This window comes from Sminthopsis crassicaudata, chromosome 3, assembly GCF_048593235.1.
Source record: "Sminthopsis crassicaudata isolate SCR6 chromosome 3, ASM4859323v1, whole genome shotgun sequence".
Classification (NCBI taxonomy): domain Eukaryota; kingdom Metazoa; phylum Chordata; class Mammalia; order Dasyuromorphia; family Dasyuridae; genus Sminthopsis; species Sminthopsis crassicaudata.
Genome location: NC_133619.1, coordinates 485,197,400 through 485,269,488, shown reverse-complemented (window position 1 = coordinate 485,269,488; position 72,089 = coordinate 485,197,400). Strand labels below are relative to the sequence as shown.

General features: G+C 34.2%; 1 pseudogene; it reads left to right on the top strand.

The window, feature by feature from the left end:
- The first annotated feature begins 37,903 nt into the window (after positions 1 to 37,903).
- LOC141562240 (cytosolic carboxypeptidase 1 pseudogene) lies at positions 37,904 to 39,113 on the top strand (annotated as a pseudogene).
- The last annotated feature ends 32,976 nt before the right edge of the window (positions 39,114 to 72,089 follow it).

The following is a 72,089-nucleotide window of genomic DNA, read 5'->3' as shown; positions in this document are numbered from 1 at the left end:
TATTCATGTATACTCAGCCACATAATTCATATTTTGTATATGTGCATACAGATCCACAAATGAATTATTTATATATTTCCATATACACATGTATATATATACATACGCACATATAGAGAATATGTTCTCTATATAATGCATGTAGGAATATATATGTATATATTTGTGTATATACAAAAGAGGCACACAGAAAACATGTTTTTATTTTCCAAATATAAGATTTATCACCTTATGCTTTATAGGTGCTGTATACAAGTGAGGTCTACATTGATTAATATTTTATAAGATTCAGCTGAAGTCCCCTTTTTCATAAATGAAGTTGATTCATCTGGTTTCTGTAATACAAAGGGAATGTTGCTTTCATTGCATAAATCACACAATATGTCAGTATGGAAGCCCTCTTAATGGATTGGAATTGAAAGAGAATTCTGATTGATGAGAGATCCAGTCTGGTTTCCTACATAAGTTTAAACAAATGAAGCTAAAAGTTCATAGGCAAATCCAAGTGGAGAGCTAAAGCTCCAAATTAATTTGGACTATTCAAGGCAAAATGTCTATTTTATTAGATATAATTAGGTTAATTGAATCAAAAATGGGCTTTTAAATTCAATTATCCATATAAAATATTTACAATTTTGTTGGGTATTACTGTGACAAAAAGCCTTTTTTTTTTTTTTTTTTTTTTTGCTAGAAAATTTATATGTTATTGCCGTTATATCTTTAAGGTTTTTTAGATATTACAAGAATGCTACAAAATATGAAGTACCAGTATTGTAAAAAGCATTTAAAGGATAACTTATCCATAAGAATCTGGAGAAGTAGGCAGAGTTAATAATATGGGACAGGAAAGGCTTGCTTATTCATTACATTAAAGGCCTGTCATCTTTGCTTTACTGATGATTTTAGATCTTGGGTTGCCTGCATGGTAGGAAACAGGAACTTACTAATTGTATCAAATAGTATATAGGTTTATAAAAGGAATATTTTTTTTTAAATCTGCTTTTTGGCTGTCTTTTGGAAATGAAATTTAAATAAACTTCAAAAAAAACCCCAGATTACCCACCATAAAAGGTTCAGATGCAGAGTTGGAAAATAAAGCAAAATTCAGAGATTGAAGATTATTTATTTGGTTCATTGGAAGAGAAGACAATACTGGATGTTCACTAAAGGCCAAGTTAAGTTCTTTTCATTTATTCATTCATCCATTTATTTATTTGCTTTTTTATCTATCTATCAAGTCAAATAGCAATGTGGCTTTTTAATCCCAGAATGTAGGTTTGCATATTAGAAATATGGCTCATCTCACAACCAGGGTCCAAAACCATGGGTATGGAATTAAGACTTAGAAGGTGGTTCTAGAATACACTGGATATTTCATTAAATTTTTTAAGTCTATTGTTTATCTTCAACATTTTACTTAACTTTTCTTTACTATGTTTAAAAAAGGGAACTTTTAGAATCACTTGTGTCTAGAATTCAGAGGTGTCAAACTTAAACTTGATCAAAATTTAATTAGATAATGTATATAACATGGTAAATTAAAATATAGCACAATATTGATAACATTAATTTGTGATTTTCTAATTTATAATTTATGGCCAGGAAGGTATACCTTTTTGTTTGAATTTGACATTACTTGGATAGATACTCAGTTGTCTTTTGTATTAATAGGATTCAGACAAAAACAAAATAAAATAAAAGCATTAAATTAGTAAAACAATGAATTGGAATTAAAATGGATGATAAAGTAATATAAAGACAATTTTACAAACATTCCTAAGTGACTACAATCCCATTTCTTTTTCTAACCTTTCTCCAACTCTGTGAATTTGGGGAGAAAGAAATCCAATACTTATTGTTCTAAAATGGGGAGAAATTTAAGTCTTTGATGGGTAGTTTCAATCATCCAGACATTTGCTGGACATCTCTGCCAAAAGCTGATTAATTAATAATGTTTAACTTGCCTTAATGATAATTTCATACTTCCAAAGGTAGAGGAATCAATAATGAGAAAATTCTATTTTGTATCTGCTTCTCACAAGGAACGATTGGTTAAGAAAATAATTTTGAAGGAAATCCATTACTAAGAATTAGAATTTCTATTTGAGGAGAGGATAATTTGGAATGGCACCACTGAAAATTAAAGATAAGAAAAAGGGTTGGACCTGTGATTTGTTACAAAAAGGTTACCCAGTGAGAGAACTCATAATGACAACTTGACAATGTAAGTCAACATCTTTGCAAATTTATAGTACTAGTGATTTACCTATAATACTGAGAAGATAAATGACTTACCCACATTCACACAGCCATTACATACCTGAGGGGGATTTGAACACAGTTCTCTCACTTTCAAATCTTGTTTAATAAAACCACCATTTCATGCTCTTTTTCTCTCAATAGAGAATGCCTTAATGACCCTGATGAATTCAAGCTACCTACTCTGCATCAAAGTTTCTCAAACTGTGGATCATGACCCCACATGGAGTCACATCATTGAATGTGGCAGTCATGAAATCATGACTTATTATCAGCAAATGTTTGATTTATATACCTATTTTATACTCCTGTATATCTGGGGTCACATTTAATAGAAAAAGATTTAGAAGCTTTAGTCTAGATGTTAGTTGTTAGCTGTGATTGCTACTTTTATTGTTACACAAAAGTTTCTGGGAACCAGAATGATAGAACTTGCTTTGTTTTTCATATACAGAAACAAAAAAAAAAACAGTAGAATATGAAAAGTTTAAGTTAAATCCTTGGCAGAATTGTAGAACCAATTATTAAGAGGCTAGTTAGCAAGCAAATGCTTTTTAAAAAAAAAGTAGAAGGGATGTTTAGAAAGAGCTTTAATACAGAACAAGTTATATTTGATCAATATCATTTCTTTCTTTTGGGAGGGGCAGTTACTAAACTGGTAGATCACAGAAGGCATGATATAGGTGTGGACATTACTTTTTGGCAAGGAAAGTCTTGAGAGAGAGAGTCAAGTGTAGATAAGCAAATTAAGAGACTCAGAGGAAAGAGCTTGAGAAAGTTAATGTAGAATGGACTGCTGAGACTAATAGAAGAGATTGGGGAAGAAGATTAAGGAGGAAAGAAAAAGACAACCAATAAATTATGATAGTAATTTAAATTTATATAGCACATCTTATTTCTCTTCAACCCACAACAATTAGATATATGCCTTCTCCCAATTTCTCCTTCTTTACCCATATTCTTCAAGAAGTAGCTCTTCCCCTTGTCAAGGTAAATATCTCTACACATATTCAAGTCATTTAATTCTGTTGTGTCTTCCAAATCACTATTGATCAGAGAAATGCAAATTAAGACAACTCTGAGGTATCATTACACACCTGTCAGATTGGCTAAGATGACAGGAACAAATAACGATGAATGTTGGAGGGGCTGTGGGAAAACTGGGACACTGATGCATTGTTGGTGGAGTTGTGAAAGAATCCAACCATTCTGGAGAGCAATCTGGAATTATGCCCAAAAAGTTATCAAAATGTGCATACCCTTTGACCCAGCCATACTACTACTGGGCTTATACCCCAAGGAACTACTAGAGAAGGGAAAGGGTCCTGTATGTGCCAAAATGTTTGTGGCAGCCCTTTTCATAGTGGCTAGAAGCTGGAAGATGAATGGATGTCCATCAATTGGAGAATGGTTGGGTAAACTATGGTATATGAATGTTATGGAATATTATTGTTCTATAAGAAATGACCAACAGGAGAAATACAGAGAGGCTTGGAGAGACTTACATCAACTGATGCTGAGTGAAACGAGCAGAACCAGAAGATCATTATACACTTCAACAATGATACTGTATGAGGATGTATTCTGATGGAAGTGGATTTCTTCAACATAGAGAAGAACTAATCCAATTCCAATTGATTAATGATGGACAGAACCAGCTACATCCAGAAAAGGAACACTGGGAAATGAATGTAAACTGTTATTTTTACCTTCTGAATCCAATTCTTCCTGTGCAACAAAAAATTCGGTTCTACTCACATATATTGTATCTAGAATATACTGTAATATATTTAACATATATAAGACTGCTTGCCATCTGGGGGAGGGGGTTGGGGGAGGAAGGGAAAAAATCTGAATAGAAGTAAGTGCAAGGGATAATGTTGTAAAAAATTACCCATACATATGTACTGTCAAAAAATGTTATAATTATAAAATAAAATAAAAAATTAAAAAAAAAATTCTGTTGTGTCTTTCCAGAAGGTTGGCCCTCATTACCTCCAATTTCTTACTGCTCTTCAATTTCTCCTTTACTACTGGATGCTTTCCTGCTACCTTCTAAGACACCAGTGTGCTCCCCTATCTTCAGAATACCTTAAATTGGCTCATCCATTTCTGATAGCTATCATCCAATATCTTACTTTCCTTCTTTGGCTAAACTTGAGAAAGTATCTATAATAAATGCCTCCAGTTCCTTTCCTCTTTCTATACTCTTAATTATAGTTTGGATTCCAATCTTATCATTCAACTGAAACTAATCTCTCCTAAGTTATCAATGATCTCTGAATTTCCAAAAATATTAGTCTTTTCCTTCTTGATCTTTTTGTAACCTCTGCCTAGAGTTAGGAAGAGCTGGAAAATCTTATCTGAGACACTTCCTAGCTGTGTGGTCCTGGGCAAGTCACTTAAACTCTATTTGCCTCAGTTTTATCATCTATAAAATGGGGATAGTAACATCCCCTATCTCCCAAGATTGTTTTGAAGATCATATAAGGTATTAATTTTAAATTATTTGGTACATAGCAAGAACAGTTTGATGTTAAATATTATTACTATTTTCTCTCTAAATTTTCATGATTCTATTCTCTTTTGATTCTTTTTCTACATGTCTGGCCCAATCTTCTTAGTCTTCTTTGCTGGAGCTTTATCCATGTTGTGCTTTCTAACTCTGGATATCCCAAAAGATTGTCTTCTAAACTCTCTTCTCCCTTTACCTATTTTACTTTGTGATTTCATCAGCTTCTATGTATTTAATTACAATTTCTAGGGAGATGAATCTCATTCAGATCAATATGTCCACTTCTAACTGCTCTCCTGATCATTAGTCTCATATTTCCAGTTATATACATCTTATAATGAACACATGCAAAACCAAACTTATCTTTTAAAATAGCTTTTTATTTTTTTCAAATACATTCAAAGATAATTTTCAACATTCATCTTTGCAAAACCTTGTGTTCCACATTTTTCTTCCTTCTTTTCACTCCCTTCCATAGACAGCAAGCAATCCAATATAGATTAAATATATGTAATTCTAACCATATATCCCAATTCATCATGCTGTATAAGAAAATCAGATCAAAAAATGAAAGGAAAAAAAAGAGGAAAAAAGCAAGCAAACAAACAACAATAAAAAGGGTGCAAATACTATGCTTTGATCCACATTGAGTCTCCATAGTGCTCTCTTTGGATGCAGATAGCTCTTTCTTTCACTAGTTTATTGGAACTGCCTGGACTTACCTTATTGTTGAAAAGAGCCAAGTCCATCACAATTGATCCTTACATAATCTTGTTATTACTATGTACAAAGTTCTCTTTATTCTACTTACTTCATTTAGTATCAGTTAATTTAAGTCTTTCCAGGCTTTTCTGAAACCAGTCTGTTCATCATTTTTTGTAGTACAATAAAATTTTATTATATTCATATACCATAACTTACTCAGCCATTCCCCAAATGATGGACATTCACTCAATTTCCAGTTCCTTGCCATTACAAAAAAAATTTGTACATGTGGATCCTTTTCCCCTTTTTTATGATCTCTGTGCGATACAAACCCAGTAGAGACACTGCTGTATCAAAAGTATGTACAGTTTGATAGCCCTTTGGCATAGTTCCAAATTGCTCTCCAGAATGGTTGGATCATTTCACAACTCCATCTATGATGCATTAGTGAGTAAATTTATCTTTCCCTCCAAATTATCATTTCTTTCTAATTTCTCTTTACTGTCAAAATCATCACTGCTCTCCTAGGTTAACAGATAAAGTGTCATACCAGGTTTCTAACTATCTCATTCCTCATATGTATTCTGTTCCCAATTTCTGTCATTTCAACCATTGCAACATTTTTCTTCTGATATTGCTTGCAAGTCTGATATTGGCCCTCATTATTTCCTGGCTACACCACTGCAATAGCTTGCTGGTTGATCACTTGGCATCTCTCCCAACTCTGATCCATCTTCCACTCAACTGTCAAAGTGACCTTCCTAAAACACAGGTCCAACCATATCACTCCACACTCTCTACTCCTACATTCATTAAACTCCAGCTTTTCTTGGTTCCCTCAGAAATCAAATTTAAATATCTCTCTTTAGGTTTAAAGTCCTTCAAACCTCATCCCTTCCTTCTTTTTCAGTCTTCTTATAGTATCTATCTCTTCTCCAATCTAATAAGTTCAAGTCTCTTTAATCAATATCCAAATAGTCTGCTTTTGAGTTTAACCTAATAACCTTCCTCTGAACATCCTCCATCTTGCCAGCTCAACTAACATTTATCAGACATCAAGCTAGAAAAACATGATAAATTTCTTCAAGTAAATAAAGGGCTTCCATTTTAGAGGAGTAATTAGAATTATTCCTCATGGTATCAGAGGACATATCTAAGAACAATACTTAGAAATGATAGAGAAGCAGAGTTTGACTCCTTATGAAGAAAACTTTTCCTGTAATTTAAACTATTCCAAACCAGAATGAACTCTCTTGTGATATATCAGAGTCTTCTTCCCTAAGGTTCTCTGAATGAAGACTAGATAATCACTTCTTGTGGATATATGTACAGAGGATTCTTTTTGAGATACAAGCTGGACACAATGTATTTGTGCTATATGGGGATCAGTTGAAAGACCTAGTTGTCTTCAACTGAGGAAGACTGAGAGGGGTTGGGAAAGAGCCTATAATCCCTATCTTCAAGTAAATGAAGGGTTATTATGTGGGAGAGCTATTAGACTTATTTTGTTTGGCCTCAGAAAAAAAGGATTCAGATGAATGTGTAGAATTGATAAAGAGCTGAATTTAGGTGTTGATGTAAAAAAACAAAACAAAAACAAAAAAACCAACTTCCTCCTGCTATCTCAAAGTGATCTAGGCTCCCTTTGGGGATAATGGGTTCCTTATAATGTGCTCTGATTTCAGAAACACCAAGAAAAGCAATTTGGTCCCTTGTTTACTGTTACCTAATATTCCTTTTAAAGGGAACAAATCATTTAATTTCACAATTAGTACTAAATATTGGAATTTAAAATACTTTGGTAAGGTAACATATTAAATTAAATTAACATTAAGCCAAAATGTGAAGTTGTTTTGGGTTTTGCTGGATAATAATTCGGAGAAAGAATTGAAGAATCTCATGAGTTGGAAAGGATCTAACAGCTATACCTGAACATTGATTACTTTAAAAAAGTGGAAGGCATCTAGAATTTGCTTAAAGACTTCTAGTAAAGGAAAACTAAATCCTTTAAGAAACAATTCAATTCCATTTTTGGATGACTAATTCTTTATTTTTATTATATCTTTTTTAAAAATTATAATTTTATTTATTTTTAATATATTGCTTTGTGAAATATGTTGTGAGAGAAAAATCAGGAAAAAAAAGGAAGAAACCATGGGAAAGATTAAAAAAAAAACAGAAAATAGAAGTGAACACAGTATGTGTTGATTTACATTCAGTTTCTTTTTCTAGATGTAGGTGGCATTTTCTGTCCAAAGTCTATTGGAATTGCTTTGGATCACTGAACCACTGAGAAGAACCAAGCCTTTCATAGTTGATTATCACACATTCTTTTTTTTTTTTTTTCCCTCTGAGGTAATTGGAGTCAAGTGACTTGCCCAGGGTCACACAGCCAAGAAATGTTAAGTATCTGAGGTCAGATTTGAACTCAGGTCCTCCTGACTTCAGGGCTGGTGCTCTATCCATTGTACCACTTAGTTGCCCCAATCATCACACATTTTTGCTGTTATTGTGTATAATGTATTCCTGGTTCTTCTTGTTTCTCTCAGAATCAGTTCATGTAAATCTTTCCAACCCTTTCTATAATGTTCATCATTTTTTTAAAGAACAATAATATTCTATTACCTTCATATACCAAAACTTGTTTAGCCATTCCCCAGATGATGAGCATTGATGAGTATCAAACAAAAAGTTGCTAAAACATTTTTGCACATGTGAGTTCTTTCCCTCCTTTAAGATTTCTTTGGAATACAGACCCAGTAATGGCACTCCCGGGTCAAAGGGTATGCATAATTTTATAACCCTTTGAGCATAGGTCCTCTCTAGAATTGTTGGATTATTTCACAACTCCCCCAACAATGCATTAGTGTCCCAGTTTTCCCACATCCCCTCCAACATTTATCATTATCTTTTCCTGGCATTTTAGCCAATCTGAGAGGTATGAGGTGGTACTTCAGAGTTGTTTTAATTTGCATTTCTCTAATCAATAGTGATTTAGAGCATTTTTCATATAACTATAAATGACTTTAATTTCATCACCTGAAAATTGTTTGTTCATATCCTTTGACCACATATCAACTAGGTAAGAATGACTCTAATTTTAAAAAAGTCTTTCCACATAAAACGTCTAAATTTCCCTCTCACCAACTTTGAAATCGTGATCATGATCATTCACATTTTCTCTTCTCCAGGCTAAATATCTCTAGTTTCTTATGCCAATTTCCATATGCCACAGTCTATACATTTCCTTTGCCATTCTGCTTTATCTGTCTCCAGGAAATGATTTATAAGCTTAAGAGTTTAACTTTGTAGGTGCAGAACTAAACATATTGCACAAATTGTCTTCTAGACAATACTGAGTAAGATTACCTCTTCTCTTATGCAAGAGGGTTTAGAGATACATTTTCTTGAATAGGTATAGTCCTAGGTAAAATGTTAAGCTTGTTGTAGAAAACTCTAACTGCATTTTTATATAGTAAAAGTGAATGTTTAGCCTGGAGAACAGATTAGGGGTGGGGCATGATAACTGTCTTCAAGTATTTGAGAGTTTGTCATATGGAAGAGAGATCAGTTTTATTTTTCTTGGTCTCAGGAGGTAGAACTATAGAAATGGCTAAAAGTTTCAGAAAAGGCAAAATTAGGCTAGAGAAATCTTTTCATCTCTGAATTATTTCTTAAGGTTTTCAAACTTTAATGTGTTACATAAATGCTAGAGGTGATGATTATGATGGTGATGTTGATGGTGGTGATGTTTAGAATCCTATCTCTACTTACCATTTCTCTGTGGACATAATGCCATCCTATTTAAACATGTTCATAGCAGAGATAATCATATATTCTCCTTAGACTTCACTGTGTCTATCTATGGCACCACCCCCTAACTACACAAGTTTCTTTAAAATAATCAAAGTTATCTTGGAGTCTTTCTTCTCTCTCCATTCCTTTTACTCTACCTAGTCACGGAGTCCTTTCAATTGTATCATTACAATAACTCTCACATTCATCCCCTTCTTTCTATTTTCAGTGCAACACTAATATAGGCTTTTACTGCCACCTGCCTGGACCATTACAATAACTTCCTAATAGTTCTTTCTGGCCTCCTTTTCTTATTTTTTTTCTTTGTCTTTTTTTTTGTTATTTTGCCATAAGCTCATAGTTTTAAAGCTGAAATATAAATTAGAGGCCACCTGGTACAGCCCCCTCATTTTAGTGATAAGGAAATTGAAACTTAGAAAGTTTAACTTGTTTGTCCATGGTCACATAGATAATAAATAACAAAGGAGAAAAGTGAACTTAAGACTTCCTGATTGCAAATTCAATGCTCTATCTACTATACCACACTGCCTTTCATACCTCTTTTAGCTCATTGGCAGGTTCATTATTCATAGATTTGATCATGTCACTTCTGTGCTTCAACTTTTAATTATTCACTATTTCCTACAATGTCAAAATTTCCTATAATGTCTTGGCTTGGAATTTAAGGGACCAATGTGGATTGTTTTTATTTTTCAACCTCACTTAATTTTATTCCTTTCCATATATGCTAGCCTCTTACCTATTAATAATGTTCCTGGTCCTTTGAATGTATCTTTTGCTTATCCTTGTTTTTATTCTCTACTCCTTTATGTCTAAAATGCTATTCCCCAGCACATACACTCTTTTGGATTACTATGCTTCCAACTCAAATGTCTCCTCTGTTATGTTAAGCTTTCCCTAGTACTCTCTGCTCCCACCTTTTACCCCTTCTGTGAACTTCTCAGAATTCAAATAATACTTTATATACAGTGTAATATGTTATATCATGACTATTTGTGTTTGTGCCATATTATCTCAATAGGTCATAAATTTCATGAGAGCAGTAAGTTCAAATTTTTGCCTCTTCTCAGCCCCCACCCCCACTCCAGTGATCTGTTTTGAATAAGTATGTCTTAATAGAATTAGGAGGGACAGGTAGGTGGTATAGTGGATCAAGTATTGGGCCTGGAGTCAGGAAAATCTGAGTTCAAATCTGACCAGATTCCTACTATGTGAATCAGGGCAGGTCATTTAATTTCTGTTTGCCTTTGTTTGATGGAGAAGGAAATGGAAACCCATTCCAGTATCTTTGCCAAGATGACCCCATGGACAACACTCTCATGCTGTGGCTCATGAGGTCATATTTAGAGAGGACTAAACAACAACAACAAAAATGAATTGAATCAAACCATACTTAATCTAGGAAGTAACATGTCAGAAGAAAATGAATTACTATTTAGCATTTAGCAATCCAGACCTCTTCTGCCAGAAACAGATTCTTCCAGGAAACAAAGGACACTAGAAGCATTTTGACCAACTTTGTCAATTTTCAGAAAGATAATCTGAGAAGGAGAGAGGGTAAATAATTTCCCACACTTCTTTTTGTAGGCATTGCATCATAGCTCTATTTTGAGTTATTTTACTCTAGTATTCTCCTTGAGGTCAGGGACTCCATTTTTGTCTATGTCTTTATTTTCTGACACATAGTAGATGCCTAATAAAGTGTTTACTGAATTGAATAGAATTAGATCATATAATAGTTTGGGAAAGGGAAAGCCTTGTTGATTCGTAAGGCAATTTCTACCTTCCCCATCAGCCAGTCTTTCATTCCTAGAAAGAAAGAGGAAGAGAAGGACAGACACATCAGACATGGCCCTCAGCTCTTCTGGATGGCTCTGAGTATTATAATAAATAGTAATCATCTTCAGTTCTTCTCTTATAATGCATGCAGGTGCTCAGTTCATTGTGAAGGTAATAGTGGAGGTCATGACAAGTCTAGCAGTAGCCTTTGCACTTGAACTGAAATATTTTTGAAGTGAAGTTAAAAGAGTTTCCCCAGCTATTTGGAGTGGTATAATCACTAGTGGCTTTTTAGTTTCTGGATCATTGTCCCTACTCCATATTTAGCACTCCCCATCCTCACCTTTGAATTAGCACATTAGGCAGCTGGCCTCTGACCTTCCATATAATGACAAGTTAGAAGTACTACTCTCTGGGAAGGTATGGATCAATCTAAGTTTCAGCATCAGAGCTAAAATCAGATTGGTGGATAACTACTCCTAGTCACACTTTCATGACATTTGCCATGAAATTAGTGGACTGAGGTCAGAAAATGGTCATGATAACCTATTCATAATGTTTTTCAATAAAACAGTTAGTAAACAGTTGATAATGTAAGAAATTTTCGAGAAGTTCTTACCATTTTCTCATACTCAGTCCTGGTAAGAGACAGTTAGGAACTGAACTTTATGTCCCAGAGGACTTCAGGTTCTTTCTTCTTTTGCTAGAAACTTCCCCCCAAACAGTATTTGATTGATTTCACATGAAATCACATTGGTCATTCAGCTGATCAGAGGATTCCTAGTTCTAAAGTTTGGGAAAGAGAAATGAAGTGTAAGTTTCCTAGAGAGAAATAGTTAAATTCCCCAAATTCTTCAGAAGCAGCTCCTTTTTTTCTTTGAAAATGTAGGTGGAGTTCTTAGCAACTATTTGGTGAGTAATTTGTTCCAAGAGTTTGGATTGTCATTTTACAAATTACTCCCAAAATAATTTTTCCCCCCATGGGAAGAATTAATGGTCATGACCAATTCACAAGGATTCATTACAAATGTATAGTTAAAAGTTCCATAATTATTTTTTATAATAATAGGGGGTTAAAGAAGTCAACACAAGTCTGACCTGACATATCTGTGGTCCAAAGAAAGGAGGCATATGGCCAATTACCTTAGTGCAAAGGTATAGCTATTACAGAAATGGAAATCATTTACTCTGGGAACTCTGCCTATACTACTGTTAAGTGATTTGCATACTAGTGTACTAGGAGTTCCCAGAATTGTGTTCCTGGGTATTCCCCTCCTCTCTTTCCACTGCTGTCTGTCTGATTCTCTTTGGGTGGATATCTCTGAGTGTAATAATATTCCCTTTTAAAATAAGATAATGTTTGAGAAATTTTGTTTTCTTGAAAGTGAAGTATGAAAACCTGGGATTTTCACTAGACACATTTCTTCACCTATAACATACCCCTCTAATATTGATTACCCAAGACAAACAGTGAAGTGAAAATTCCCTTTAGATGCAGTACTGATCATGCAGTTGTAAACGTTTCAGCTTGGTATTTTTATTTAGAGCCTAATTTGATAGGTAATCTGATGGTCCAAAGGGGCATTTTGCAAGATGGGGTTTGGAACTCACTTCTTAATTGGGGATGTGACTCTCAGTTGGAGGATTTTCATGATGAATTTTCAAAATGTGTGTACAGAGATGAAAAGGGAAGAACGGCTGAATATTTCTCCTGGTGTTTTGAACAGAACAGCCTTAAAATGTTCTGTTTATTAACATAGCGGAGAAAGGTTTGTGTAAGGTTAATGTTAGAATCACTTAGCATGGTTACTCCTTCTGCAAAGCATCTGCATAAATTAGAAAAAGCTGCCAGATTTCCATCTGTTAGCAATACAGCTTCAGCCACAAAGACAACTGTCGTGACAACCACACTGAGTTAGTCTTTCAAATAAAACTTGTTAAAAGCTACTGCCCTCCAGCCTCCACCCACTGCAGTTAACAGCATTAAATAGCACTGTAACTAGTATTTATTTTCTTAGGCGTTCCTTACTTGTGCAGCTGCTGGCACATTGGCCTTTGATTTTAAATAACCCCAACAGGATGAGAGTTTACAGTCCCCGAAGGTCAGGATGTATATGGAGTGGCTGTCTGAAAGAAATGTCCAACCTGAACTTTCTCAGGCTGGAATTATTGCATCCAAAGCACTCTGTCTCTCACCTATTTTACATGGTCTTTAAGTCTGGGAAACTGATGGATCACCTGATTTCTTCCAGATGATGGCTAACCACAAAAGACACCACTGGTCTAGGTCTCTGCTTTCAAGGATGGAGAGAAATGCCCTCAAGGACTCTTTGCTCTTTCCCCTCCCTCAATTTGATTAACTTGGGTGGCAAAGGAAAGTCTGAGCTAAAGTCAACTCCCCAATACAATCAATATTGACAATGGCATCAGAGTTATGGCAAAATTGACATTAAGTTTTATCTTTACATTTATATTCACATATTTAAAATCTTGAGGTCAAAAGTACCAGTTGTAGATCTTAGAGTGACCCTTCTCTCTGCAAACTCTCACATTTTATATATTTTCAGAAAAAAATTCAAATTTTAATGCTACCTTTCATTGTCTTTACACCCTCAGAAGAGATGTTTGAAGCTATCTTCTATTTGTCATTTATATATAGCATGAGCCCTGGAAAAGGTTGAGGGTCAGAGGTTAGAATGAAGAGGAAAATAATGTCTGTGTTAGTGTGTGTGTGTGTGTGTGTGTGTGGCAGTGGGGTGGGGTAAGGTGGGCTCTTTGTATTTTAATGGAGGGGAAATATTTGAATCATTTGGAATCTGAAAGGTGTTTATTGGGTGGATCTTTGCTACAGAATAGAACTCAGAATAGCAAATTACATGATTTGAAAATCCTCAAGATTTTCTTTCTCAGATGATAATTGCTAAGTTGTGAAAATATTTGTGCTTGCAAACAGAGGTAGTGTTTGAGTTTTAAATGAAAATATGGTCATATATCATTTGGAAATGTAAGAATTTCACTCATTCATTGATTAGTTCCTAGACTAAAAGCATTTTGAGGATAATGACCAACTCTATATCCCACATAGAGGAATGGATGAAAGATGTCCTCCAGTGGGTTTGGTTATGAGCAAGTAAAAATATCCCCCGGGCGGGCGATAAAGTGTTTGGAGATCTCTTAGAATCCCCCCACTTTTGATAAATTAGAACAAATAATTATTTTCTTTATTCCTATCATGCATCTAACATCAGCAGTTCTTTTGTTCTTATAGTGTATTTTGGACAGCACAATATTGGGCATGTCCATAGGGTATGATGTCACAAATTTGAAATTATTATGCTTACCTCACAGTATTAAATTAGAAGGGTGTCATTATAGTTAGCTGTTTGTAATGACTACAAGTAGCAAGTGAATCTAGGCCAAATATTGACCAAGTATGTTTGTTTTGGGAGATTCTATTTGCTCAGGTCCTATTCAGTTAGAATACACTCTTTTAAGTCATATGGCATGCCTACTGTGCTACTGTGGGTACATAATGGCTGGCATATCAACATGAATTGGGGTGAACTGAATTTACAAGGGAAAAGGCCCATTTTGGAAAGTGAAGTAGTAAATACAGTTAGTTGAAACTTTCCAGATTGGCACAAGTCAGTCATATTGATTCTCCTCCCAATTTTACAATTTAATATTAAAGAATAAAGTCCAGTTCTGTCTTGTAGCTATGAACTAGGAGCTATTAAAGTTTATCATCCTTGATACTTGCCTATCCTTGAATTGGAAGGGTCCCTCTTCAAGAAGCAACCTACACAGAAGACTGCAATTAAATTGCAACTGGTGATGTAAAAAGTTATGTGAAATACTCATCATCCTATTCCTTTCTTTCCTTTCCCTGGACTAAGTGAATTTTTTTCATTACTACTGTGAACATACCAGGACAGGAATCACTAAACAGAATTCACATATTAATGGCTTTTTGTTATTCTTTTTAATACATGGAAAAAATAGAATGCATTAACAAAATGTGCACAATTTTTTTATGAGGATGAAATATTCTAACTCTATGCTTATATGTTTTAAGATGATTGAGTTCAAAGGATAAGTATTTTCACATGATACTTTTCCAGGGGGACTACTATTAAGTGTGAAACAGAGCCAACCATCTCACGAAAATATGCAGAAGAGAAAGAACTTTGCAGTGAAGTACAATGTGTATGCTAGGTTTATCATTTTCCATTGGCTAAATGACTTGTTTGTGTCTCAGAGTGTCCAGAAAACAACAACAACAAAAGGTAAAGGAGTTCAAGGAAAAACTTTCCATTTTTTGGTAACATTTTGAGCTCCAAATATTCTCCACCACCCTTCTTTCCCCAAGAGAAAAAAAACAATCTGATATAGGACATAAGTATATAATCATGGTGATTATATTTCCACATTAGTCATGTGAAAGAAGACTCAGAATAAAAGGAAAAACCACAAGAAATTAAGCTGAGAAACAACAAAGCATGGATCCATTCTATGTTTTTTGTGTTAATTTTGGTCTAACAATGAATATATCAAGAAAAACCAGGTACTCCGTCGACCAGCATAGGTTACAAAAAATGGGTGATGCTGTGGATAAGGTCACTTACCTTAACAGTAAGCTTTTCAGGAATGTTCACATTGATCATTATCACATGTTGACACATGCATGACCAGAGCTAGCTCAGTGTTTGCTCTGAAGGAAAGTGTAGGAAAGTTAAAGTATTAGATTGGCTACCAAACTGAAAGTCTACAGAGCCATAGACCTCATTGTTGTATGTCTGTGAAACCTGGACAATGTATCCATGCCATGCCAGGAATCTGAATCACTTCTATTTGAATTGTCCTAGGAAGATTCTGAAGGTGACCTGAGAGGATAAAGTACCAGACACTGAGGTCCTTTCTCAAACTAAACTGCCAAGCACTAAAGCTCTACCTCAGAGAGCCCAATTCCATTGGACTGGCCACACATTGTTTGAATGCCAAATGTACACTTGCCAAAAAGACAATTTTATGGAGAACTCACATAAGGCAAGTGCTCATAAGGTGGTCAGAAAAAATTACACTAGGACACTCTCTAGGTCTCTCTTAAGAACTTTACAATTAATTGTGTGACATGGGAGACCCTGGCATGGGACTGCCCAACATGGAATGCCTTCATCAGAGAAAGTGCTGTATTCTATGAAAAAAAGCAGAATTGAATTAGTTCAGAAGAAATGCAAGATGTTCAAAGTTAGAAGAAAACCACTCCAAATGTTCATAGGAACTATTTGTGTCCATTCTGAGGCAGAGCACACTGAACCCATATTGGTTTGATCAACCATAGTTAGACACACTGTAATTTAAGTCTAATATGATGATGTTATTTTGGTCTTCTTTGAGAATGAAGGACAACAACCAACCAAGGAAATAACTGATAGATATGGTTGTGGAGACACTCTCAATGATTTCTGAAAGATGATGAATGATGCAAAAGATACTAAAAGAATGAAGGACAAATGTTTGATTTTCTTTTTCTTTTGAAATATTCATTTCTTTAAAACTTAAATAAAAAAGGAAAAGAAAAAAATTTCATGTGCATAGCAGAATACGAGAGGATTCAAAATATAAAGCAATACATTTCCATTTCAAGAAAGCCTGTTTAGTAAATATTATACATTGTATTCAGAACTGTCCAGATCTTCTTTACTTCCTTATATGTTTTCTTTTATTCTCTGTCATTCACCACGCTGATTTCAAGAAAGGGAATAGACTGTATTTTAATTCTAATTAAGTTAAAATTATTGAACATATTAAAGGGAAGGTGAATTATGATCACATGGAGACAACATGGCTTCATCAAGAGCAGATAATGCCCTAATAACTTTATTTCAAGGGAATATTATAGATATAGTCTGTCTATGTTTTAGCAAAATATTGCAGAGTATATCCCATACTATTATTGCAGAGAAAATGGAAATATGTGGACTTCCCTTTCTTCCTCCCTCCTTTCCTCTTTCTCTCTTCCTTCCTTCTTTCCTTCCTTGCTTCCTTCCTTCCTTCTTCCTTCTCTCCCTTATCCCCCTCTTCTTTTCTTTCTTCTTTTCTTCCTTCCATCTCTCACTATCTGTCTCTTCTTGGAGCTGAACTGGGGATTCTATCTATAAATAGTTTGTTTTCTATATTCAGAAGTTCTAAACAATTTTTGCACTACTTCTTGCATTATTATGCTCCGGTTTTTTTACTTTTCATGTTTTCTAGGGAGTCTCTACATTTTAATTTACATCTTCCCTCTACTTTCTTCTAGTTAAATATGTTTTCTTTATATTGGAATCATGATTTTCTTTTAACATTACCATTTTTAATTTCTCTTTGGCAAGATTGTCCTTCACTTGTGTGAATGTGCATTCCTAAGCAGAAAAGTGCTAATGGTTGTGGGAAAGAATAGGAGGTTTTCTTGCAAGGCTCGTATGTATAGAAAATAATCTACCAATACTGAGAGAGAAACACTTGCCTATGTGAGAAAAAGTGATAATCATGATAACAATCATCTGCTTATTTAGCTGCACTTAACATATCTAAGCTAAAATTAGAATTAGAGACAATGAAGGATCCTTAACCGTAGAAAGCATTTGAAGAAAAGACACAATCAAAGATCAGTTCAAAAAATCTGTACTGCTACTTCTCCAAATCACCCAATCCTTGATTACCAAAGACATCTGCTATTTTTCATCTCTCAAAAGTGATGATTTCTAAAATTGGAATTTCATGTGCCTGGGTGTGAATTGGCTGGGCAGCTTCAACCATTTTTAATTCAGTTAATTTTTTTTTGCCAAGATAAATGATTTTTCAAATGTCCTTCCTGATGCAAGGCCTTTTCAGTATACAAAGTACTTCTATGGCTATGATATGATCATGAAATGAAGTGCCTGATTTAATAGCTATGGAAAATAAAAATATTTTTTTTCAAAAGAGAAAGAATAAAAGAAAGTGTGATGACCACATTAGCACCCTGGATAACTTAGAATCAGCCAGAGTCAAGATAAGCAAAAAGTCTTTATTCTTGGTCTTTAGTGGTAGAAGTCAAGGGAATGGATATGTAGGACCTCTGGGCCAGCACCTCTTTGTCTCCTGCCCAGAAGTGACCCTGGCTAGTCTTATTCCACCTCCTAGGCCCTCCTACAATTCTCTGTATACACAAACGATTGGACCAGCACAAGATAATGGGAAAGGCCATCTTCCAAGCATATTCTTATAGAGTATTGTCCAATTGGTAATTAGCCTTTAAGTGCTCAGTTGTCCGACTTCAGTGCATTAACTCAAGAGTTTCAGCCCTTTACAAGAAAGGACAAAAGAAAAAAAAATGAACAAGAAACAAAAAAGTGAAAGGAAAGGCCAAAATACAAATTTAGAATACAAAATACCTCTATATTAAACCTCAAAAGGAAATATAAATTGATCTCCTTGTTTTATAGAAAAATAAAATGGGCCTTAAAGACATGAAATGACTTGCCCCAAATCATATTGTTATTTTATCAGCAGACTCAGCAGTAGGACACAGGTCTTATGACTGAACACAGCATTTAAGAAACAATGTGGTATAACAAAAAAGTCATTGGACTTGGAGTCATAACCTGGAATGAATGAAACACTAGCTTTGTGACATTGGGCAAATCATTTCCTTTTTTTGAGTTGCAGTTCTTTCATTGGTAAAATGGCAGGGTTGAGGGAAGGGGGAGTAGAGTTTAGCAATATGTACTTCACAGGATTGTTATTAGGAAAATGTTTTATAACTCTTGAAGTGCTGCATAATAGTTCGGTCTGCTCCCTCACAATACTTCTTAGTGTGAGTAGTCATTGGCCATATTCAAACAATGGGTGAGAACTTGTGTGTTCTACTGATCATGATTATTTGGAAACCACACAGAGTTATATAAATATGAAAGATTATTATTGATAGATCTGGGTTTTCTCCTGGGGTGCCCACTCCGTGTTCCAATGAACCAATTCCTTAGTGTTTGTCAGACCAGTCAGGTCTAACAGAAGCTAGATCCTAGTTTATATTTCATCCCTCAGACTGACTGATAGCTATTCTCATTCCTATTTTCTCCTCAGGGAGAAAGTAATTTTCAGTTAAAGTCACCATCTAAGACACTATCATATTATTTGTATACTCCATATAAAATTCTATTTACACCAAATGCCATTCTATACCTCTTTTCAGTCCCTTGCATCTTCAGCAACTTCTTAATCCTATGCCAAATGGTGGACCTAACTCCCTTTAATAAACAAACTAAATTTTATCACTGATCTTTTGGTGCCTTTTCTCATTTCCCAGCCCTCCCTGAGCCAAGATTCACTGTCTGATGACCCTTCTTAGGAGCCCTCCTTGAAGCAGAAACCACCTCCTCTGGATTCTATAGTGTAACAGAAAAGGTCCAGAAAAAAGTGCCCTCGCATTTTTGCTAACTGAGTTGGTACAAAATGTGGCGATTTTGCTGAAAATGAACTCAAATGACCTTTAAAAAATAAAGCAAATTTCCAATGGGGCCATTTTTCTATTTTTACACTCATGAAATAATTCTTTGAATTTTGCTTTTATGTGAAACTCTCTGGATTTAACACAAAAATGATTGAGAGAGTGATCATTTTATTTTTCAGGAAACAGCATGGCATACTTGCCATCTTTAAAACTCTCCTTTAGGGGTACCTATGTGCATCCTAAGCAAGTGCTGGTCTATTTTGGCATGTTTTATTTCTTTTTATCCCTATAAGCACTAAGTGATACTACTCTTTCCTTTAATTTTTTTTTGCACCTTTTGCAATATCACATTCTCATAGAAATTTTCCATACTTTGTCTCAGCCCAAAGAAATTTTTTTTGGTGTTGGATGGGGCATGAGGGTGGATGGGGAGAGAGGGTAGGAGTTGAGTGATATTCATGCAGGTCTTTTCAAGTTAGGCCCAAGGCAATAGCAAGCTTTTTCTGTTTCCCCAGGAATTCTCATAAGAGAATTTTCTCATAAATGGTTTTAAAAAGAGCTGAATTTCATTTTTTTTAAAAAAATAGAAGTGGCTCCTGTTATTAAATGGCCTCTCTGGAAAATGCAGGGGTGGGGTGAGGGGGATTAAAATATTACCAGTTTAAATTTGAAAAAATATATATATTTTTAGGAGAACTCAAAGGCAGATTACTCTCATTTTTATTCTTTTTCTATTGTCTTTCTTAGACTGATTTTCCCCTGAAATGTTGAATCTTAGCATTAGAAAGAACCTCAGAGGTCATTTTGTTCAATTAGAAGCATGATGCCCTTTGGTAATATTCTTGAAAGGTTACCAAACTAATTTTAAAAATAAATAAATAAATAATGTCCCTTTTTTGTTTTCTCTTCAGATATATTAAATTGTGAAAAAAAAGTTATTTTTTCTTGGTCTCCACAGCCAAAATATTTAAAATATATTTAAATATTTAAATATTTAAAAATATTTAAGAACTAATGTTCAAATTTCTATTTATAAGGACTACAAGAGCTCATTTACGGTATTTGTTAATGCCATAAAAAATGCAGATGATATGCTGGTGACTGATTTTAGTTACTGAAACATAACTGAATCTCTTCAATGAGATCTACAATCATTTAATAGAGAACAGGATGAATAGATAGAAGACAAAATTTCAATGAGGAGCACATATGTCATATGATAATATGGCATTGGGCAGATTACCTACTGATTACCATGAGTAGATATGTCTGTTATAGGTAAAGAGAATGAAACAGGAGCTAGTCTCAGAACTGAATAGGAGGATAAAGTTGGGTGAGATTGCATTTAACGAAATAGTACAACTGTTTTAATGATCCAAACTGTTCACTTTTTCAAAATCCCTCTTTTTTCATGCCATATTTTCCCAATGATGTTGTTTGGCTGGTAATTATAGAATACCACTATCTACAAAGAATCAAAATTAAAAGTAATACAAAAAATGAAAATATGAATGTCAAAATAGGGTGTAGTCAATTTCTAATTGTGGTATTTATAAAGTCGTATAAGGGTAATTATCAAGGAAATGTATAATAGAAAAAATTTAGCTATGAATAACAGATAGCCAAAGTGCTATTTTTGTGTAGGTCAAATGAATCAATGAAAGAATTAGTGAATTATTGTGAATTTAAAAAAAAATTATTAAGGTCTTACCATAAACCAAGCATTATGATAAATCCTGGAAATACACATGAAAGAATAAAAATAATTCATACCCTCAAGGAATTTAATTAGTAGAGGAAAAATGCATAGAAGGGAATGGTGTTCTGACTTGATTAGTGGTATTTTAGTTTTGAAAAGTGCAGGGGTGGTAAATGGAGTCATAAAAGAGTAGATTTGTACATCCTACCTAAGAACAAAGACAGAGTTGTTTTGATTATGGTATCATAACTGGGAAGAATCCAGGGGGAAACTAGGGTATATATATGTTTACAGATTGTTTTTGAATACATGTTGGTAAAAGTTAGCTTTTTTACTTAGAACAATTAAAAACTTTTTCTTTTGTATTCCTGCTACTTGGATTCATTGCCTTCCATGTTCAGATATAAAACTGCAGACAGTATTGGTCTTCACATGCAGTTGAAGAAACTACTGTATTTCTTATTTTACTATAAAGATGTGAAGGCTGGTCTAGATCTTTAAAACTTCAGTCAGTAGGTACAGTATTCCTCTTACTAGCTATGTGGATTATCTTCAAGAGTTTACATTCTCAATTGCTTTAGTCAAGATCAATGTTACTTGCCACTGAAATTTCTCAGTCTGATGTAGTATAGTACATTATTGTCCTTTATCAAGCCATAGATACCTATACATTTTTATGTCATAGATCCCTTTGCAGGCTGGTGAAACCTGGTGAAACTTCTCAGAGTAATATTTCTAGATTGGCAAAGAAAATTCTAAATTGAAATCAGAAGTTAGTAAAAATAAAATTAAAATATATATATTTCCCATCCATATTCACAATGAACTCTCTTTTTGTCTCAGTTTCATCTATATTTAATAGCAATTACCTCCCAGGTTGTTATGAGGTTCAAATGAAATCATTTTAAAGTGCTTAGCATAGTACCTGGCACCTAATAAGCCCTATATAAATGTTAACTATATCCTCATTATTATTATTATCATTGTCTGAACCCCAGGTTGATAACCTTTTACTTAAGGCATTTTTCAGTTCATCCACCGGTAGTCAACTCACCCCAATTCATCAAAAAACAGCTTCTTGGGTGTTCTGTTATCATCCATCATAAGCACATCCACTATTGAGTTGCATTGCTGAGAGTGTCAGTTCAATGCCAGGGAGCTACATTCTAGGCTTTCTTTGTTATTCAACACAATAGGACATTTTTGCCCTCTAGTAAATGAAAGACACCATCAGCACTCAAGCATTTTAATCTTAGCCTATCTCTCATGCTTTTTGTGTACTCTTCCAAACCCTCCAGTTCCACTCAGGGTTTTGCAAATGCCTAAAAATATGGCAGAATTTTGTCCCTTTGTATTAAATTACTAAATACAAAAAGTCCTATGTAAATAAGAGTCATAAACGATCTTCCTAGAGAAGGTGATGTGACATTCATGATTGAACATTATTGGACAAGCATTCAAAGATGATAGAGCAAAACAGTTTGTGTAAAAAGATTTGGTATTTTTAGTCAACAGCAAACTTACAGATGAATCAACAGTGAAATAGTGTTGTCAAAAGATATCCTGTAATCTTAAGTTTCATTTTTTAAAAAGCACAATGTCCTGAATGAGAAAGGTGATCATTTTATCATATTTATCCAATGTCATGTTCATCCATTAGGTCATGTTCAGGATTTTGTTCTACATTTAATAGAGGAAAAATCAAATTGGAACACATATGAATACAATAGAGGATCATATATTTAGAAACAAAAGGAGCCTTGAAGGCCATTGAGTACAAATGTGTTATTATGCAGATGAAGAACTTGAAACTGGACTACTGGGTCTGAATCCCAGAGAGATTATAAAAAAGGGAAAAGGACCCATAGGTGCAAAAAATGTCTATAGCGTCTTTATGTAGTGACAAGGAACTGGAAATTGAGAGTTGGAGAATGGCTAAATAAGTTATAGTATATGAATGTTATGTTGTTCTATAAGAAATAATCAGCAGGATGATTTCAGAAAGGCCTGGAGAGACTTATGTGAACTGATGCTGAGTGAAGTAAGCAAAAATAGGAGAACATTGTACACAGCAACAAGATTATGTGATGATCACCTATGATAAACTTGAGTTCTCAGCAATGTGATGATCTAAGACAATTCTAATAGATCTGGGACAGAAAATTCCAACTACACGCAGAGAGAGAAATATAGGAGCTGATTTTTTTGTTTGTTTGATTGATTTTTCTTGTTTTTTTTCCTTTCTGTTTTTATTTTTCTTTCACAACATGAAAAATATGGAAATATGTTTAAAATATTGTACATGTATAACCTATAACAGATTGTTTGCTGTCTTGTGGAGAGGAGATAAGGAAAGAAAAGAAAAAATTTGAAACAAAATCTTGCAAAAATATGAATGTTGAAAACTATCTTTACATACATTTTGGAAAATAAAATACTATTGAGAAAAAAGAGCAACTGAGGCATAGAGAAATTTCTTGTAATGACAAGTCTTGACCATTGTCACCCAGCTATTAAATGTCTAGGATAAGTTTTCAAATCAGTCTCCCATATTCTAAGTCTAGTTCCTTTACTGCTATAGTGCTTTCAGAGCACAAAGGAAGGCAATTGGCCATTTTTTGGCAGAGGAATAATTACAAAAATGGGGTGAATGACACATCTATTTTCAGATACAGACAATATGTTTATTGGTTTTGCTTTACCACTTATTTGTTTCAATGAAGGGTTTCTGTTGGGAAATTTTTGGGTAATGACAGAAAGGCAAAGAAAGAAAAAGACATCAAAGAAATATTTTAAAGACAAATGATTGGGAGGAGAAGGAACTCAGAAAGGGAATTTTATTACTATTATTATAATTAAAACTTTCAAAATCCAAATTTATTCAACATAATTTCATAGTTTGATATGAAATCATCATATAGTCACACATTGGTTAAGTTCAAATTTTTTTGAAAAATAGAAAAAAAAAAAAAAAAAAAACTAAGGATATTTAGCTTGAGGAAAATTAAATAGGCCAAAACATTTTTTGGCAGGCCATTGCCATTATCTAACTTCAAATATGTGAAAGTGGAAGAGTAAATTAGATTGGTTTTTACTGGATTATAGAAGATAAACTAGAAGCATTGAATAAAAAGAGAAACATTTCAGCTTACCAGGAGGAAAAACTCCTGATTGTTTTAAGTTCTTCAAAGTACCGGAATGTCTATGTATATGGTAGTTTCTCCATCCAGAGAGACCTTTAAGTAGTGGTTGGATGATCATTATTTGTACATACTTAGAGGGTATCTTCTTCTAATATAAATTAGGAAAGACCTCTGAGGTTCTGGGGGTCATAAGTATAGAACAGGAAGAAAACAAAACTCTTTTTTTATAGATGTGATAAATATCTAGAGAATTACAGGACTTGTCCAAAATAGTTAATGGTCCACAGGAAGTTAGTGCTTATAGAGTTAGAATTAGGGTCTCAGTCCTCTAATTTCTTGTTCAGCACAGAATAGTATCATTTTCTAGATAAAGAGGGATCCAGAGCAGAGAGATTTCCTTAAATTCAACGTAGGGAAAAATATACAAAGAAAAAGGCTTGAGATAAAGAATACTGAGGACCCTCAAGAATTTTGCATTTTACTGAAATAAAACAATATTTATAAAAGAAAGCCTACACAACATATGTACAATGCAAATGTTGAATAAGGGTTTTTTTTTGGGGGGGAAAGGGTTGGGTATTCAATATGATTTGGGAAGATAAGGAAAGGCTTATAGCAGACAGTAACATTTGAAGTGTGCTTTGAAGAAGTCCAGAAATCTATATGGCAGATATGAGAAAAAAAATGACTAGGAATGGGATATAGCCTATGCAGAGACATAGAGGCTAAAGATTGAATAGCATGTACAGGGAAGAGTAAGTAGATTAATTAGGCTGTAATATAGAGTATGGAGGGGGAGTAATAAGGAATAATTCTAGAAATATAGATTAGAGTCAGATGGTGATGGTAAAAGGCGTTAAATGCTAAAAGTTTGCCTCTGATTCTCTCAGCACCAAAGAGACAAAGATGCTTCCTGAACAGTGAGTGACATGATCACAATCCTGTATTAGAAATATCAATTATATTGTCATCTTGAGGATGAATTGGAAAGTGTTTGGCTGGGGCCAAGGAGATTGATTAAAGGACTATTAAATAGGTAAGAAGGGACATGTACCTGAATTAAGATGGTTTCCATGTGAGTTTTGGGAAAGGGACAGATGTGAGAGATGTTGGAGAAGCAAATTCAAATAGCAGGCACATCTGTACATGAATGTGCATGCGCATATGCCTGTGTATATGCACATGTATTTGCATATTCACACAGGTACATGAATCTATAAATTTTAATATATTGTATGTATGTATATACATATACTTTTGACTGTATATGTTCATGCATATGCATATATGCATGAATATAACATATACATATTTGTAAATAAATATAGATAATTAAATATACAATTGTATTTTATCTTTCCTTTTCTAAGTGTACAAATCATACTTAACCTTCAAGACTCATATCAACTTTTACTTGCTTTATCAGTTTCCCCAACTATCCTAATCTATTTGTTTCTTCTCTCAAACAAACAAACAAACAAAAAACTTCTATTATATATTATAAAAAAAGACCACTTAATATAGAAATCATTGTTCTCTAATAGTTTTATGAAAGTCAATCTTCACTAACTATCAGTTTATTGACGACTGGAATCATTAACTTTTATGCCCTTTTTTACTTTCCACAGCTCTAAGGGCAGGACTTGGTACATTTAGTACTCAGTGAAGGCATATTGATTGAGCAATTTATGATTCTTAATTATCATTAAGACTAGTGATGAAGATAGGAAAAACATTACATTGTATAATTTTATTTCTTCTCTTTCTTCTGTTGTGCAATCAAATCCCAAATATAATGGATCCTTGTCCTGCTGTCTTCCTGTTTTACTCCTCCACCTTTTTTTGGAATATCGGGATAAAGTATAAGAGGAAAGAGCGAACAATTCTGGTTTAGGATTACATAGCTTTGACAATGAAGTATCTTGGGTCTTTCCCACATTTGCAATGTTTAAACACTTCCTCTAGAACATAAGTTTTTAACCTCTTGTAAGTCCTGGGCTCTTTTTATTGTTTAGAGAATTTTTATCAGAATAACATATTAAAATTCATAAAATAATAGGATTACCAAAGAAAGCAATTATATTGAAATAAAGACATACATTTTTATCCCCTTGGGGGGGTCTATGGGCACCAAATTAAGAACTCTAGATTTGGAATAATAATTATATGTTTTATCATCCCCACAGGCAGACTTCATACTCTTTGAGAGCAGAAATAGCAAATTTTCACTGCTATATTAATATCACTTGGTATATTCCCTTAAATACACTAGATAATTAGCATTTACTGAATTGAATCAAATATTATTTAGTCTTGAATGAATCCATTCCAGTTTAAAAGTAAAGTTTAAATTTATTGGTCAGATGAAGATTAAGCCTGGTGTATTACAGTAAATGAAAGAAACTAAAAGTTTAAAAATCCCCAAACAAAACATGACTATAACAAGATATAATAAAAATATTCTGCTCCTTTGTGACAAAATACTGGTCAAACTGTTCAAATCTGTTTAACTAATAACTCTAGATACGCTTCTGCTATACCTATAATTTTTGGTGTTCCTGATTCTGAAAGATTTTGTAATGGCTTCTTTAAGAAAAGAAGACCAGAAAAGGGGAAAAAAAAGTAAACAAATCAAACTGAAGGCTAAAAAAAGCTATACAACATGTCAGGGGCAGTTTGAAATTTTGGAGAAAATACTATAGAAGGAAAGCAAAGTAATCTTTAGAAAAGAAAAGAAAGGAAAAAAAGAAAAAGAAAGAAAAATAAGATGTGCTTTTTCATACCCACTTCTTCCTGCCTCACAATCTGCTTAGTTGACTTTGTGAAAATCACATAAAATAATTTCTAGGTCTTCTAATATGTGGGTGGAATTTCCTGGAGAGAACATTTATCACAATTTTCCTAGTTTCCAGAAAATTCAAATCAGTCTACTCATCCTATTAGTAACATGCATAAGAAAATGAAGTTTCTTTTCTTCTCTAGATATTGTCACACACTTGGTGGAGGGAGACAGTTTTGAGACTGACCTACTAATTTTCTCCAGTAGAATTGCTCAGGAGCAAGACATTACTTTGGAGATATATAAAGCATTTTTTGTTTAGGATCTAAGCTGCAAGGAGTGCTGATAAGGTACATACTGTCCTTACTTTTTTATTTGTATTCCCTGCTTTTATTGTATTAACAAAGAAGAGGTGAAGAATAGAATTAATCTAGGATGATTACATTTAAATTTTTAAAAATTCAAGATACACACACATGAATTAATTTCTCGTTATGTGGAGACATGCTAGGGTATGTCACAATTTTCCTTTGCAAACAATTTCCTGTTATCTTTTAACTGGAATGGATTTAATAACTGGAAGACTGAGAGCCATTGAGACTTGATGACCCCTTTAATGGCCCCAAGTTACAGGACAAAAACTACTAAGGAAATGTCTTTTAAGGTCTTTGCCCTGGTGATTTCCGTAAATGACTTGGCCTTTAAATTGCTAGGATTGTTTAGCCTCCTACAATTACTGGTGTTCTAATTTCCTGGGACTAATTTTAGAGGGTAGAAGATTTTAATCATGGAAAGGAATTGTTTCCATTGTTCAAACTAGCTTCAGAAGCAGAGCAACAGTTGAAAGCCAGCGCCCAAGTCTTCAGAAAGGCCAGTCAGCATTCCTTAGGACAAGGGAGGGGTTCAGAGACATACACGCCTGTCTACCTGTGTGAAAGAGAAGCCCTGGAAGGAGCCATTAATTCTCTGGTGATCTTTTTGTTTGTTTGTTTGTTTGAAGGGTGACTTCAAGGGAGGTCCTCTCCTTTACTTTTCTTTTTATGACCACAGAACAGAAGAGATGGAGAATAATTTACCAAAAGCCTAAGGGCAGGTTCATCCTCTTTAAATTGAATTGTACATTTGGTCCCTCGAGTTTAATAATGTTATTTTATAACACTATGTGCAGTTTAGAAATATATTGAAAGGCAAGAGCTAGTTCAAAGGATAAACATTAAATGACTACTACTAATAATAGAATAGTTGACATTTATGTGTCCCTTTAAGGTTTATAAAATGCTTTACATACATTAACCCATTTGGCCTATAATAACTTAGGAAAGGTAACAGAGGATCCTGAAAACCTAAATCACAAAGATATCTTCTATTCTTTTATTTCTTTGGCATCAATGTCAACTTAAAAGATGAGGGGGCAAAAGGGAAGGATAAAGAAAAAGGATGAATTTGTATTAAAAACTTCCTCCTCTATAGTTATAGATTCTGCTAACCCCACCATGCTTATTATTATTTACCTATTTTCATCGCAAAATAACCAATTTGGGGGCAGACATTGATAGATGTCCAGAATACTCCCACAGTACTTTTGAGTATTCAATGAGTCTCCTGAATTACACTTCGAAGTTCTATCTTGCTATGTCTAAATTTATCAGGCTATTCAATTTTTGTTTTGCCCAAATTTTGGCCCCAAAATGCCAAACTGATGTGGAGAGAGCAGATGTTTTGTCCTTAATCTTTCACTATACCATTCTCTTAATTGAAGTGTACTGATGAAACAAGACAGTCCTTTAAAACAATAGGCATTTAACAAATATTTATTCAATGGAATCTGATGTCACCTACACCTTTAAGAGTGGAACATATAGCAAAATTTTAGTGTAGTTATAAGATATAATAGAATACTTAGTCCAGTCCCACTAAATGAGAGATCCCTTTTTCAGAATCCCTGAGAAATTGATCATCCAGAAAAAAAAAAAAATGACCATCCAGCTTTTTCTTAAATACCTCTAGTGAAATATCCATACTGACGCATTCTATTTCACTGTTGTTCAGCTCAGTTTATAAAATCATAGAATCTTAGTGTAAGAAAGAACAATGGAGGTCATTGAATTGAAATTCTCACTCAGTATAAGAATGACCTCCATAACATCCCTAACAGATGGTAATTTAACTTCTGTTTGAACCCTTCTAGTAAGAGTAATGAGAGCTCACTATTTCACAAATCATAAAGCAGCCCACTTCATTGTTAGAGAGTGCTAGTTGTTTTCTTTAAAGCTCTATCATATGGTGTCAAAACCTGCCTTCCTGTGATTCTTGTCCATTAATTCTTGTCTTACCTTCTAAAACAATAGAACTAATTTGCTCTTATTTTTTGATCATTTATATAATCTATAACATTGTGACTTGAATTCATTCAATAAGTATTTATTAAACACCTACAATATGCAATGAACTATTTAAGACACTGAAGAAATAGATTTTTGATGGTCCTCTCCATCCACCTACCAAAAAAAAAAAAAAACCAACATTCCTTGCCTTCAAGGAATTTATATTTTCTGTACCCACTAATTGACAGGTAACTATTAATTAGTTGAATTGTAGGTTAAAATATGACAGTATTTCAAATATTTGAAGAGAGCTATTTTTCAATCATTTTGTAATATAGATCAAGTTCAGTATAATAGGAGACCAATTCCATATAAAAGAGTAAATCTTTTTACATAGTTTCTGTTATTACTGACATTTGTGTACAAGAATTTTGATTTTTTTTCTTTCTTTATAAATTCCTCATAATTTGAAGCTCTTATTGTTAAATCTAATTTTAACAGATGATTATTTTGTGTGATAGAAGATAACTTTTTAGTTCTTAGTTTCTACATCTGTTAAAGAGACTTTGTTTATTTAACAGTGGTTTGGGTAGGTGTTTTTATGGGATTTTGAGCATTCTTTTAAAACTTCACAAAAAAGTATTACTATATTTACTCCATCACTAGATTTTTGTATGTAGTTATGGAGAAATGTCTTTATAATGGATTTGGGATAAGTCAGAGAGGGAATTTGTTTTAATGTAAGAATTATGGTGAACAGTACACAGAGTGGAAAACTCATTTAACAATTTTCATTCCTGAGGCTGGTTTGATTCTGGTTGATGCTGGATTAGACCTTTCCTGAGAGCTATACTATGAAAAGACAAAGGCTCTGAGAAGACTCTGGGTATATTGAATCATTTTTGTAAGGGTGTGTATTGTGTGTGTATGTATGTGTGTGTATTTGTGTCTTAGCATCCCAGGCTGAATGATATGAATCAAACCGTAACAAACTGCAGAAGAATTCCAGAAATAACACAAATGGGGTCTTTTTTAGCAGCTCGGTCAGGCTACTTGAAATGGTGTTTTTGTTTGGAGTTTTCAGACTGACTCTTGGTTTAGAGGATGGGACTCCATGACCATGTAGAATGAATTGCCTTTTGCATTTTGGCTTTAGCTTTGCTGATGATGGATTTAACTTTGTGATAATTGTATGGCTTGAGGATAGACTTAAGAAAACATTTTTTAAACTTTCCATGGACTTCCTAGTTTAATTGCAAATAAGCATGGTCTCTGAAAGAGAATTTTTAAAAATGGTATTCTAATGTAATTTCTGCATTCCATTCCTTAAGAAGTGTATAGTTTGGCTGTAAAAAGAAATTGGTTGAATTGATAAATTTAAAAGCATTTAAGATTCCTATAATGCGCCAGGCTCTTGGAATACAAAAGCATAAAGTGAGATAGTCTGTCCTCAAGCAGCTTCATTCTATTAGTGGGACAAAATTTATAGAAAGGAATGGTAGTGAGAGAAAGAAATATAGTTTGACTAATCATGGAGATGGTAAGGTAAGCCACAGGACAATTGATTATCATGTAATTTCTAGTAACAATTGCAATATTAATTTGGAATACCTACGTTCAAATCCAACCTCAGACATTAGCTATATGATCCTGGACAAGTCATTTAACTCTGTTTCTCTCATTTTTCTCATCTTTAAAATGATCTGGAAAAGGAAATGGCAGTCTACTCCATTATCTTTACTAACAAAACCCTAAATGGAATCACAAAGAGTCAGACAAAACTGAAACAAGTGAACAACAACAATCCTCAATGGATACATTTTTTATCGTTAACATCTTCATTATGGGAAAGATACAGTATGAGTTTCCTTCTACGTACTTGTGTCTATTAAATATCTTTTTTGTAAAAAAAAAAAAAAAAAAAAAAAAAAAAAAAGATAGGAAGAAATAATGTCTACAGCATCTTTTATCATATCAAATAAATAATTCCCTGATATTTTTTGTTGTTTTTTTAAATATATAATATTCTCTTATCTTTTCAAATTAAAAGAGACATATCTTTGGCAATAGTAACTAGTAAAATTTTTTTTCTTTGAAGAGTTATAATGGTGATCATATATAGCTAAGTAGAACAAAGAAGTCATTAATTTGCTTTTGGTATTATATTTACGTAATAAATATATCATGTTATAGTGTAGAGAGAGCCAACCTCAAAGTCAGAAATACCAGTTCAAGTTGCCTCTCTGACATATAGACTGTGAACTTGGACAAGTCATTTAATTGCTTAATGCCCTGGGAAATTCTCTAGCATTGTAAATTGCCAAAGTGCATTGGAGAATTTCCTTACCTATAGTTGTATACAAAAATGAAACCATAGATCCAGACAAAGCAAACAAACATAAACAAAAAACTGTCACAAAAATGTGCTCAGCTATGTTTGTATTTAGGTACTTAATCCAGAAGATGTTTTGCAGTATACATGACCTTCTACTGAATTTGAATGAATTAATGAAGAAAAGAAAGAAGAGAAGGAAGGAGGGAGGGTGGAAGAAAGAAAAGAAGGAAGGAAGGAAGACAGGAAGGAAGGCAGGAAGGAAGGCAGGAAGGAAGGAAGGAAGGAAGGAAGGAAGGAAGGAAGGAAGGAAGGAAGGAAGGAAGGAAGGAAGGAAGGAAGGAAGGAAGGAAGGAAGGAAAGAAGGGAAAGGGGAAAATAAGCATTTATTAAAAACTTAACATTACCAAAAACTAATAAAGTTTTTTTTTCAGTGTCCTAAGGGTATAGCAACAGAATACATGGAAATATCTAAAAACTTCCTCTTCAGCCCTTCTTGGCTTATTCCACTATGTATTTATCAACCATGAATTTGTCTAAACTCTTCTTGTTTCCCTATATCTGCTTTCAGAAGAATAATTTTTGGAAAGAAACAATTCGCTTGTCCTGACATAATATATAAGTGGATAAAAGCATGGTGTTAACAACATTAGGGTCCAAGATTTGGGTGCTTGTGAGTCAGTTAGCTGTGCTTTATTCTTTAATCTTAGACTTTGTCTTTACCTCTAGCCAGATGCTATGTAACATATACCTCAAAAATATTGTTTCCCCATAAGAAGAGGTACTCTACAAAAAGCAATGAAAGGAACAGTGACAGTCTATCTGTCATCACTACCAAAGAGTCACAACTTGTGAGGGAACATCAAAGACCATTTCTTCTTATCCCCATGCATGAATTCAGCGATACCAATAACATACTTTATTATTATACTGGAGGCAGAAAAATTGTCTTGTTTAAAAACTTTTTATTGATATCTTGTTTTTACATAAACTTCATTTCTCTTTAAATCTCCAAAGAGTCATCTTTTGTAATAACTTTTTGAAAGAGAGAACAAGCCAAAAAGAAAGAAGAAAGCAGTTCAGTGAAAGTAAACAAAACATCAAATGAATCTTACAGTACATGCAATAAGCTGAGAAACATTGTGTATGACCTTTTAAAGGAAGGATGGTCCATTTTTTCATTTTTTTACTTAGGAAACAAGCTTTATTATTATTGTGATTATATAATATTCAGTTTTTAAATTGTCTTATTTTGTAAGAGGAATATATATATCTATCATATAAAATATGTACATAATCCTAATGTTAATAAAACATGCACACATAAATTTCATTAGAGATGAATCTCATGTAGTTTTGTGTTTATTTTAATTCAGTGGGGCATAGAGTATAGAAGAGGTAGCTACTGGAATTCATTTCAAAATTGTATAAGTAAAGGGTATAACATGGAAGAAAGATTTATTATGCATTTTGATAAAACATAGGCTCCTACTTCCATCTGTCATCCAACCAAAACAGAAGGTCAGATATTTATACTTGAAAAATAAACAATGATACCTTCAAATATAGGCAGGAGATTATTTTCTTAGAAATCCAAGGAGCAATGAATCAACTACCAATAGAGTATCTGAAAGCTTGTGAGGAATGTAATTATGAAGAACATTTCAAGTAATTTTGATACTCTATTCATAGCACCTGTTCAAAGCTTGATAAAGCTTGATAAAGCATCAGTAGCTGCTATGTTAGGAAAAAAATTATCTTTATTCAGTTACAGTCAAATGTACTATTATCACATAAATACAATAAACACATTCGTGACTTTACAGGTAAACACTTTAAATTGATCATATTCCCTTGTCCCTCTGATCAAAAACTTCCCAAGTAATTTTAATCCTAAAGCATAATCTATTTCTCAGTTTCACATATCTATTAGTCATTTTCATTTATCTAGATTTTAAATTGTCTGTGTATGTCGATTGAAGCATGGAGTGGTAAATTTTACCTAGTTTTAGACAGTCTCTCATTTTAAAGCAAAACCAATATTTTATTTATCTTTTGTATGAAACCATATTTTTCCACTCTTGTTTCTATTATATTCAGAGGTTAAAAATAGAAGGCAAAGTCTACATCAACTTTATCCAGTAGTCTTTGGAAATGTGTTCCAAGTCCTTGAAGCAAATTTCATGTTCTTTTATTCATTCCTATAATTTTACAATTGGACATTTCTCATCCTGCAATTCACCTGATTAACCATAAAGACATGTCAGTTCTGCCATAGGCATTCTACTGTAGAAAATTGTTATGGGGGTGTAGATCCTGCTCTAAAAACTTCTAATTAAAATAAAACTAAGAAAATCAATGCCATAAAATATAAGAAGAAAATGATTCACTATAATAGGATGTTTATGGGATCTATTTCTATTTTAATTTATGTCTTTTTTCAAATTTCTGCTTTAGTTTTTATTGTCAAAAACAAATCTTTGGGGAATGAAGTCAAAGAAAAATTTCAAAGAAGTGAAGAGAGGTCTGAAAGAGAAATAACATTCACTTGGTGGATAATTTGAAAGAAGGGAGTGATTGAATTTCAGGGAATACAGGAGAACAATGCTCAGAGACAAATTGGGGGGAGTGAACAGAGAGACCCAAGCTATGCTTGAGAAGAGCAAAGAACACTAGATAAGGAATAAGAGATAATTAAGGGAATAGGGTTGTAGACAGGATTAGTGGTAGATAGAAGCAAAAGAAGTTTGAATTAGTGTAGTAAGTATTTCATAACTGATGACTGTAATTAAGGAGGTGGATGCTGGGTCAGTCCAAATTTTAAGTTAATTATTTGGCAATGACATTTTGAGTAAAATAGCAGGAAAAGAAATGGGAGAGGTCAAGCTAGACAAGGCAAAAGGGGAGAAAACACTGGTTACAAATTCAGGTTTTTAACCGCAGTAATAAAATACAGTTGAAAACCTGAATTGGTTTAATAGTATTATATCAGGGAATATGGGTCAATCTGTATATTAGGGTGATATCAGAAGAGATTAAAAGTACCATTTTTAAATAATAATCCACTGCAGCAACATTTGGATATTAGTTTCATGTAAACTTAATTTCAAGAATGAAAAGCCCTCAAAAATCATCTACATCAGCTCAGAGAAGTTGGTAATTTTTTCAATGTCACAGAGTCTTCACTTACATTAGTAATTTTGACTTTGAAAGAGAAGAATATGATGTAAAAAAGGCCATTTCTTTCTATCATTACTGAGAACTGGCCACTAATAGTAGGGAGGGAAATCATTTACACTGTTGCCCCTGGACACAGGACTGTAGTTCTGAACCTATTCTTCACTTACACAAAGAAAAAAATAACTTCTTTATTTAGGCCTAAAATCACCAATGAGTTGCCCAAAATCAATGCCATTTCCAGATGTCTTAGGATTCAGATGTGTTGGGGCCATGTTTAAGCTGCAGAAGATAATGTTGGCATTTTAGAGGCTGAATAATAAATAGCCTATAGAAAACAAATAAGTATAAATGGAGAAAAGCAAGAGTTTTATAACCAAAGATAAAAAAATTCTGATCAGATCCTATATAAAATAAAAAACACAAGTGGTACTAACTATAAAGATAAATGGTATCTATATGATATATGTAATACAGAAAATTATATTAAAATGGTATCTTTGGATGCTCCAAGAAAAGAAATCATTTCTTTAGTAAAGCCAGAACTTTTGAAAGCTACAGGAGCAACCAGTCTAGAAAATTTCATCTCTGCCTACTCTTCTTTCGTCTCTTTTTTTTATCTTCTTCTTCCTACCTCTTCCTCTTAGCTCTCACCCTTCCCCTCAGACAATGATAGGACAGGACAGGTTTTTCTACATTGCTTTACGACTTTTTCTCATCCAGGGTCCAGAGACCACCTTGAGGGGGTGACTGAGTAGTTCACTTCTCAAGCCTATTTCATTTTTGGTTTTTCAGTGGAAGTTGCCAACAAGGCACCAATTAGGGGAAACAAGAGACTGAAGGAAAATAGAAATTTGCTACTGTATTGCATATGTGTGTGTGTGTGTGTGTGTGTGTGTGTGTGTGTGTGTGTTTTGACATCTAGTTTGAACTTCAACATGGCCTGTGCTCTTTTGCAAGCATTTAAAAAGAAATAAACTTAGTCTCATTACCATCAGATAAGATGATGGGGGAAATGGGCTGGAAAAAAATTCTGAATCTTTTCTGAGCCCTATTCTCCAGCTTACAAAGAAAAGGGCAAATTCTTTACTGCTGTGCCATTCAGCTATTATGTTTAACAATCTAATTAGAAAGGCTGGGTAGCCCATTCCCATTGTAAAAGCAAAGACAGTACACACAAGCAAAACCAATTAGACAGCTGTCGTTTACAGATCTGAACTGCCCTCCAGCCAGTTTCTAATGAACCACCCACCTCCCAGATCTTTGCCTCCCCAAGCCCCAGGAGAATGCTCTTGTCCATAAACTGGGCCAGCTGACCATGGCAACAGGGGTACAGTGTCCCCATGCTCAAGATGGGGAAATAGCCTCAATTACCTGGAGTGAGCCACAGAGAATTAGTTGCCCCTTGACATTAGCTCTCACTTTGATGCTTCATAGTGACTTCCAACTTGTACCCAACTCTATGGAGAGGCTCCAGAGAATCAGGCGGACCCTGAGTTTAGGCAGGTCAGACTTATGCTAACAGGTGGCAATAAATCAGAGCCATTGCTTTCACTTTTACGAATGTTACTTTCTACACACCAGGGACTTATTTTAACTTGAAACAGATGAAAAACTACACATTAGGACTGCATACTTGCCATGCCTTTGTTTTTTGGGGGGCCCCGTATGGCTTAAATTAAGGCGCACTGCATTGAGCAGATTGCTTACTGCAAGTTAGTCATCTGTTTGGTGTTTTGTGTGTCCCACAAGGCAGTTGTGGTTATTCACAAGTCTATTAATTAAAAAGAGAACTAGTAAGGGGGAAACTACTGAGTGGGCTGATGAACCATGCAACCACTTCAAAAATGAAGAAGACGTATTAAAAACAGGAGAAAAAAAATCTCTCTTGCATTCCATCTCTTGAATCATCTGATATCGCTAGTTGTTTGAACTAAGCTTTATAAAAGCTCATGAAAAATAAGCTCTTGTCATCACTGCATCTCAATGAGGAGTTTTCTCTACAAGAATTAAAGCAATGCTGTCTGAACTGATGGGACCAAGATTTGGGGCAACATTTTTATTTAAAAACAAAACAAAACAAACTCCAATTTTCATCAGGTTATGGCTGTTTCAACAAATCATCTTATGTTCAAATTTGGCCTTATCAGAACAGAAAACAACGGGGTTTTAGTTCTGTGGGAATTAAAAGAGTATATCATGTCTATTAACAAGATAATTTAATAGAGAATACCTTAGGGATTTTTTCAGGGCCTTTTCAAGGATCAAAAGGGCTTCCTATATTATTTCCCTAAGAGCTCAGCAAGGTAGGAAGGACCCAGGATTTTTATTTTACAGGTGGGGAAGGAAAGTATTAAATCTCACATGTAAGATTCCTAAGTTTGCCTATAAATCATTGCATAGATTAACTTTTTTGTCACAATCAGTTGATTTTTTTTTTTTTAGAGAAATTTTTTAAGTTGTTATCATTCATTCTCAATGCTATTAAGAGCTAAAATTTCTGGTGATGCAGGGCAGTGTTCTAACATTGCCTGGGATACAAAACAAGATTTTCTACCTCCTCCATTGTCACCCCCCCCTCCTCACTCACTGGGTATGAAAGCAGGGTGGTTGGTGGCAAGTGACTTATGGGGGCCCTTGGGAAAAGCAACCCCTGCTACTACCTGAGCAGGAGCTGGAGGGAGAGCTGGAGGAATCCTTCCTTTCAGGTCCAGACCTTGAAATGAAGAATTATTAAAATGAAGATGAATTGTCAAGATGAACAAATTAAAAGTGCTAGCAAGGGAAAAAAAAGCCTTACTAGTAATTCTCTGATTGTGAGATGAAAGATCAACTGTGAATGTCTAGAAACAGAATCTTCACTTTAAACAAGGTCAAAAGAAAATGGAAAAAATAAAAAATGACAGCCAAAGGGTCCATAGGATTAGATGTTCTGCTCTCATCATTAGAAAATAGGAAAGATCTTCAGACCACACTTAATATCTCAAACATTCTTGTTGAATTGGTGTCAAGTGATAATAGTAGGAGACCAAGTGTTTTAGTCTCCAAAAGTTATATAATAAATATTGTTGTAGTTACTTGTGAACACCACAGGAAGAGTTAATGATCCAAGTTCACACCCTTTTTGTGAGAACTGGATCAAGAGACTAAGAATTTAGATTGTAGTATAGAATTAATGAGCACTCAACTATAACTCTAAATCTAGTGAAACAGAATTTGTAAAATCATCATTTAGTGCTGTCATGGCTTCAGCTTTTTCAAGTATATTCTACTCATCCTGGGAATGCCATGTCCTTAGGGAAAAATGGAGTTATGGAACTTATGTTTAAAGTCATTGGCCCTTTTCGTATAAAGAACACCAACCTCATGAAAGTTGCTTAGACACACTTGCTACATTGATAAAATCAAAAACAAATGCCATGAGAGCTGTAGACAGAGGATGTGTTCATGTGCTTTTAACAATTTATGTAGATTGGTACCAGCAAGATAATCAGCACAGAAACATGTTCATCTGGAAGGAAATTTAACAGAATTTAAAAAGTATTACAGGCCTCAAGTTGGGAAGAAAGGTATCTATTGGCACCAATGGGATGAAAATTGTATACAACAATTTACAAAATTGCTTGGCAGTCAGTACTCTTGATCCTCTTGTCAATACACCTAGTCTAATTATGAGGAAACATTTTTTTGATAAATCATCTTTCACTACCAACTATTAAAAATGCTTTTGATTTCCAATTACTAGTTATTTCTATGATTGTACCTATGGATCAGCATTCTAGTTTATTGCATGAATTTTATAGTAGATAAAAGGATGATAATGAAATCCTTGAATTAGAAGCTAAAAATGAAATTGAGAATGATGATGATATAGACCAAATTTTAAAAATTATGAAACTGATAATGGTATTAATAAATAAAAACCCAAGCAAGAGCTAGGACAATCAACAGAAGAACCAAAAATATTTGAACATTTTTCCCATGAACTTTCCAATGACTTTCAGGAATGCAATTTAATTGATAAAGAACCAAAGCCCTTGGTAATGGAAGGAAATCTAGGTGGACATATTGTTCCTATAGCAGAAGAGTCATCTGTGGAACCAAAATAGTCCAATAAATTCAGTGAAGAAGAATATCATTTTACAGGGAAAGGTAGGTGACAATTTTTTAGACCTGGTAAAAGAAGATATTAAATCATTGATAGTTCATTGCAACAACAGGAAGGTGATCAAAATAGAGCAGTTTCATTAAGCCTTATCAGAACAGAAAACACAAAGGATTTTAATTCTGTAGACATTTTAAAAGTACATTATGTCTACTAGCAAGATAATTTAATAAAGAATACCTTAGGGTTTTTTTTTTCAGTACCTTTTCAATGATCAAAGGGTTTCCTATGTGAAATCCTACTATTTCCCCAAGTACTCAGTGAAGTAGGAAGGACCAAGGATTTTTATTTTATAGGTGGAGAAGAAAAATTAATTCTTACATGTAAGATTCCTAAGTTCCCTTGTAAATCATTGCATAGATTAATGTTTTTGTCATGACCAATTGATTTTTTAAGAGATCAAATTTTTGAAGTTTTTTACTAGCAATCTAGTGAAGATCTTGAATACAACACTTAACACTACAGAATGCTCCCCAAACTTCCCAGAGCTTTACTGACAGAATAGAATCTAGTTCTCACCTTTCCTCCATTACATGCACTGAAACATGTCCCTATATTTCTACCTGTGGATATGTGTTCTTTAAGAGCTGAAATGTTCAGTCAGGAAGGCAATGCTTTACTGGAGTTGAAACTGAAAAAAAAAAATTCTGCATCTAATTTTCATCAGTGGATTAAGCATCAGATTAAGTATTCAACATACTACATAAAACTCCATGATTCTGGTCTATATACTGAGATTGTAAAAAATACTAAATCTGTTCCTGAAAATTAAGAAGTGTCTTTTCTTGATTATTTTGGTCACACTCTACTTCACTTTAAAGAACCTAGTTTAGAAAGACTGCAGGGTGGGCAGAAATTGCCCAGGATATTGAGAGACTCATTTATCAAGATAAAGTTATGTATGACATGGATAAACCAAGTTACACTTCACCAGAAGAAGAAAGTTTGAAGTTTAATTCCAAAACTGAAACTATAAATCTACAGAAAGTTATTCAAATTTTTAAAAATGAATATGATATTATTCTGAACTCAGATACAAATAGCAATTATAATGATTAGTTATTTTACTTTGAAGTCAGTGGAATGTGGACAGATGTTGGATACCAATTTAATATCATCAAATGTGAAAAATACAACAGTTTAATTATGGTATCCAATCTTTTATGTATTCTGTCCAGGAAGCATTATGTGCTAGACCATGGTGAATTTGTGTAGGTACTGACATTTGTTACTATCAAAATCATTTCTTTAGAAATTTAATTGCTACTGGGGGGAAAAAGAAAAATCTTGCTATATGATTACATCCACAGTCACTTTCCTACATAAGGATGACATTTGCTATTTTGATTATTATTATCCATATACATACTCAACTTTACAGATGCATCTTCAAAAATTGAAATCATCACACAACCCTCAGCAAATCTATTTTCAACAAGATGTGTTATGTGAAATTCTATGTGGAAATAGATGTCCTATATTGACTATAACTGCTATTCCAGAGTCCAATTATATGAAAATATCTGTCAATTTAGAAATTACTTTTGTATTTTCTTATCTGCTCAAGTATATCCTGGAGAAATTACTTCAAGCCAGGTTATGAAAGGAATTTTGGAATATCTCATGAATTATAACCCTACAGCAGAGAGCTTGCTTGAATCTTATATTTTTAAAATCATCCTTATGCTAAACCCAGTTGGTGCCATTAATGAAAACCATTGTTCTTTAAGTGGAAAAGATTTGAACAAGCAGTGGCAAAGTCCAAACTCAGATCTTACAATTTACCATACTAACAATCTGCTATAATATATGACAGTAATCAAACATTCACTTCTGCTTTACTGAAATTATCATGATCATTCTCAAAAGAAAAATGTATGTGTGTATATGCTATAGCATTAAGGAGACTGTGGCACACTATTGATAGTATTGCCTCATGTGATGTGGTTGAAGATATAGGATGCAGGACTTTTTCTAAGATATTGAACTTAGTATTCTGTATGAACAACTGTGACTTTGTAGAGGAAGAAGTCCAAACAATCTACAGCATGTCTTGCTCTATGGAGGAAAATAAGAGTAGAGAAAAGCTGCGCTATGGAGAGCACATTTTGTGGTTGTGATCAAGGAAAATATGAGGATTTGCAGAGGGTATATGAGTGTTAGAAGAGATGGGAAACACAAGTTTTGTATTGCTTTATTCTTTTTGAAAAGACTGACATCACTATTAGAATACAATCTACCTAACAACAATCTTGAGTTTGAAAATTATTCTACTGAATTTTGTTGCAAAGTAACAAGTCCTAACACTTACATTTTAGAAGAAGATAAACCTCATTTCCTTGATGAAGTTGATTGTGGTACAGAAAGTAATGCTGTGATAGACATTTAATTGCCTGAGAATGTTGGGGATTATGAACTTTCTGTCCAAGAAGAGGAGTCACTAAAAACATCCTTCCTTGAACCTTCTGCTATCTCATGCAAATGATTAAAGAATTAGAGAAATATTTTAGTTTTCATTGAATAAGAAACTTTTGATTTTAAAAAGATCTGACCCTCCAAAAACAAAAAAATAGCTGAAGCCAGTTTGGTTTCAATATAATAAATGTTTTTGATTTATGATAAAAACTGGCATTTATTTTACTCAAAGAATTCAATGATAGCATTGAATTATCAAAACTTGATTTATCTTTTTTTTTTTTTTTTTTTTTTTTGGCTGAGACAATTGGGGTTAAGTGACTTGCTCAGTGTTACAGAACTAGGAAGTATTAAGTTTCTGAGTTCACATTTGAACTCAGGTCCTCCTGACTTCAGGGCTGGTATTCCATCCATTCATTACACCACCTTGGTGCTCCAATTTATCTTTTTTTTCAACAAACTAATTGTACATCAATTGTAGAGCAATTACATCACCATGCTAAGTACTGAGTATATGTAAACTAGATAACCATTGTCTCATTAATTCCACTGAGTTAACACCTTGTTGGAGGATTAAATGAATCATACTGAGCCTTAAGTATATTTCTCCAGAGTTCTGGCCCATTACACATCCTAAAGTAATGGGCGAAAGAGCAAATCATAGACACAATTAATAATTTCATCCAAGAGAATGACAATAATGAGACAACATATCAAAATTTGTGGGATGCATTCAAAGTAGTATTAAGGGGAATTTTTATATTTCTAGAGGCCTACTTGCATAAAATAGAGAAAGAAAAAATCAAAGAATTGGGTTTGCAACTAAAAAAGCTAGAAAAAAAGCAAATTAAAACCCTCCAAATACTAAACTTGAAATTCTAAAAATAAAAGGAGAGATTAATAAAATTGAAAGTTTAAAAAAAAGCTATTAAATTAATAAATAAAACTAAGAATTGGTTTTATGAAAAAGGAACAAAAAAATAGATAAACCTTTGGTAAATTTGATTAGAAAAAGGAAAGAGGAAAATCAAATTGTTATTCATAAAAATGAAAAAGGAGAACTTTTCACTAATTAAGAGAAAATTAGAGCAATGATTGGGAGTTACTTTGCTCAACTTTATGCCAATAAATTTGATAACTTAAGTGAAATGGATGAATGCCTACAAAAATATATTGCCCAGATTAACATAGAAGGAAATAAATTACATAAATAGTCCCATTTTAGAAAAAGAAATAGAACAAGCTGTTAATCAATTCCCTAAGAAAAAATCCCCAGCATCAGATGGATTTACAGGTGAATTCCACCAAACATTTAAAGAACAATTAACCCCAATACTATATAAACTATTTGAAAAAATAGGGAATGAAGGAGTCCTGCAAAATTCCTTTTATGACACAGACATGGTACTGATACCTAAACCAGGTAGGACAAAAAGAGAGGAAGAAAATTATACACCAATCTCCCTAACGAATATTGATGCAAAACTCTTAAATAAAATATTAGCAAAGAAATTACAGAAAATCATCTCCAGAATAATACACCATGACCAAGTAGGATTTATACCAGGAATGCAGGGCTGGTTCAGTAATAGTGTAATAATAAAACTATTATCATAATTGATTATATCAATAACCAAATTAACAAAAACTATATGATCATCTCAATAGATGCAGAAAAAGTATTTGATAAAATCCCAAACCCATTCCTATTAAAAACACTAGAGAGTATAGGAATAAATGGACTTTTCTTTAAAATTGTCAGTAGCATCTATTTAAAACCATCAGTAAGCATCATATGTAATGGGGATAAACTGGCCAATAAGATCAGTACGAGGTTGTCCACTATCACCATTACTATTCAATATTGTATTAGAAATGCCAGCTTTGCCAATAAGAGATGAAAAAGAAATTAAAGGAATTAGAGTATGTAATGAGGAAACCAAATTATCCCTCTTTGCAGATGATATGATGGTATACTTAGAGAACCCCAGAGATTCTACTAAAAAGCTATTAGAAATAATCCACAACTTTAGCAAAGTTATGGGATACAAAATAAATTCACCTAAAACATCAGCATTTTTATACATCACTAACAAAATCCAACATCAAGAGATACAAAGAGAAATTTCATTTAAAATAACTATTGATAGCATAAAATATTTGGAAATCTATTTGCCAAGGAAAAGTCAGGAACTATATGAGCAAAACTACAAACACTTTCCCTACAAATAAAGTCAGATCTAAACAAATGGAAAAATATTAAGTACTCTTGAATAGGTGGAGCAAATATAATAAAGATGACAATACTACCTAATGTATTTATTTAGTGCTATCCCAATCAAACTCCCAAAAAACAATTTTACTGACCTGGACAAAATAACAAAATTCATCTGGAAGAACAAAAGGTCAAGAATTTCAAGGGAATTAATGAAAAAACACAAATCAAATGAAGGTGGCCTAGCTGTACCAAGTCTAAAACAATATTATAAAGCAGTGGTAATCAAAACCATTTGGCACTGGCTAAGAAATAGACTAGTTGATCAGTAGAATAGATTAGGTTCACAGGACAAAAGAGTCAATAACTATAGGAATCTAGTGTTTGACAAAACCAAAGACCTGAGCTTTTGGGATAAGAATTCACTCTATTTGGGGAAAAAAAAAAAAAAAAAAAACTTGGGAAAATTGGAAACTAGTATGGCAGAAACTAGGCATTAACTCACACTTAACACCATATACCAAGATAAAGTCAAAATGGGTTCATGATCTAGACATAAAGAACAAGATTATAAATAAATTAGAAGAATGTGGGATAGTTTACTTCTTAGACCTGTGGAGGAGGAAGGAAGAACTAGAGATCAATACTGATCACAAAATAGATAAGTTTAATTATATTAAGTTAGAAAGTTTTTGTGCAAACAAAACTAATGCTGACAAGATTAGAAAGGAAGCAATAAACTGGGGGAAAACATTTTTACATTCAAAGGTTCTGATAAAGGCCACATTTCCAAAATATATAGAGAATTGACTCAAATTTATAAGCTATCAAGCCATTCTCCAATTGATAAATGGCTAAAGGATATGAACAGATAATTTTCAGATGAAGAAATTGAAACAATTTGTAGTCATATGAAAAGTTGCTCCAAATCATAGAAATGCAAATTAAGACAACTCTGACATACCACTACTGTCTTGTCAGATTGATTGAGTGACAAAAAAAGATAATAACCAATGGTGGAGGGAATGTGGGAAAACTGGAACACTGATACATTGTTGGTGGAATTGTGAACAAACCCAACCATTCTGGAGCAATTTGGAACTATGCTCAAAAAGTTATCAGACTATGCTTATATCCCAAAGAGATTTTAAAGAAAGGAAAGAGACCCACATGTGCAAAAATGTTTGTGGCAGCCCTCTTTGTAGTGGCCAGAAACTAGAAATTGAATAGATGCCCATCAGTTGGAGAATGGCTGAATAAATTGTGATATATGAATGTTATGGTCTATAAGAAATGGCCAGCAGGATCATTTCAGAGAGGCTTGGAGAAAGTTACATAAATTGATGCTAAATGAAATGAGGAGAACCAGGAGATCCTTATACATGGCAACAACAAGATTATACGATGATCAATTCTGATGGAAGCAGCTCTCTTCCACAATGAGATGATTCAAACTAGTTCCAATTATTCAGTAATAAAGAGAATAAGCTACAGAGAGAGAGAGAGAACTATGAGAAATGAGGGTGAACCACAACATAGCATTTCTGTTATTGTTTGCTTGCATTTTTGTTTTCCTTCTCAGGTTTTTTTCTTTCTAAATTCATTTTTTCTTGTGCAGCAAGATAATTGCACAAATATGTATATATATATATATGTATATATATATATATATATATATATTTGATTTAACATTTACTTAACATGTTTAATATGTATTGGACTACCTGCCATCTAGGGGAAGGGGTGGGGGGGGGAGGAGGGGAAAAGTTGGAACAGAAGGTTTTGCAAGGGTCAGTGTTGAAAAATTACCCATGCATATGTTTTATAAGTAAAAAACTATAACAATAATAATAATAATAAATATTATTTTGTAAACCATGAAGTTCTATGAAAATGTGAGCTAAATCAAAGTATCTGTTGAAATTTAAACACTTAAGGCTATGAGCTCATGAGTGGAGATGCAACATTTTTAACTCTTTCCCTCATTGCTTTTGGTCCTTTTTAAAGTCAAATACTTAATAAATAATTGTTGAAGGAATAAATGAATGAAAGTAATTCTTTAACAGGAGTCACAGTGATCCTAGAAGATTGTTCCACATTATGTTTGCTATACCTTAGTATAATTAGATTCCTTGGATATTTTCCCCCTAATAAATCTCTGAGATGAGGCTTTGATGGAATGTTGGGTCTCCATGGACTAAGGAGAACAAGGAAAAATACTTTTACAATATGGAGCACAACTCAAGGTGGAGGTAGTATGGTTCTTAATTGTCAGGTCTGAATTTTTTTCACTGGATTATCTAGTGATTAAAAATCAAGGGAAGTTGCTCATCAATCAACCATTTAGTCCATAAACATTTATTAAGCATTTTTTATGTGCCAGATACTGCACTAAAAGCTGGATAATTGTTAGGATTCTTACAAGGTGCTAAGTCACTGGAATGGATAGAGACAATAATTATCTAATTTAGCATGGTTCAGTATGATTGATATGATCCTACAAGGTGATGCTATGGGCCAGAACTTGAAACAAGGTACTGAGTGGAATTGAGGAGACAATGGTTAAATCTAATTTAGCATTGATTTAATCCTACAACAAATAATGGTTTCCTAGTGATGTAATAATGATAGGTGTGTACTCAGTGTGCAGCATATAAGCAAGAAGCTCTCAGGGGCAAAGGGGACTTCCGGAGGTTCAGCGTCAGGATTCAGTCTAGGAGATGCACAAGTCGGGAAGAACAAAGGAAGACAGAGAAGTGATGGCAGGCTGTCCTGTGTAGAACACTGAAACTAAGATCTGAAAGGCCTCCAGAAAACTAGCCAAGCTCTAAGTGAAGGAGATAAGATTTGGAAAGAGACAGTAAAGGATTTGAACTCCTGGCTGCATTTGGGATTATTGAACTGAACTGAAATTAAGGCTGCCTCCAGAAGCTCCCCAAGAAATCTGCTCCAAGATAACGATTACAATTTAGAGAAGAGGACACTACAGATAATAATAGTTAATATTCATCAAGTGCCTAATATATGCTAAGCATTTTACAGATATCATTTTATTTGATCTTTTCAAAAACCTTGGGAGGCAAGTACTATTATTAACCCTGTTTTGCAGTTGAGGAAAATAGCTGAGGCAAATAGAAGTTAAAGAATTTTTCCAGTATCTGAGATATGATTGAACTGAGATCTTCTTGTCTCAAGATTCATTGCTCTAATTATGAGCCACCTGGTTGCCTGTAAATCAACAAGCATGTATTAAATATTTATTTATCAGATACTATGCTAGGTGCTTGCTATAGAATCAAACTCGAAAAAAGTTTCAAAACTCAAGATTATATTCTAACAGAAGAAATGATATCTGATATATAGGTAAATGAAAAAGAAAGTAATTTCTAATACAAGTATTATCATCTATGCTATAACAGATTAAATGATTAATAAATAGATTAAAGTTAAAGAGGCTGTTACTTGATTAAGTTCACATAGCTTGTAAATATCTAAAAGAAGATTTGAACACGGTTGTGTTCCCCAATCTATGCCTCTACATTACAATCTATGCCTATATCACAATATATCTCTTTAAAGAGGTTTGAGATTGATCCTAGGAGCTGGTTGATTCTTTTAAAATGATATGAAGAAAGCTCAATTGCTTCAAAATTAGGGAAAGAAGAAAAAAGGAGATCTTTCTCTTTCCATATAAGAAGATTAATTTTCAAGTCCTCGGGGTAAAAAAAAAAAAAAAAAAAGTAATAATGGTGGTATAATTTGCTAAACTACTCCATTTAGTAAGAAAAATACAAGCATATTCCCTGTGTCATTTGTGTTCACAAGGTAGTGAATGTTTCTTTTGAAAACTTCTCCCCCAACCCCACTCTTCAAGGGATGTTTTTTAAAGAAACTTTCTCAGTTTCTCAGAGGGTTTACCTTTATTTAAACATATAATCCCACCTCTTCACTCCTAGTTATACCCTCCTGGTACCACACTAAACAATATCTTCTTTTTTCCAGTGATATTTACACCCTTTAAATACTTTTGGTAGATAGCATATAACCTTTCCACCCTTGGTTTACCCTTCTCCCTACCCCCATCCCAATGTTTAGCCAAGTTAGGACACATTTGTTTTACCTTTTTTTTTCTTTTTTTTTTAATAGGCAATTCTTCTTAATTACTTTCAGGACTCATCTTCCCTCCTTATGTTGATAAGACTGCCTTATGTTGATAAGAGACATGTAAAAATATGCACACACATACATGTAAATATTAGGTAATGAGGACACATATTTAGCCACATTTTTTTATTCATTATTTTGGAAAAGCTGGTGCTGTTTTTGCCTCATGCTGCCCCTCCCATGCAAATGAAATTAACTACAAAGACCTAGAGAATAATGAGTGCTTCTTGTTAAATTACTCGAATGGATGGTAACCACCATAAAAACAAAACAAAACATAGCTATAATTTTGAGAGTGAAAAGCAAATATTTTTAGCAGGGAAGAGTTTAATGGAAGGAAAAATGAATTTTCTAGTCATTTAAAAGAGACCTCTCAGCTCTCCATTTAAAAAAGGAGAATGTACATATGCCTAATGTAAACAGCGAATATCTGCAGGGGTAGGAAGGGTCAGGCACAGTCCTGGAGTCAGGAAGACCTGAATTCAAATATGGCCTTAAAATTTTTAGTTTCAATCCTGGATCACTTAAAATTTTCTGTGTCTCAATTTTTTTATCTGTAAAATGATTGGAGCTGGATCAACTAACTGGTCTCTAAATTTATGATCCTATGATAAAGCAATGTGAAATTTGCAATTTAATTATGTGTTTTAGATGTGTGTGTGTGTGTGTGTCTGTGTGTATGTAATGTATATATATCTGAGTCCAAGAGAAAGAAAGAATCCTATTCTCAGAGGTGACCATGGTTCTTGTAACATCAATGAAAACTGTTTATGAGAGGCATGTGGTCCAGTGGATAGAATATTGAGCCTGAGCAAGGAAGTTTGGATTTTGACTTCAGATAACTTTCTAGCTGTGTGACCCTGGGCAAGAGTGATCTTTTTTGCCTTAGTTTCCTCGATTGTAAAATGGGGATAATAATTATACTTAACTCTCAGGGTTGTTGTGAGGATCAAATGAGGTATTTGTAAAAAAGTATTTAACATAGTGATTGGCACATAGTAGGTGCTATCTATCTATCTATCTATATATATGTATTATTTTTCTTCCATCCTCCTATGGATAAATAAGTACTCCCTTTCACATGCTGCCCTTGATCTCCTGCCAGCCATTTCTCAGTGTGCACCACTGGGAGTAGGTAAGAAAAAGAGGACACACATTTTGCCAACCTATAAATAAGGAGGCTGTATTTCTTGCTAACAGTGGGTTGTCTGGCAAATCACTTCCATTAAAATTAAATGCAATTACATGGAAGCACTGAAGGGAGAAGAAGCCTCTAAAATGATGCACAAGTCAAAAAGCCAAGAGGTTTGAGCTCTTATCTTAAGTGTGCACATGCGCATGCATTATTGTCTTGCCCAATTGCTAAGTGGTCTGAAGGTGCCTGGGATTAAGTCCTAAAAATAACTCATTTCTAATAATGAGAAAGTGTGCCAGAGATTTTTTTTTCTTGCCTTGTAAAAGTACATTAATTCCCTTGACTAGGAAATAATGAACAGCAGAAGACTGGCAAGCAAAAATGGGGCTCTTACAGGTGCCTACTTAGAAGCAGCCCTGGCACATGGCAGAGCAATAGGACATAATGAATGGGCATAAACTGCTGTTTGTCACACAAATCTGTTTGTTAATAAACTGAAGCAGAAAAAGGATTAAGGAAAAGGGGAGGGGGGGGATGAATAAAGTAGCAACTGGCAAAAAATGGACTATACCAGACTCCTTAAATTCTAGAGTGGGATTAACACAAAGGACTTTAACTCCTTCAGAGCCAATGCCTCAAAGCAAGGACATTTTCCCCTGGCAGAGGGTGTTATGAACAAGTCTTTGGAGCTTTCATAATTTAGGTTGTGAGTGAGAAGTTCATTTAATATGAGTAGTGGACAACAGTCTTACTGAATTTCCTGGAGGAAAGAAAGCAGTTCTTCAGTAAGTCAAGTCTCTATCCACTATAGTCCCATTCTACTTCCTATTGAACATAATATTTAAAATGGGAGTTTCTCTTCTTTTCTCTTCCCTCATTCCTTCTTTCCTTCCCTCCTTTCTTCCATCCCTCCTTCCTTCCTTCTTCCTTCCTTCCTTTCCTCCTTCTTTCCTTCCTTCCTTCCTTTCTTTCTTCCTTTCTTCCTTCTTTCCTTCCTTCCTTCCTTCCTTCCTTCCTTCCTTCCTTCCTTCCTTCCTTCCTTCCTTCCTTCCTTCCTTCCTTCCTTCCTTCCTTCCTTCCTTCCTTCCTTCCTTCCTTCCTTCCTTCCTTCCTTCCTTCCTTCCTTCCTTCTTTCCTTCTTTCCTTCCTTCCTTCCTTCCTTCCTTCCTTCCTTCCTTCCTTCCTTCCTTCCTTCCTTCTTTCCTTCCTTCCTTCCTTTCTTCCTTCCCTCCTTCCCTTCTTCCTTCCTTCCTTCCTTGCTTCCTTTAAAAAAAAAAATTACCTCTTTTCTTCTAAAGCAACTTAACTATTAGGTATTATTAGCAGAGTGAAATCTCTAGGATGTTGGGAATTCCCCTTTAGAGACAGCCAAGGATTTATTCTTTAGTTAAGCATTTTTAGCTCAGTTCCTATTCTTACATTATTCTGCCAATCAAAGCCCAAGGAGAATTGAGGAAAGGGGTTAGAATTTGCTCTAAGGGCTGTCTTTTCTCCATTCAGTTTATTCACTTCTATTTAAATTTAGATACATCCAGAGAATGGGGAGGTACATGCTATTGGTTTATATGGGCATACTTCTCTTTTGAAATTTTAATGATCATCTTAATTGAATCATAAAATATCCTTTTTTTTTTTTTTAAATCAGTAAGTAGTCTATATTCTCTGGTCTTTTTTTTTTATTATATATATATTTTTTATAATATTATCCCTTGTATTCATTTTTCCAAATTATGCCCCCCTCCCTCTATTCCCTCCCCCCGATGACAGGCAATCCCATACATTTTACATGTGTTACAATATAGTCTAGGTACAATACATGTGTGTGAATATCATTTTCTTGTTGCACAATAAACATTAGAATCCGAAGGTACATGCAACCTGGGCAGACAGATATTAGTGCTAACAATTTACATTCACTTCCCAGTGTCCCTTCTCTGGGTGTAGTTATTTCTGTCCATCATTGATCAACTGGAAGTGAGTTGGCTTTTCTTTATGTTGAAGATTTCCACTTCCATCAGAATACATCCTCATACAGTATTGTTGTTGAAGTGTACAGTGATCTTCTGGTTCTGCTCATTTCATTCAGTATCAGTTGATTTAAGTCTCTCCAGGTCTCTCTGTATTCCTCCTGCTGGTCATTTCTTACAGAGCAATAATATTCCATAACCTTCATATACTACAATTTACCCAACCATTCTCCAACTGATGGACATCCATTCATCTTCCAGTTTCTAGCTACAACAAAAAGAGCTGCCACAAACATTTTGGCACATATATGTCTCTTTCCGCTCTTTAGTATTTCTTTGGGATATAATCCCAGTAGTAGCGCTGCTGGGTCAAAGGGTATGCACAGTTTGATAACTTTTTGGGCATAATTCCAGATTGCTCTCCAGAATGGCTGGATTCTTTCGCAACTCCACCAGCAATGTATCAGTGTCCCAGTTTTCCCACATCCCCTCCAACATTCATCGTTATTTGTTCCTGTCATCTTAGCCAATCTGACAGGTGTGTAGTGGTATCTCAGAGTGGTCTTAATTTGCATTTCTCTGATCAGTAGTGATTTGGAACACTCTTTCATGTGAGTGGATATAGTTTCAATTTCTTCCTCTGAGAATTGTCTGTTCATATCCTTTGACCATTTATCAATTGGAGAATGGTTCGGCTTCTTATAAATTAGGGTCAGTTCTCTATATATTTTGGAAATGAGACCTTTGTCAGAACCTTTGTTTTTAAAAATATTTTCCCAATTTGTTACTTCCCTTCTAATCTTGTTTGCATTAGTATTATTTGTACAGAAACTTTTTAGTTTGATGTAATCAAAATCTTCTATTTTGTGGTCAATAATGATCTCTAGTTCTCCTCTGGTCATAAATTCCTTCCTCCTCCACAAGTCTGAGAGGTAGATTATCCTCTGTTCCTCTAATCTATTTATTATCTCCCTCTTTATGCCTAAATCATGGACCCATTTTGATCTTATCTTGTTATATGGTGTTAAGTGTGGATCCATATCTAATTTCTGCCATACTAATTTCCAGTTTTCCCAACGGTTTTTTCCGAATAATGAATTTTTATCCCTAATGTTGGTATCTTTGGGTTTGTCAAAGATTAGGTTGCTATATATGTATCCTTTTTTGTCCTTTGTATCTAATCTGTTCCACTGATCTACCGGTCTATTTCTTAGCCAATACCAAATGGTTTTGGTGACTGCTGCTATATAATATAGCTTTAGATCAGGTACACTTAGACCACCTTCCTCTGAGTTTTTTTTCATTAGTTCCCTTGCAATTCTCGACCTTTTATTCTTCCATATGAATTTTGTTATTTTTTCTAGGTCATTGAAATACTTTCTTGGGAGTCTGATTGGTATAGCACTAAATAAATAGATTAGTTTGGGGAGTATTGTCATCTTTATTATATTCGCTCGGCCTATCCAAGAGCACTGAATGTCTTTCCAATTATTTAAATCTGATTTTATTTTTGTGGCAAGTGTTTTGTAATTTTTCTCATATAATTCCTGACTTTTCTTTGGTAGATCCCAAATACTTTATACTCTCAAGATTTGTTTGGAATGGAATTTCTCTTTGTATCTCTTGCTGTTGCATTTTGTTAGTGATATATAAAAATGCCGAGGATTTATGTGTATTTATTTTGTATCCTGCCACTTTGCTGAAATTTTGAATTATTTCTAGTAGCTTTTTAGCAGAGTCTTTGGGGTTCTCTAAGTATACCATCATGTCATCTGCAAAAAGTGATAGTTTAATTTCCTCATTTCCTGCTCTAATTCCTTGAATCTCTTTCTCGGCTCTTATTGCCGAGGCTAGCGTTTCGAGTACTATATTGAATAGTAATGGTGATAGTGGGCAACCTTGTTTCATTCCTGATCTTACTGGGAAAGGTTGCAGTTTATTTCTATTGCATATTATGCTTACTGAAGGTCTTAAATATATGCTCCTGATTATTCTAAGGAATAGTCCATTTATTCCTATACTCTCAAGAGTTTTTAGTAGGAATGGATGTTGGATTTTGTCAAATGCTTTTTCTGCATCTATTGAGATGATCATATGGTTCTTATTAATTTGATTATTAATATGGTCAATTATATTAATAGTTTTCCTAATATTAAACCAGCCCTGCATTCCTGGAATAAATCCTACTTGATCATAGTGTATTATCCTGGAGATGATTTTCTGAAGTCTTTTTGCTAATATCTTATTTAAGATTTTAGCATCAATATTCATTAAGGAGATTGGTCTATAATTTTCTTTCTCAGTTTTCGATCTACCTGGTTTAGGTATCAGTACCATGTCTGTGTCATAAAAGGAGTTTGGTAGGACTCCTTCATCCCCTATTTTTTCAAATAATTTATATAACATTGGGGCTACTTGTTCTTTAAATGTTTGGTAGAATTCAGATGTGAATCCATCTGGCCCTGGGGATTTTTTCCTGGGGAGTTGATTAATAGTTTGTTCTATTTCTTTTTCTGAAATGGGACTATTTAAGCAATTTATCTCCTCCTCTGTTAATCTAGGGAGCCTATATTTTTGGAGGAAGTCATCCATTTCACTTATGTTATCACATTTATTGGCATAAAGTTGGGCAAAGTAACTCCTTATTATTTCTCTAATTTCCTCTTCATTGGTGGAAAGATCCCCCTTTTCATTTGTAAGACTATCAATTTGATTTTCCTCTTTCTTTTTTTTGATCAAATTTACCAAAGGTTTATCTATTTTATTGGCTTTTTCATAAAACCAACTCTTGGTTTTATTTATTAATTCAATAGTTTTTTTACTTTCAATATTATTGATTTCTCCTTTTAATTTTTGTATTTCAAGTTTAATTTTTGGTTGGGGGTTTATAATTTGGTCTTTTTCTAGCCTTTTAAGTTGTAAGCCCAATTCATTAATCTTCTCTTTCTCTATTTTCTTCAGATAAGCCTCTAAAGATATAAAATTTCCCCTTATTACTGCTTTAGCTGCATCCCAAAGATTTTGATATGATGTCTCATCATTGTCATTATCTTGGGTGAAATTGTTAATTGTTTCTATAATTTGCTCTTTCACCCAGTCATTCTTTAAGATGAGATTATTCAGTTTCCAATTACTTTTTGGTCTATTTACCCCTAACTTTTTACTGAATGTAGCTTTTATTGCATTGTGATCTGAGAAGAAGGCATTTATTATTTCTGCCTTCCTACATTTAATTTTGAGATCTTTATGTCCTAATATATGGTCTATTTTTGTATAGGATCCATGAACTGCTGAGAAGAAAGTATATTCCTTTCTATTGTCATTCAGTTTTCTCCAAAGGTCTATCATACCTAGTTTTTCTAATGTTCTATTTACTTTTTTAATTTCTTTCTTGTTTGTTTTGTGGTTTGATTTGTCTAAATCTGAGAGTGCAAGGTTGAGATCTCCCACTATTATAGTTTTACTGTCTATTTCTTCTTGCAGTTCTCTTAACTTTTCCTTTAGAAAGTTAGATGCTATACGGTGCATATATGTTTAGTATTGATATGGCTTCATTATTTATGCTACCTTTCAGCAGGATATAGTTGCCTTCCTTATCTTTTTTAAGGAGATCTACTTCTGCTTTTGCTTGATCTGAGATAAGGATAGCTACCCCTGCTTTTTTGGCTTTACTCTGTATGTATCTCCCTGCTTTAATTGTGTTTCCTGTAGGCAACATATTGTGGGGTTCTGCTTTTTGATCCAATCTGCTATCCGTCTCCGTTTGATGGGATCGTTCATCCCATTTACATTTACAGTTAAAATTACTAATTCTGTATTTCCTGCCATCGTATTATTCCCCAGATTATGCTTTTTCCCTTGACCCCCCTGATCCCCCTCCCCAATATTTAATTTACAGACCCCCCTTGTGACGCACAACCCTCCCCTTTTTTTTAGTATCCCTCCCCCCTCCCTCCATGTCCCTTCACTTATTCTCCTTTTCCTTTTCCCTTTTCCTCTCCCCCCTTTTAATGAGGTGAGAGAAAATTCTCTAAAAAACAAATATGTTAATTATTTACTCTTTGAGCCTCTTCTGATGAGAGTAAGATTCACACAATGATTCTCCCCCTCACTAAGTTCCCTCAGATATGGTGTATTTTCTATGCCTCTTCCTGGTATGTAGTTTCCCTCTTTTTATCATTCCTTCCCCTTTTTCTGAACCGACCTCCTTCCCTTTACTACACCCCCCTTTTTTTCTTTTATATCAGTAAAATCAAATTATCCTTGAGTACTTTTTATATACCCACAACAGAGTTACAGTTCTCAAGGGTTCTGTGTACCTTTTTCTGTTTCTCTTCAGTCTTGTGGATGTAGATCAAATTTTTTGTTTAAGTCTGGTTTTTTTCTTAGAAACATATAGAATTCCTCTGTTTCATTGAATAACCATCTTCTTCCATGGAAAAAGATGCTAAACTTAGCTGGGTAGTTCATTCTTGGTTGCAGTCCTTGATCTTTTGCCTTACGGAATATCAGGTTCCAGGCCCTTCTATCTTTTAATGTGGAGGCAGCCAGATCTTGGGTGACCCTTATTGTGACACCTTGGTATTTAAATTGTTTTTTTTCTAGCTGCTTGCAGGATTTTCTCCTTTGTGTGGTAATTCTGCAGCTTAGCCACTATATTCCGTGGTGTTCTTTTTTTAGGGTCTATTTCAGAAGGAGTTCGATGAATTCTTTCCACATCTACTTTCCCTTCTGTTTCTATTATCTCTGGACAGTTCTCTTTGATAATTTCCTGTAAAATAGAATCTAGGCTCTTTTTTTGGTCATAATTTTCTGGAAGTCCAATAATCCGCAGATCATCTCTCCTAGATCTATTTTCCAGGTCTATAGATTTTCCCAGTAAGTATTTGACGTTGTTCTCCAGCTTCTCATTTTTTTTGTTTTGTATGACTGATTCTTGGGTTCTCTGTGAATCATTCATTTCTATTTGTTCCATCCTGACTTTTAAGGAGTTATTTTCTTCTTTCACAGTTTTTATTTCTTTTTGTAAATGCCCAATTTCATTTTTAAATGAATTATTTTGCTCTATTGAATTTTTTTCCATTTCCCTAATTTTTTTTTGAGAATTATTTTCTTTTTCCAATTCAGAAATTCTATTTTCTTGAGACTTTTTTATCTTTTCCAATTCAGAAATCCTACTTTCCTGTGTTTTTTTAACCTTTTCTAATTCATAAATTTTGTTTCCCTGCATCTCCTGTGAATTCTTTATTTTTTCCAACTCCAATTTCAGGACGTTGTTATTCTCTATCATAGCTTCCCTTTCCTTTCCCCATTTTTCTTCAATCTCCCTTAATTTTTTAAGAGTCTCTTCTAGGAGAGAGTTATGTGATGGGGGGCAGGAATCGTTCCCCTTTAGGTTGTTATCTGCTGTCTCTCTGCTGTTAACTTCCTCGTGGTTGGATACCCGCTCTTTCTCTGTATAGAAGGAATCTATAGTTTTTCTGGCTTTTTTGCTCATACTTAAAAAATCTTTTGGGGTCTGTCCCTGGGGTAGGAAATTATTTATTTACTTCTTTACCAGCTTCCTCCAGACTGGATGGATGCAGCGGCTCCTGCGCCTGAGCTAAGATAGAGCTCTGGGAGAGAGTTCCCCACCCCCTCCCTGGAAGTGCCTCAGAGGTGACTAGCACTGCTGTGCCCCAAGGGCACTGTGTTTTAGCGGCTTCCCTGAGGTTGAGACTGAACAGTAAAGACAGCACAAAGCCCAGCCTATGTGTCTGGGTGGGGCGTGGATGTCTGCAGCAGGTGACGTGAAAAGCCCCTGTGCTCAAACTGGAAGTGTCTGCCAGAAACCACGGTCCCTAGTTCAAAGGTTCCGCTTCTCTGGGACTTCCTGGAGCTGAGTTCCACTCCCTCCAGCTAAACTAGGCAGTGTGTGTTGCCTTGGGCCGTATCCTCCCACTTGTCAATCTCTTAACTATTCTCAGGTGGTAGCTGAGGCCATGCCCCCTGGTGCCGAGATCTGCTGAGTCACCTCCAGGGTCAGGGGAAAATCTAATCTGAGTTTTAAAATATTTTGGCTTTCTCTTCTGAACTGCTAAATAATTAGCAGAGAAGAGCTAACAGCCTGTGCCAGATTCCTTTACCTCAGTGGCTTCTCTGATCCCAGAGCCCTTCCCAGCGCAACCAGCACAGTGTGCCACTACCCCACCGTCTGTGCTGGCCTCTCTTCTTCCTCCCCTGGGGACTGACCTTCTCTGTTGAAACTCCAGATTCTCTTCAGCTGGTAAGTCCTGCTTCCAGTCCTTGTGGTATCTATCAGTCCTGGGCTTATTTTGAGACTTAATTTATGTAATTGGTTGCGAGGGAGTGAGGACGTTCATTGAGTCGTGTGTTTCTTCTCCGCCATCTTGGCTCCGCTCCGCCCCCTATATTCTCTGGTCTTGTGAAGTCATCTCTCCCATCTATGCTTTTCTGTAGGATATTCCCCCTGTCACAAATACCCTTCTCAAACCTCGATTTTTGGACTTTAGGACTCAATACCATTGTCCTTCTGCCATTAAGTTTTTCCTGATTTTCTCTTTCTAAAACTGTGCTATAGAACTTTACCTAAATTTCTTTACTCCCTCTCATACTCTTGCCTTACATTATACAATTTGCATAAAAATAAATATTTACATACATATTGTCATTCCCACTTTTAAAATCTGTGAAGGCAGGAACTTTATTGTCTTTCATCTGCGTATAACTGATGTTTGAGTTCTTTCTCCGTGTAGAACCTTTAAAAAATTGAAGAAAAATAGGAGAGGGAGCCAAGATGGTATCGACAGAGACCTAACTGAACTCTCTCAAAATTCCCTTCCAAAGTTAAAACAATGGCTGAAATCTAATTTTAGAGTGACAGTCATCAAAAGGTTGTGTGTGTGTGTGTGAGAGAGAGAGAGAGAAATTCACACACAGAGACAGAGAGAGACAGAGAAGGAGACGGGGAGAGAGACAAAATGAGAAAGAGACAGTCAGAGACAGAGAGAAAAGATAAAATTAGAGAGAGAGACATTTTCTGAGGTAGATTCGAGATGGCGGCAAGAAGTCAGGAAGGGAGCCAGCCTCTGAGCATCCGCCAGAGTGAGACCACTCTCCTGCTCAAGACAGGCGGGCAAAACCTGGAGAAAGATCAGCCGTAGGGGCTGAGAAGGGGGCTCGGCCCAGTCAGACAGACAGTCTCTGGGAAAGAGTCTTAACCACAGCAGATAGATCAGCAGCTAAGACCCTTAGTCCGGCTCAGGAGAGGAGTCCGGCAGGGGGCAGCCTCCAGTCCCAGAGCAGAGGCAAACTCTGGGAAACCAGGCTGTGACCTGAACATAGCAGGCAAAGCTACTTCCTGCAAACAACAGGGGGCGCTGTGCTCAAAGCCAAGGCTCAGAGCTGCACAGGAAGCTTGGGACAGCGCCCCCTATAGCCCAGGAGTAGAATTCCACCTTAAAAGTTAAAAAAAAAAAGAGGAAAAACAAAAATAAAGAAAATGAGCAAGAAACAGAAAAGAACCTTGACCAAACACAGCTACTCTGGTGATCCGGCAGATTAAAACTCAAACTCAGACAAGGACAGTGTCCAGAGAAGGCACCTCAAAGGGCGAGACAAATTGGTCTCAAGCTTAAAAAGGATTTTTAGAAGTGCTCATAAAAGAGTTCAAAAGGAAAATGAGAGATAAAAGAATGAGTCTTGCTATCTCATTATGTGGTGCCTCATTTGTAGAATTAGTATTTTTGCCTTAACTCACCAATATTTCTTTTTGAGTTTCTCTATTGTTGATGACAATCTTAAACATATGGCATCCATTTCCTATTTATTTATTTTTTACTTTTTTTATAACCCACAAATTTTATTTTATTTTATTTTATTTTTTATTTTTTTATTTATTAATTTTTATAATTATAACATTTTCTTTGACAGTACATATGCATAGGTATTTTTTTTTTTTTACAACATTATCCCTTGTACTCCCTTCTGTTCCGAATTTTTCCCCTCCTTCCCTCCACCCCCTCCCCTAGATGGCAGGCATTCCCATACATATTAAATATCTTATAGTATATCCTAGGTACAATATATATGTGCAGAACCGAATTTTGTTGTTGTTGCAAAGGAAGGATTGTGTTCGCAAGGTAAAAATAATCTGGGAAGAGAAACAAAACAAAAACAACAACAACAACAAAAAAAACAATGCTCATAGTTTACACTCATTTCCCAGTGTTCCTTCTCTGGGTGTAGCTGATGCTGTCCATCATTGATCAATTGGAAGTGGATTAGCTCTTCTCTATGTTGAAGATATCCACTTCCATCAGAATACATCCTCGTACAGTATCATTGTTGAAGTATATAATGATCCCCTAGTTCTGCTCGTTTCACTTAGCATCAGTTGATGTAAGTCTCTCCAAGCCTCTCTGTATTCCTCCTGTTGGTCATTTCTTACAGAACAATAATATTCCATAACATTCATATAACATAATTTACCCAACCATTCTCCAATTGATGGACATCCATTCATTTTCCAGCTTCTAGTCACTATGAAAAGAGCTGCCACAAACATTTTGGCACATACAGGTCCCTTTTCCTTCTTTAGTATTTCCTTGGGATATAAGCCCAATAGCAGCAATGCTGGGTCAAAGGGTATGCACATTTTGATAACTTTTTGGGCATAATTCCAGATTACTCTCCAGAATGGCTGGATTCTTTCACAATTCCACCAACAATGCATCAGTGTCCCAGTTTTCCCACAGCCCCTCCAACATTCATGATTATTAGTTTCTGTCATCTTAGCCAATCTGACAGGTGTGTAATGATATCTCAGAGTTGTCTTAATTCATTTCCTATTTATTAAAAAAAAAAAAAAAAAAAAAGATTTGTCCATGTTGACTTCCTTATCATTGATCTTTGGTATTGGCTTTTATTTGTTAAATTTTGAGTTAAGTTCTGATAATAAATATAAATATTATAAATTTTTGAAAATCTGCAAATTTGTCAAATGCCCCTTTTTTTTCTTTCAATATAATTTCAATATAATTTTTCTGGATATGATATTTTTGGCCACAGGCCTACTTCTTTTGATTATTGGTAGATATGATTCTGGGACCTGAGGTCTTTTATTGTGTCTTCTGATAAGTCCTATACAATTTTAATTGTAGCTTCAGCATATTTGAACTTTTTTCTTGTTTCTTGAATAAAATTCTTTTAATCTGGGGGTTTCTAAATTTGGCAATAATGTTTTTATGTGTTTTCCACAGTGGATCTTCTTGAGGTGATGCTCAATGATAGTAGATTTTTTCTACTTCTATTTTCTCCTGTTCTATCACTCCAAGACAATTTTGTTGGATTATTTCTTTCATTATCTTGTCCTTTTTTTGGTCACAACTTTCAGGCAGTCCAATTATTCTCTTATTTTTTCTTCTTAATCCGTCTCCAGATCTGTCATTTTTTTAATAAGATATTTCACATTCTGTTTTTTTTTATTATTCTTATTCTTAATAATCTATTTTGTTATTTCTTGGTCTCTCCTAGCTTCACTAGATTCCCCTTGTCCAATTCTAATTTTCAAAAAGTTATTTTCATCTTTCAGACTCTGTATCTACTTTTCTAGTTGGTGCTTTCTTTCCAAGGATTAAGCATCTTTTAACTTTATGGTTTTAATGATTATCTGCAGTGATCTTAGAGTCCAAGAATATATACAATCTGCCACTGCTTCCATTTTTTTTCTTCCATTAGTGATAAGGTTAGTTGCCAAGGTTTAGCATATCTGCATATCTGAGATTGTTGATATTTCAATAGTTTGAGATTCACCCAGCTTGACATTTTGTGTGCATTCTGCATATAAATTAGATAAATGAGGTGACAATATATAGCTTTACCATACTTTTCCCCTCTCAATTTTAAATCAACCTGTTGTTACATATTTGTTTCTAATTGTTACTTCTTGGATTGTATATAGGTTTATCTGAAAGTAAAATGATCCTATGTAAGTAACTCCTATTGTTTTGAGGACTTGCCACATTTTGTTGGGACCCACGCAATCAAAGGATTCAATATAGATAAGTGAAGCATAAGTAGGTGTTTTTTTTTTGGGGGGAAACTCTTTACTTCTCCATAATTCAGTGAATTTTTGCAATTTGGTCTCTAATTCCTCTGTCTCTGAAAACCAGACTGTTCTTGTAATTTTTGGTTTATATATTGCTGAATCCATCTTGCAAAATATTAAGCATAATCTTGCTGGCATGTAAAATAAATTTGGTGTCTGAAATTCTTTGATAATTTGAAAATTCATTGGCTATTACCCATCTTTAGGAATTGGAATATAAACTGATTTTTTCCAATCCAGTGGTCACTGTCCTGGTTTTCAACTTTGCTAGCATATTGAGTGCAACATCTTTTGGGATTGAAATTGCTTATTTGGAATTCCATCACCTCCACTAATCTTATTGTTAGTAATGCTACTTAAGGCCCATTTGACTTTATTCTTCAAGCTGTCAGGCTCTAGATCAGTAACCACACCATTATGGTTATCAGTGATGTTAATGTATTTCTTGTATTTATCACTTCTTCATCTCCTCTACTTCTGTTAAGTTCCTGTATTTTTGTCTTTTATCATACATATTTTTTGCATGAAAGGGTTCCTTGATATATCTAATTTTCTTGAAAGATTGCTTGTCTTTTATTTATTTTATTTATTTATTTGTTTATTTTTATTTTTCCTGAGGCTGGGGTTAAGTGACTTGCCCAGGGTCACACAGCTAGAAAGTATTAAGTGTCTGAAACCAGATTTGAACTAGGATCCTCCTGAATTCAGGGCTGGTCCACTGTGCCACCTAGCTGCCAGGAAAGATTGCTTGTCTTACAAACAAAACTAATGCAGTTAAGATTAAAAGGAAGCAATAAATTGAGAAAACAATTTTACAGTCAAAGGTTCTATCTAATAAAGGCCTCATTTCCAAAATATATAGAGAATTGACTCTAATTTAAAAGAAATCAAGCCATTCTCCAATTGATAAATCATCAAAGGATATGAACAGACAATTGTCAAATGAAGAAATTGAAACTATTTCTAGCCATATGAAAAGATGCTCCAAGTCACTATTAATCAGAGAAATGCAAATAAAGAAAATTCTGAGATACCACAGTCAGATTAGCTAGAATGACAGGGAAAGATAATGAAGAATGTTGGAAGGGATATGGGAAAACTAGGACACTGATACATTGTTGGTGGAATTGTGAATACATCCAGCCATTCTGGAGAGCAATTTGGAACTATGCTCAAAAAGTTATTCAACTGTGCATACCCTTTGATCCAGCAGTGTTATTACTGGACTTATGAGGTGTTGAAAAAAATGTAAAGACAATTAAGTTATCCTGACAAAACTCTATTAGTCTCCGCCCTGCTTCATCAAAGGCCAAACTTGCCTGTTGTTTGTTGTTCCAATTATCTTTTGATTTTTACTTTCGAATTCCAATCTCCTATGATAAATGTGATGTGGTGTATGTATGTGTGTGTTATTTCTAAAAGATGTTGTAGGTCTTCATAGAACTGATCTACTTTGACCTCTTTGATATCTGTTGTTGGTGCGCAGATTTGTATTATGATGTTGAAAGATTTGCCTTAGATTCAAAAAGATATCATTTTGTCATTTATAAGATTATTCTCCAGTATTCCTTTTCTCACTTTTCTTTTTATTGACTAGGAAAACTACTCCATTTCTTCTAAGGGATTTTTGCCCACAGTAGTATATGTGATGATCACCTGCATTAAATCCACCCATTTCCATCTATTTAAATTCAGTGACATCCAAGATATCAATGTTTATTCTTTCTATTTCCTGTTTGATCACATCCAGCTTACTTTCATAGATCTTATATTGATCTATGCATTGATCTTTATAGCATCAGACTTTCCTTTCATTAAGAGACACATTCAGAGCAGAGGTTCCTTTAAGTTTTCATCCAGTTACTTCCGTAGTAATTCCAGTACTAAGCAGATGTAGTCTTCCCCAGTAGTGTGTTGGACAGTTTTTGACCTGAGGGGTTCATCTTCTGGTGTCATATCTTTTATTATGGAATTTTCTTGGCAAAGGCTCTAGAATGGTTTGTCCTTTACTTCTCCAGTGGATCACCTTTTGCCTTGCTTGACATAGCTCATAGTTTAATTGAACTGTACAAGCCCCTCGGCCACAACAGGGCAGTGATCTAGGGACTCTATCTTACTTAATTGGGAAATAGGAGGAAGGGAGGATTAAGGGACACAGTGTTGAGAGAGAGAGAGGGGGAAAGAGAGGAAGAGAGAGAGAGAGAGAGAGAGAGAGAGAGAGAGAGAGAGAGAGAGAGAGAGAGAGAGAGAGAGAAGAAATAGAAGAAAATAGAATAGAGGGAAATAACACAATAATCAGAACTGTGAATGTGAATGGGATGAACTCATTCATAAATGCAATAGAAATAGATAGCAAATTAGTAACCAGAATCCAATAATGTTTTATTTACAAGAGACATACTTTTTCAAGAAAGGCATACACTGAGTGAAAATAAAGGGCTGGAATAGAATCCATTATGTTTTAGATGAAGTAAAAAAGTCAGAGATAGCGATCATGAGTTCAGACAAAGAAAAAACAAAAATTGACCTAATTAAAAGACAGTCAGGGTAATTATCTATTGCTAAAAGTTACCTAGATAATTAAATAATGCCCCACAATTTTTTTTATTAATTTCATAATTATACATTTTTGACAGTATATATGCATGAGTAATTTTTTATAACATTATCCCTTGTATTCATTTTTTCAGATTTTCCCCTCCCTCCCTCTACTCCCTCCCCTAGATGACAAGCAATCTCATACATTTTACATGTATTACAGTATAACCTAGATACAATATATGTGTGTAAATCCAATTTTCTTGTTGCACGTTAAGTATTGGATTCCAAAGGTAGAAGTAACCTGGGTAGATAGACAGTAGTGCTAATATTTTACATTCAATTCCCAGTGAGAGTATTGCCCCACAATTTTATTGCAAGTGTCTGATAAAGGCTTCATTTCTCAAATAGGGAACTGAGTCAAATTAATGAAAATAAGAGTCATTCTCCAATTGATAAATGTTAAGATGATATGAACAGGAAGTTTTCAAAAGAAGAAATCAAAATTCTCTACAGTTGTATAAAAATGCTCTAAATCATTATTGATAAGAAAAAATCAGATTAAACTATCTCTGAATTACCACTTCACACCTATCTAACAAGACAAATGATGTAAGGAGTAGGGAAAAATAGGTAAACTATTAACTGTTGGTAGATTTGTGAGTGGCCAAATCATTCTAGAGAAGAATTTGGAACTATTTACAAAAAGCTATAAAACTGTGCATACTCTTTGACCCAGCAATACTACTCACTTTTACTTCTCTACCCCAACAAGATGAAAGAAAAAGGAAAAGAGCCTATTTATTATAATAATTCTTTTTGTGATGGCAAAGAATTGTAAATTAAGATGATATTAATCAATTGAAGACTGCACAAGTTGTGGCATGTGATTGTAATGGAGTTCTATTATTCAATAAAAAATGATGATGAAGGTACTTTTAGAAAAACATAAGACCTATATGAACTGATGTATAATTAAGTGAGAACCAAAAGATCATTGTGTGCAGTAACAACAATGTTGTAATGATGATCAATTATGAAAGACTTGGTCACTCTGATCAATACAACGATAATCCAAAATAATTCCAAAGGACTCATGGTGAAAAAAATTCCCTTCACCCCCAGAAGAAGAACTGATAAATTCTGAGTGCAAATTGAAGTATAATTTTCTCACTTTCTTAGTTTTTCTTGCTTTTTTAAAAAAAATATGGCTAATATGGAAGTATATTTATATAATTTCACATATATAATTGATATATTATTGTGGAAGAAGGGTGAGAGAAAAAGGGAGAGAATCTGAAACTAAAAATTTTAAATAAAAGAATGTTAAAATTATTAATTTTTAAAAAGAAGACTCATATCTTTGTTCTTTGCTCAGGAAACTCCAATTCCATTACCCCACTTCAGTAGGTACTTAACCACTTTAGGATAATCCCCCTACTTCTCAATATTTGTTCTTTTTCCTTCTGTTCTTTCTCATTGAAGCAAAGATAAGTAAAATGAAAAAGAAGATCTGATTTTTTTTTTTTTTTGGTAAATTTCAACAATGAAAGTATAAAAGTATACAATTGGGGATTTCTTCACAGTATGGGACATGATTCCAAGGGCCTATCTCTTACTTCCCTTTCTTCACTCCAGTTGCCTTCCTCCTAGTCTTCTTTAAAACCAGAGCTATGGAAATTCTGATATCCAAGAGTATCTCTTAAGCCCCCAGGACTTTGAGAGTGCTCTATTAGCATAAATGAAAACCAGAGTGAACCCAGTTAGAAACAAACATAACTGTAAAGACTCCCCTGCTGGCACCCTGGAGGGCCCACTTTAAATTCAAGACAGCAGTTCAGCTCAGTGAACACCTCAGGTGGGCAGGTGAGATCCCTCAAGTGATTAGCAGCATGAAGCAGAATCCAAGGGTCATATTAGGTAGTCTCTAATTCACCAGAACTTTCTGGGAAATAGCCAGTCCTTCAAGACCCCTTCAGATCTTTGGGGTTTACCTGGAATAAATGGAACAATTAGGTTAGAGAACTTTTCTCCTTCCACTTAGTTCTAATCCACACCTCAGCATATATATATATATATATATATATATATATATATATATATATATATATATATATATATATATATATCATAGCACTCAGCATGGTATTCTGCTCACAGTAGATTCTTTATCAATAATGAATGAATATACCAATACCCTATGTGTCTTATTGTATGAAATAGATTCATTACTTTAAAAACTTATTTGTATAATTATATTTTACATCAACTTAAGTTAGCATTGATCATGCAAAAGTTAGAGACTTAAGGTCACTGGTCTTTTTTTCTTTTCTTTTCTGTGGGAAAAGGAGAAAGGTTATTGTGGGAAAGAGCAACTAAAAGTAGTGAACAATTATAAAATCAAGGGTCTAAACCAGGAGATTATGGCTACATTGTCATATGGCAGTTGTGGAAACCAGTGAATATAGGTTCAATAGAGTACAAAACAGAAATTGTTCCAGGGTCTAAGCATCAGAATAAAATAAAAGGAAATTCTTTGTCAAACCAGGAGCAGACTCAATACCTGAAATGTTTGAACTTCATAAAAGTAGCATCCTTGTATAACATGTGCTATTGTGCTTGTTAAAGGTGTAAAGACATGAGAAACTCTGTTCTATAAACAGAATAGTCCTCAATAGTCCATATAATAAAAGACTAAGCCAAAATAACTACTATCTTTCAATACTAATGTCTTCTGATAAAAGATAAATCAAATGCAAGAGCCATTTGGGAGGAGATGAAGTTATTTAGTTCAATTTACTTAAAAATGAATGGATTGTTATTCTAAAATACTGCCCCTACCTAATGTGATCTCCAGTATAACAGTCAGGATTTACTTACATGCACAACATTGTACACGTGTGCATACAGGCTTACTTTTTTGTTAAAATGTCATCATAATGAACCATCACTTGAAAAACCTCCATGATTTTAACAGAATTGGAACCACTGATGTGAAAATAGAAGGTCAGGAAAACCCTGTATGACAGAGCTTAGCTGGGCTGGTATGGATTTCTTCAAAGAGCTCCATTGCTTACTAAGAAGGCTAAGGCTATGTGTCAAAACTATTTAAGATAGGGATCAATTTTAATGAATGCGACCTCTACTTTCCAAGGTGTTTGGGTCTGGGAACACTTAAGAGTACATCTGTTATTATTTTGGTTCTTCTGAGTTTCTTGTTTTATATGGTCTCATTTCAAGAGAAGTTGAAGGAACATGGAGGGAAGGCTCGTCATTATGTTTTTGGTATATACATGTATGGAGAAATTGAGAGTGGAGGTTTATCCTTTCTATTTTTTTCCATCAGATATTTATGCTTATTGTCAATTTTCCTTTTGATAATATTTTATCTGAAATGATAATCCTGAGTTTCTCTTGGCCCACTGTGAAAAATCAAATGTTCTACTCACTATTATACATAGGTCCTGTTTTTTTGTTTGTTTGTTTGTTTGTTTTGTTTGTTTTCCCTCAGAATCTATTTTTGTATCAGCAGGGATAATGGAAAGAGAGTGGAATTACAGTCACATGATCTGAATGTTATCTCCTCTGAGCGGCTTACTAATTGAGGGAACCTGGAAAGTCTTCTCCTTCCTTCTCTCATCCTCAGTTTCTCATGTATGTTTATAAAAAATAAAATTTGGACTATATGAACTTTGAGGTCTCTTCTACAGATGAGAAAAAAAGACACTTATTCAGTATTTACTATGTGCCAGCCACTGGGCTAAGTATAAAGGATACAAGTATGAGCAAGCAAGACAGTTTGGTTTTCAAAAACTTGTACTCTAATGAGAAAAGATCACACATTAAAGGTAAGCTTGAAATTGGGTGGTGAAGTTGGCAAAGCTGTTGGAAAAAAAAGAAGAGGGGAGAGGTAGAGGAAATTAAGAGGAGTGGAGTAGAAGGAGGGGGAGATAATAAAGGGGGAAAGGAGGTAAAAGTAGAGGAGGGTGAACAGGAAAAGGGAGAGAAGGAGCAGGAGGAGGAGGGGAAAAAGACACAATTTAGGAATGAAGGGAAGTATGAAATCCTAGTCTGGGAAGATAGTCACCAATTCAGAGAACAAGAAAGACATACAGAAAGAAATTTCTTCAAAGTGAAAAGATAACTGTCAAGGAGAAATCAAGGTCAAAGAGGTGAGTCAGGATTAGGTAGAACACCAGGCCTGGATCCACAAAGATCTTGAGTTCAAATCCAGCCTCAGACAGTTCCTGACTTTGTTACTTATTTTGGTTCAACACCCAAGCTATCAAATTTTTACATAGAATGAAAGAGGTAGGCAAAGGTAAGAAATTAGAATGATTCTAAGTCATCCATTTCTCCCTACCACTTATAACCTTATTGAACACTATTGCGCTTCTGGCAGTGATATAAATAAAAAAGGAATAATAGATATTATTTGCCCTACTCTCTGGGAGCTCCAGTAATCTTATTGAGGTCAAGAGACACTAGGGCAAATCCCTTAAAATCTCTGAAATCCATTTTCTCCATATATAAAATGACATACATTTTATAACTCCATTATCCTTCAGCTTCTTAGTATTGTTATGGAATCAGTGCTTTATAAATATGAAAGTGATGTATTAATGTGAATTACTTTGTCTTCTCTTTAAAAGCAACACTTTATATCAATTCTCTATTCCTATTCTGACAGTATCCAGTTCAACAATTATATAGTGCTTTAAGGTTTATAAAGCTAATAAAAATGCTGCAAGGTAGCTTGTAGAAATATATTTAGTGACATTTTTATATGAATAACCTAGGCTTTGAATGGTTTGTTTTGTTTTATATAGCCACCAAGTTGAAGTGGTGTCTTGATTTAAATTCAGATTTCCTGATTCAGGGCTTTTCTCTATGCTGCCTACAAAACATCATTTGATTAAGTGATAAAATGATTGATATGCACATGAAGTTCTATACCTAGCACACCTAACTGCTCTTAATGAGTTTGAGTCATTTGGACCTGATGAAGTGAATCCTAAGGTATGGAAAGAAATGGCATATGTGATTACTGAGTCACCTTGAGTAATCTTCTAAAGATCATGGAAAATAAGAGAGGTACCATAAGAATGGAGATGGGCAGATTCCCAATTTTAAAAAAAGGAAAGAAAATGTATCTTCAAATTATAAACCAGTGATCTGGATTTCCTTTCCTGGAAAAAAAAAAAAAAAAAAGCCTAGGATAGTTACTATTAAAGAGATTAGCAATCATCTCAAAAAGTAAGGAACAATCCCAATTCCATCATGTCTTCATTAACAACAGGGCATACAAAAGAAGTTTTCTTTTCTTTTTTTTTTTTTTTTTTTGATAGGGTTACACAATTCCCTGCTATGTCAGATAAATGCTATGGATGGTAATTTATCTAGACTCTTATGCTAGACTTAGAAAATTTTGGAGAGATGGTTTCTACAAAATAGCACCATTAGTGTGATTCAGAACTAGATGAATAGTTAGACCCAAGCAATAGTCATTTAATGACTTGATGTCAACTTAAAAGGAATAAAGTACTTGCCTTAGGGAAATGCACTTGGCTTTATGTTTAATATTTTTATTAGTAAATTGAATTAATGAAAAGATGGCATACTTCTCCCTCTTGCAGATGGCACAAAGCTGGAAACATTAACAGACAATGGCGTCTGTTTTAAAAGATATCAACAGGCAAGAACCTTGAACCAAATTTAATAAGACAAAATTTAATAGGAAAAATAAGTAGCATATTTTATTTGAATTCAAAAATCAAATTCATAAGTATAAGATAGTATAGGTATGGCTAGGCACAGCAGTATCCTGAGAGTGACCTCAGAATTTTAGTGGATTGGAAACTGAAGTTATAATTATTATAAACTTTCCAACCCTCCTCCCCCCAAAATTTAAAAGCTCATATGAATTGAGGCTGCATTAATGTGGGCATAGAACCTAGCAAGATTTCTTAACCTTTCATGAATAATGGATTCCTTTGACAATCTGGTGAAGCCTTTAGACCCATTCTCAGAATAGTATTTTTTAAAATATAAAATAAAATATATAGTATTAACATGTATTTTCTCCATCAAAGTTCATAGCTTCCTCCCACCCCCACCCCTAAAATCTATTGATGTACTCACACCAGGTCACCATTTCTCTACCATAGACAATCCACATCTGGAATATAGTTTTAAATTCTGAGCACCACATTTTAGGAAAAACCTTGATAAGCTGGAGAAGGTCCAAAGGAGGACAACCAGTATGGGAAAAGAATTTTAGTTCATGACATATGAAAAAGGGTTGAAGGAAGTAAAGACATTTAACCTAGAGAAAATATAATTTTATGTGTTTAAGAAGACATCTATCTTCAAGTATTTTAAGTCATGGTAACACAGAATTAGACTTAGAACAATGGATGGAAATTGCAAAAAAAAAAAAAAAAAAAAATGCAAAAATTACAAAGAATGTAAGAAAAACAAAAATCTTCCTAAGAATTAGAACTACCTCAGAACAGAATGGATTGCCTTTGGAAATAAAGTTCTCTCCCTCACTTTAAGTCCTTAAACAAAGATTATGTAATTACTGGTTAGATATGTTGTAGAGGGAATTCTTTACAAGTACACAACAGATAAGATGATGTTTAGGGTCTCTTTAAATCTAGAAATATTGTGATTCTGCTCTAGTTATTGTAAACAACAGATACGATGATGTTTATGGTCTCTTTAACTCTAGAAATATTGTGATTCTGCTCTAGTTATTGTAAAAAGAAAGATCAATGGAGTAGTCACCAAGGCTTCACCTGAGTTATGAGTTGATCTAACATGGGAAAGAATATCACCATAAAAACAAATGAAATCAAGGTTATTTTATCTTGTTATAAATTTAGAGAACACAATTTCAGTTGTATTCTTACCTGTCTGGATGCTTCAGTGGATCAGTGGGAAATTCCCTCAAAGGATGCAAATTGTAATTCATTTATGGTGATCTATACTGTCCATTTACTCAGTGTGCTAGAAGAGAGGAGTCCATAAATCTTTAGATCTCTTGACATTGATTAACTCTTATTGGTTATCTCTTATTTTCTATGTTTAATTGTTGTATCAATATTTTGGTCACATGAATCTCTAATCATGTTTTTTTTGCCTCTCCTCCACAACATATACTGTGCTAAAGCCTGTTCACATATACTTCTTGTAATGCACTACTCAGTGCCTGTTTTTTTTTTATAGATTGTAGTACTATATGACTCAACTATATAGCATTACTATAAGGATACTGGTGTTATAAAACAAAAACCTTTATTTCAGGCAAAAATCTGAAGTCAATAAATGTATATGGGTTCTTGCTGATGCTTAGAAATACTTCTACTCTACTAATGTCAGCTCTTTAATACAATGGCTACAATGGAAATTTCAAATATTTTTCTCTCTTCTTTACTTTCAACTGCTACCCTATTTAATCATCCTATAGCAGATGACTAATCATCCACTTTATTGAGAAGATTGAATTTTTATGCATCAACACCTTGTATTCCATTACTCCATTATTTAAACCTCAATATAATCACCCTTTTTTCTTCCTTCCAACTATGGAAGGGATCACATTATTATTCATTAAATCTAATTCCTATACCAATATCTTAGTTTATATTCTCTCTCATCTCCTGCAAGACCATGCTTCTGCAATGACTCCATAGTTTTAACCCATTTTCAATCTGCTGCTCTCCTGCTGCTCTCCATTGATTCTTTCCCATTTGTACCAAATCTAATAACTCTTTTCAATTTTTACCCTTTTTGACTTTTTTTCCTCTGTAGTCATCTCTTTTTTTGTGCATATTCTTATCTCCCTGACCATGAGAAAAAAAGAGCATTTTTTTCTGTTTCTAATACCTCTTAATCATTTCTTGTCTCCTTCCCTAACTCCTATCATTTTCCTGACCCCTTAAAATGAAGATGCTTCCTAAGGTTCTATGTTTTTTTCCTTCTTGATATTAAGTGTAACTCCTTTATTCCTATTATCACCATACTAGTGTTGCCATCTTATTGGAGGTCCTTATTATCATCAACCTTAATTCTCATAGTAGTAGCCTTTTCTTGTCTTTGTCACTTCTGTTTTTTACTCCTTCAATATATCCTTTATACCACTGCTAAAATATTCTTTCTTATGCATAGATCTGAAAGGCATGATGAATCATTGGAGAGAGGGCTTTGGATCTGTGGACATATGGGTTCATGTTCTTCCTAAAATACAAGCTGATCATGTAACTTTAATCATATCATTTAGTCATTTGGTGCCAAACCCAAATCCTATATCCATAAAGTATGTTTATTTATTTTTATTTTTTTCCAATTATGTGTAGAGATAGTTTTCAATGCTT